Source organism: Apodemus sylvaticus, chromosome 20 (assembly GCF_947179515.1).
Source record: "Apodemus sylvaticus chromosome 20, mApoSyl1.1, whole genome shotgun sequence".
Classification (NCBI taxonomy): domain Eukaryota; kingdom Metazoa; phylum Chordata; class Mammalia; order Rodentia; family Muridae; genus Apodemus; species Apodemus sylvaticus.
Genome location: NC_067491.1, coordinates 52,365,590 through 52,426,537, shown reverse-complemented (window position 1 = coordinate 52,426,537; position 60,948 = coordinate 52,365,590). Strand labels below are relative to the sequence as shown.

Below are 60,948 nucleotides of genomic sequence, written 5' to 3'. Positions count from 1 at the left end.
AGCATGTCCATAATGTTGGAAACTGGGTCATTCATAGTGGGGATATTTACTTCACGTTTCATGACCCATGAATGTCTCTCAATGTCCTCAATGGAGGGCCTCTTCTCTGGGGAACCTGTGAGGATCTGATGAATTATATTTCCAAGTTGCCCAGAGATGTAATTTGGAATGTCAAAGGTCCCCATGGCAATATTTTCTCGATCTCTTTTCACTGTTTACAACAGAAAGTGTTGTAAACAGTAGTGATAATATAGACTATCAAGCCCACTCTCTACATATCTGCCTCCTAGCCAACTATTGGGACATAGAATCTGTAGAGAGCACCTCTGGTAGATAGGCATGGCCCCCAGCTGATGGGTGGGGCCAACCAACCATCTCAAAATTGTTAAGGCAGAAATGTTCCTGTTCAAAGTCAAGACAGGGATAAACAAATGGAACAGAGACTGAAGGATATTCATACACTGCTTACCTAGGGATCACTCCCATCTTCAGACACCAAGCCCCAACACTATTACTGATGGCAAGAATCACTTACTGACAGGAGTCTGGTAGAACTGTTCCCTGAGAGTTTCTAGCCACAGTTGACCAAAACATATGCAAATAATCACACCTTCCATCAACTGAGACCAAGGAGCCCAATGGAATTGCTAGGGGAAGGATTGAAGGAACTGAGTGGGATTGCAATCCCATCGAAAGAAAAATATCAACTAACTGACCACCCACATCTCTCAGTGACTAAACCATCAACCAAGAAGCATACATCAAGGGATCCATGGTTCTAGATACATATGTAGCAGAGAACGACCTTATCTGACATCAAATGGGAGGCAAGGCCATTGGTCTGTGGAGGATTGCTAGTTAGGTGAGGAGGGATTGGGTGAGTGGCTGGAGAAGCACCCTCAGAGAGGCAAATGGGAGGGCAGAGGGGGAATGGGGCCGGAATTTGTGGAAGCATAATCAGGAAGGAGGATATCATTTGAAATGTAAATAAAATTATTAATAAAGAGAAAATACCGTAACATAAAATATAAGGAATTGGTATGCTTGACTGAATAATCCCATATCTATGCACATATTCACAAACAGGCAGTACTACCTGAACATAAAGGGTCTTTATTTTTATCTTGAGGTCGTGAATAGGAAATGTTGGAGGTATACAGGAGGAGCTAGAGGGGGGAAGTCGTGGATAGCTTTATATATTTCTTGGTATACCTGAATACGTTTCTAAGAAGAAAATCTGTTAAAAAATCACACCAATCGCCATTAAGATATTAGTACACTGAATGCAGAGACAAGTGACAATAGCAAAAGAAACTGAGCCAAGTGTGCCCAGAAATAGAGTTCAGAAATTAGTTAAGTAGACTTTGTGTAGAATAATTTAGTTATGGAAATGCAGATATGAAATTAAATTTCCTAAAGATTTTGAGAATGTTACTACTTACTTAATAAATGTGTGAATTGTTGGAATATTAAAAATCTTACCTGCTCAGCTGTTTTGTATGTTTCTCATTTTTCTTCAGTTCTTCCTTCAAGCTATAATTCAAGGATTGATTTAACTCAATATACTTCTTTAATTGTTTCTCATCTTTTTCAGACATTGAAAAAATATTTTCATAAATCTAGGCAAGCTCTTTTCCTTCTCAAACATATTACTTCTAACGAGTTCAAATGGCCTGGTTTAAGCTTCTGGGTAGAGGAATGGAACAGCAATAGGCTGCGGGACAGGGACCAGCTGTGACCAGTGGCTGCCACTGGCCTGCAGTGTGCTCTCGGGAAGGGAGGTCTCCCTTTCTGGGCTTGTTTGTTAAAGTGCATGTGGTTCTGGCAGGTTCTGGCAGGTTCTGGCAGGTTCTGGCAGGTTCTGGCAGGCACTGCAGTCAGGAGGCGCTGGGCTCAGACTTGTCCTTGGTGTAGCTTTCTGTCAAAAGCTCCCTAAAGGTAAAGGCTTTGATTTGGGAATCAAGCCAGCATGGGAGTTGATGTTCAAAGGATCCAGCTTTATAGCTGACCCATCCTTGTACTGTCTGCACTCCCACCTTAGTGTCCCAACCCTTCACACTATGGAGCAAAATTTCTACTGAAATCACTGAATGCACTCTGAGAGTTTATCTTGTTTACCAAGAACCCTCAGGTCAATGACTGAGTCTTGAGCACTCTCTCATACTGGAATGTCAGAGGATAGAAAATGCCTCAATTTCTATAACACTGTAGACAGCACATTTTGGATGGATTTCTTGTCTATGTGTAATGACATACCTTTCCTAAATGGTTTCCAGTGCATGTATGTCTAATTCCCTGGGTAAACTAAAAAGGACAGAGGAAGGCATACATGTGGGGAGCATCTGGGAACTGCTGCTTGCTGAAAACGCTGACCTTCACCACATCAGACCTTCACAACATTCTCATATCTCATACTTGCATCTTATACACACACTATGGCACAATCTCCATGGTACACCCCCATGCTATGCAGAAGTAAAACGCTCAGAAACTCCTCAGAATTACTTCATAAAGAAGAGGGGTTCCAATTTTCTTTAAGGAGAGTGGAGCCTTCAAAGTGTTCTCTCAGTCTCTATTGTAGCCCTTGGTATCTGCCACTCTGACTCTAGACTAGGTTTGGTGATGCAGAATAGGCATATCCTAGAGCTGTCACTAATTTTTCTCTGAGCTTAGTCCTTTTGTTTTCCCGTCATAGAGTTTAAAAGGAGCAGGGGGAATGGAATTTTAGAGCCTTTCTAGCTCCAGGTGCTTGTGCCTGGGAGGGATGACTTCAGAATGAGTGGTTGGATGGATTCAGGGTGATGGGTTTGCAATGTTTAAATGATGGGGCATGCCACCTGTGGAACCTGGGTAACTGAGGGTTCACAGGAGTTAAGCACTGTATTTTTTTGTATATTTCCAGGAATGGGCCAATTATCTCCAGTGCACAGATATGTAAATTCAAGGCTGTCACATGTGGAGTGACTTAACAAAGGTCATCCTTTTACTCAATAAAAAGACTGAAACCTAAATTCATCCAGGGAGACACACTGGGGTGGCAGCAGATGCAGAAGTGATGGTGGGTAGGAGGGCTGGAGATGGCAGCATTATCTGCCTTTGTTTTATTCCTTGATCTTTGTTTTAAATGTCATGCCCCAACTTTGATATAGGTCATCCCAGCCAGATTATTGTGGATTGTCTGTTTTACTACCTGAGATAGCTGGAGATTGGAGTACCCTGAGTCTGAAAGAAAGCTCATATTCTGCAGATCAGGCTGCTGAACTTATAGCTGAGAAAATTCAGTACACAGTAAGTGGATTGTCCTATCCCAGCTAGTTTTTCCATAGATAATAAGAATTGGGGATCATATCTTCCTGTCTTAAGAGCTTTGAGCTCTTATTAGATGTGATTTTTTTCAGGTGAGAAATTTGAGTTGAACTTAATTTCATTTTAATTTATTCTTGCTCCCAGGCCTCCTTGTATGTTGAAGACTCACAAAGTAGACTCACAGAATACATAATATTTTTGTTATACTCTTTATTTACATTTCAAATGATTTCCCCTTTCCTGTATCCCCCTCCCCAAAAGTCCCATAAGCCCTCTTACCTCCCTCTGTTCCCCAATCAAGCCCTTCCTGCTTCCCTGTCCTGGTATTCCCCTACACTGCTGCACTGAGCCTTTCCAGGACCAGTGTCCTTGGTATTATGACAGGAGTCTGAGGTGCAGTGTAGATTGAGCAGCCATAATGTGAGACCAGGTCTTTGTCCTGTAGTAGGCTCAGGACAAAAGCCCTATTTCATGTGGGCTTTCCCTCCCAGGTGAGCAATCTTTCTTCACGGGTGGATTGACACCGATTCCCTGCACATGTGGCTGATACACATTCCATGCAACTGTACAACCTCTGGTCACATATGTTATCTGTTCTTGATCTTTCGAACTAACCAGCTTCTTTCATGAGTGTGGCTACATACAGGGAGGAAGGCAGATGGAGAGAGAGGCTCATTATTCAATAGGAAGGCTGTTGGAGAAAAATCTCTATGTACAGGGAAGATGGCTGTTGATGACAGACTATGGCTAGATTTCAAAAACAACAACAATAACAGAAAACCCACATAGCCATGGGAAGTGAAAAACTCTACTAAATGATAACTTGGTTTGGGAAGGAGGGAAGGAAGGAAGGAGGGAAGGAAGGAAGGAAGGAAGGAAGGAAGGAAGGGAGGGAGGGAGGGAGGGAGGGAGGGAGGGAGGGAGGGAGGGAGAGAGAGAGAGAGAGAGAGAGAGAGAGAGAGAGAGAGAGAGAGAAACAAAAGAGAGAGAGAGAGAGAGAGAGAGAGAGAGAGAGAGAGAGAGAGAGAGAGAGAGAGAAACAAAATAAAGTGTTCTGGCATTCAATGAAAATGAAGCAACAGCATACCCCAAATTGTGGGACTCAATGAAAGCAGTGCTAAGAGGAAAATTCTTAGCACTAAACACCCTGGTAAAGAAGTGGAGTTATCCTACACTAGCAAAATAACAGTACACCCGAGAGCTCTGGAACAAAAAGCTAACACACCCAAGAGGAGGAGATGGCAGGAAATTGTCAAACTCAAGGCTAAAATCAACAAAATAGAAACAAAGAGAAACTAAATAGATACAAAGAGAATGATACAAAGAACCAACAAAACCTGGTTCTTTAAGGAAATCAACAAGATAGATAAATCCCTAACCAAACTAAAGTGCCATATACAATATCCTAAATAACATAATAAGTATGGAAAAGGTAGACATAACAAGGGAAACAGAAAAATCATCAGATTCTACTACAAAAGGCTATGCTCAATAAAAGAGGGAAATCAAGTGGAAATGGATGAATTTCTAGACAGATAAAACATACCAAAGTTAAGAGCAGGTAAACTATTTAAACAGGCCCATGTCCCCTAAGAAAATATAAGAATTCCTTAAAAACCTCCCAACCAAAAACAGGCCAGGGCCAGATGACTTCAGTGCAGAATTCTACCAGACCTTCAAAGAAGAGTTAATACCAAAACTCTACAAACTATTCCATAAAATAGAAATGGAAGGAACACTACCTAATTCATTCTAGGAACCCACAATTACTCTGATACCTAAACCACACAGTAAAGACCCAACAAAGAAAGAGAACTTCATATCAATTTCACTTACATAGATGCATATATACTCAATAAAATTCACACAAACTGAAGTCAACAACATATAGAAACCATCATTCACCATGATAAATTAGACTTCATCCCAGGGATGTTCAATTGTTTCAATATATGAAAATCCATTAATGTAACCCACAAGATAAACAAACTGAAAGAAAAATAACTTGGCATTCTCATTACATGCTGAAAAATCATTTGACAAAACACAATACCCCTTCATGTTAAAAAGTATTGGAGAGACCACTAATTCAATGCCCATACATAAATATAATAAAACTAAAATAGATGGGAAGGGTTGGGTGGGAAAACAGGGGGAGGGAAGGGGGCTGATGGGACTTTCGGGGAGTGGGGGTCTAGAAAAGGGGAAATCATTTTAAATGTAAATAAAAATAAATCAGAAAAATCACAATTAAAAAAAAGAAGTCATGGTGAATTGCCAACAAAATATATCTAATTAAAAGAATTTTAAAAAATTAAAATAAAACTAAAATAGAGCAAACCACAAAAAACTATCAAATTAAAAGAAATACCTGAAGCAATACAACTAAATTCAGGAATAAGACATGAATGTCCACTCTCCCCATAACTATGCAATATAGCCCTGGAAGTTCTAGCTAGTGCAGTAAGACCACATAAGAGATCAAGGCCTTACAACTTTGCAAAGAGGTCAGAGTATCACTATATGCCAGTGATATGGTAGTATACATAAGCAAACAAAAAATTCTACCAGGAAACTTCTACACCTGATAAACAACTTAAGCAAAGCTGCTGGAAATTAAACTCAAATTTATCTGTAGTCTTCCATTATACAATGATAAATGGTCCTGGAAAGAGTCTTAGGGAAATACCACCATTCAATGTAGTCACAAATTATAAAATGTATCAGGGAAACTCTAACCACAAAGTAAAATATCTGTATGACAAGAGTTTCAAGTCTCTCAAGAATAAATTGAATGAGAACTCAGAATATGAAGTGATATCTTACACTCATGGCTTGGTAGAATTAACATCCTGAAAATGGCCATCCTACTAAAAGCAATCTACAGATTCAACACAATCACCATCAAAATTTGAACATAAATATTCAAAAACTGGGAAAGAGTAATTCTGAAAATCAAAACAACAAAAAGCAGAATAGGGAAAAACATTCTTAAAAGAACTTCCGTAGTAATTATCATCCTGACCTCAAGCTATACTAACAACTGCATGGTATTCTTACAAAAACACACAGGTTTATCAATAGAATAGAAATAAATACCAAGCAATAAAACCACACACTTATGGACAATTGATCTTTGACATTGAAACAAAAAATATATATTGGAAAACTAACGCATCTTCAATGAATGGCACTGGTCTAACTGGCAGTCTGTACGTAGAAAAAGGAACATAGATCATGCTCTTCACCTTGCACAAGTCTCATTTCCAAGTGGATCAAAGTCCTCAACATAAAAAACACACTGAATCCAATAGTAGAGAAAGGAGAAAAGTGTCTTGAAGAAATGGAATGGGGTTGGGAGATTTCCTAAAGAGAATTCCAGTGCCTGGGGCTCTAAGATCAAGAATTGATTAATTAGACCTCATAAAACTGGAAAGCCTACATACTGCAACAGATACTACCAATAGGACAAAGCAGCCATCTAAAGATTGGGAAATATATCTTTACTAACGCCACATCCAATAGAGGGCTAATATCCAAAGTGTATAAAGAACTCAAGAAACTAACCACCAAAACCCCAAATAATCCAATATAAAAATGGGGCATACAAGTAAACAGAGAAATCACAACAGAGGAATCTCAAATGGCCTAGGAGTACATAAAGAAATGTGAAAAGTCTGTAGTGATCCCGGAAATGCAAATCAAAACAACCCTGAGATTCCACCTTATACCAATCAGAATGGCTAAGATCAAAAACCGTGCTAATAGCACATGTTGGCATGGACACAGAGGAAAGGGAGCACTCATCCATTGCTCAGGGATTGCAACCTGGTATAATCACTCTGAAAAGCAATCTGGAGGCACTTCAGAAAACTGCAAGTAGAGATACCTGAAGACCCAGCTACATCACTTTTAGGCATATCAACAAAAGATTCTCTACCATGCCACAGGACCACATGTTCCACGATGGTCATAGTGGCCATATGTGTGATAGCCAAAACTAGAAACAAGCAAGATGTCCCACAATGGAGGACTAGATACAGAAAATGTAGTTCATTTACACAATGTCAGCTGTAAACCATGAGGACATCATGAGTTTGGCAGACAAATGGTTAGAACTAGAAAATAACACCATGAGAAATGTGACTGAGACCTAAAATAACATGCATGTTTTGTACTCACTAAGTGAATATTAGCCCCCCAAATTACACAGTACCCAGGATACAATCCTCAGAAATGAACAGTGTTAACAAGCTGAAACCTAATTGAAGACGACTCAATCTAACTTTGTAGGGAGAAGAAAGCAATCATGGAGGGGGTGAGGGAGGGAGGGACCCGAATGGGAGAAAAGTCAGGGAAGGGAATAGTACAACATGATCAGGTATTGGTGGTGAGAGGAAAGAGGACCAGAAGAAAGAATAGAAACAGGCATTTTCAGCAGATGGGAGTTGGAGGGACCCTATAGAAAGTACCAGAGACCTGGGAGGTAAGGGACTCTCAAGATTCAAAAGGAGGGACCTTAGATGAAATGACCAGCAGTGCAGAGAGGAAATTTGTAGAGCCCACCTCCAATAGAAAGACAGGGCATCAAGTGTAGGGATGGGGTTGCCATCCCACAGCCAAAATCTCTAAAAGAACTGCTCTGTGAGAGGCCCAACAAGCAGCTGAAGTAGTCAGATGCAAATGTTTACACCCAAATAATGGACAAAAGCTGGGGAACCCTGTGGTGGATTCTGTAAGAGCTGAAGAATCTAAAGAAGAGGATGAGCCCTTAGGGAGACCAACAGTCACAACTAACCTGGACCCCCAAGATCTCTCAGACAATGAACCACCAACCAGGCAACACACACCAGCTGATATGAGACCCCAACACATATACAGCAGAGGATCCCCTTGTCTGGCCCCTGTGATAGAAATCACAATTAGCCCTCAAGAAACTTGAGGACCCAGGGTATGGAGAGGTCTAGTGATGCTTGGAGACATTGTCTTGGAGATTCAGGGGGAGAAATGGGATGAAGAAGAGTCAGAGTTTAGACCAGAATGGGGGACAACAAATGGACTATAAAAAAAAAGATTAAAGAGTAAAAACAGTAAAAATAAAAACAAAAACAAAAAAGGATACACCCTGTTCTTAAAAGTAGCAGTGACATTCACAAACGAATGTTGAGAAATGAGCAAATTAACTGTATGTAGCACAGAGTAGAGTGACCAAAAAGTGAGAGAAGGTGGGTGGGTAAGGAGGCAGACCTGCCCCAAACAGCAGACCTTGCTGCCTGTGCTGCACATGATAGGGCTTCTCTCAGTCATAAATCTGATCATTCTTCTTCTTCTTGTTGTTGTTGTTGTTTAAAAACAAAAAGAATTTCTACTTTTATTTAGTGAGACAAATGTGAAAAGCACTGTCAAAGGTCCACCTTCCACATGTGCCCAGATGTTGGTCTCTGATCTAGGAGAGGTGATGTGCATCCCTCCATTCCCGGGTTCTGACGATACCTTAGCTCCAGTGCTCTCAGAAGAACAAACCCTCAGTTGGAGAATACAGACACAAGCTGCCTTCCCTTAAGGTCTTACGCCTTTGCTCTTGCTTTCTGTTTGCATTGGAAGCTGACCTTTATAGACTGTGTTTCTTGACCTCCAGCTATGGCACCTAAGGCATCAGCATGTCCTGAGCAATAGCTCCATCCTGGTTGCTCTCCTCCAGTGAGTGCATTTCATGAGCACCAGTTAAGTAGGGAAAACGGCTACTGAGACCCTGCCCAGGATCTGAGGTTGTAGAGAATCAGTCTCTGGTTGTCTTCATTGCAGGAAGTTAGGGGGCTCTGGGATCTTCTTAGACTTCTTGTGCCTCTGCTACATTCACATGAGACAAGATGCCTGGATTCCATGGACTGGTCCCACATAGAAATTACATATACACACATATTCATACATATTTGAATACATATATATGTTTATGTATATACATACATACACACACACACATCTAAACCTGTCACCTTGATTTTCAGTCTTTAAGGCAATTCAACCACTGTCTACTAATTCTTTACCTGACCCTTCTTCCAGACACTTTCAGAGGCCCAGTACCATTACGGACATTGACTCAGCTCGGGCACGGGTTCAGCCTTTCACATCTGCTGAGCTCGGCGTTCTCTCACAGGGCTGTGACTGACAGGGCACACATGAGATTAATAGCAGACTGATGAGCATTTGTGGAGCCCCATGACTGAGGAAGGGTTCACTGCTTCTCAGCACTGCATGCATGGCAGCAATTAAATAGCTTATTGGTCTCAGGTTCATTGTTTTCAGATTTGCTGTCCTCCTAGCATTCTGTCTTTGTCTCTATTATCATCATGGTCCACACTTAATGTCTGACTAGGAGATATTTGTGTGCAGAATGAGGAAGCCACCAACTATCCCTGGGTAATCCTTGTCTCCAGTAGGCCAGTGGTTTTCCATATTTAGGGGTTAGAAACTGTAAGACCCACAAGCACAGGTGCCAAGACCATCACACTCAGCACAGTACCTGGTGGGGTAATTCACTTAGAGAAGTACATTCACAGGTCACCTAACAATGAGTTGACAGAGATGGGGGAAGGGAGAACAGTCAGTGGAAGAGTCTATAGTCTCAAACCCTTGGGTTCTCTGAAAAGTTTGGGAGGAAATGGTAATACTTTTGTGACTTGGCAAAGGAAAGAGACACATGGCTAGTGGAATGAGTCTAGTGTCCATAGGAAATTCTATGACTTACATTTCTCCTTACATTCACTCAGAAGTGATGATGATACAGTACCTCATGATGAAAACAGCAGGGTATTAGGAGAAAGAGCAAGTGATGTCATTGTGTCCGTGGTCAGGAATCCCAGGCAGCTGAAGGTTGATTGTCTAGTTGCTTTCTCAGTTTGATACAGCTGGAAATGCATCCTGAGGAAATGTTCCAGAAACCATCCATGGTGTGTCATACCTACCTTAGAGAAAATCTCTCAAAAACACTCAGACACATTTCCATTTGTTTCCATCATCTGTCACAGTACACAAAGAAGATTAATTTCTGGGAAGCCAAGGTACTCACAGAGAGAAGTTCTTTAAGTTCAGAAAGATTACTTCGGATCAAGACCAATGCTGGCTAAAAAAGGAGATGGGAGGGCACAGAGCCAAGATCTGGGAAACCACATGGAGCTGGCTGAATGTGAGGCTGCCAGACACCAAGGGAGAGGGGGAAGAAGAACAAACACCTGGCCAGCTCCAAAGGGGGAGGGAGGACAGCAGAGACAGCTGTTCCCTGGTGACACAAGCTTTACCCAAGTGAACTGTCATTGTCTCACCTTTGCTGGCCCACAGCTGACACCCCAAGCACAGCCCAGGCACACTACACTTTACCAGGTGGCTGTCTGTGCACAGAACCCTGTGCTGTGGAGGACAGACACTGCCAACAGGTCTGCTCCCCACAGAGCCACTTAAGATGAGCCTCTCATTTGCACACAGTGAGCACAGGAGCTTCCAATTACCTGAATACAGCCATTTCAGGCACTCCATAGTGCTTGCCTCATCTTAGCCTGGCACAGCCTGAGCTGCCTGGGCAGGCTCTCTTGGCACATTCTTGTCCCCTGAGATTGGGAAAGCAGTTAATGGAAGGGTCACCGGGTCAATGGAGTCTGTCTTTGACTGCTTGAACTCTGATCAAGGCAGAGTGTGCAGGGCTGAGATGGGTGCTGAGGACAACCACCACCATTGCAGGTCCCCTTTCATTAAATACAAGACATGCTAGCTAGCCTGGCTCAGTGAGCTAATTAGGGTATTGGGGGGGGGAGCATCCTGCCTGTGCCTTGAAGCCTGTGCACTGCTTTTGTTTGTGATCTTGCAACAAACTCAGAAATGGCTCCTACCCAGCCCCACTAAAAAGCTTGTTTCTGGAGCCTTCTTCAAGGATTCACATGTTACCTTCCTTCTAACCTTCAGGAAGATGTTTGTCTTCCAGCTGCTCAGGGCTCTCAAGCCCAGACCCTGCTTTAGAGTCCTGGAGTGACCACAACCCCTGACCGCTGTCTCAGGGGTACAAGAGCCTGTTTGGACTCAGAAGTAAAAGTAAGGTAATTTTGAAGGAAACAACTCATTTCTAAAGACGACATGGTGACATGCCTTTTCATTTTACATCCTCTGCCTCCTAAGCTAATTTATTCAGCATTAAATAAAACATTTCAAATATACTATATATGGCTCTAGTTGTAAAGTGTATTGTGGACTTGCAGGGGAGTGCCTTGTGTGCCAGGCCCAGATTTCTCTTGACACCAGAAGATGATAAGCAATGGTGTCAACAGACCAGCTCCACACTGCCCCCTGCCAGTGAATACTGGACAGTAGCTACTTGGAACTGCAGTGAGGTGGGTGGTGCTCTGTGCATATGTAGTTAAACCAGTTCTTCTCAAAGTAGAGTTCCCAGGTACTGTAGAAATAATTTTCAACTGAGGAATGTAGGATGGACTAAAAGCACCTAAAGAAATGTTCAACATCCTTAGTCATCAGGGAAATGCAAATCAAAACAACCCTGAGATTCCCCCTCACACCAGTCCAAAGGGCTAAGAACAAAAACTCTGGTGCCAGCAGATGCTGGCCAGGATATGGAGAAAGAGGAACACTCCTCCATTGTTCATAGGATTGCAAGCTGGTACAACCACTTTGGAAATCAGTATGTTGGTCCCTCAGAAAATTCAACATAATATTCCCTGAGGACCCAGCTATACCACTCTTGGACATATACTCAGAAGATGCTCCAATATGTAATAAGGACACATGATCCATTGGTTCATAGCAGACTTATTTATAATAGCCAAAAGCTGGAAAGAACCCAGATGTTCTTCAATAGAGGAATGGATACAGAAATTGTGGTACATTTGCACAATGGAGTACTACTCAGCTATTAAAGCAATGAATTCATGAAATTCTTAAGCAAACTGATGGAACTAGAAAATTATCATTCTGAGTAAGGTAGCACAATCACAAAATAGCACACATGGTATGTGTTCACTAATAAGTGCATATTAACCCAAAAGATCTGAATACTCAACATACAATTCACAGACCACGTGAAGTTCAAGAAAAAGGAAGACCAAAGTGTGTGTGGGGGGGGGGGGGAGAGGGTTCCTTCCTTCTTAGAAAGCGGAACAAAATACTTTCTGGTTCTTTATGATCCCTGTAAATCTCTCCCAGGGAAACAGCTTAATTTTCTTCTTTTCTAGCTCTCTCCATGGCTCTGATTAAGTAGACTCTTTTCCCCCTGTTTTCTCAGGAGAGTGGGCATATCCTCTTCTCTTGAATTTTCCCTGATTCAGATCATTTCTACCACTCAATTAGATATAACATTCAAACATGCTGCTACTTTCTATATTATTAACTTTATCTTCATCATTTGGGATTAAATATGTGCATTAAGGGTGAATCACACCTCTACTAGGAACATGATTTACCAGAAAACATCACAATCACTGGTATCAGAGTGTAATCAAATATCCAGCGAGAATTCATGGATAGTGAGACTAGTATTCAGCAGTTTGGAAGATCAAAGTGTGGGTGCTTCAGTTAATATTAGATGGGAAACAAAATACACACAGGAGCAAACATGGGGATACATTGTAGAGCACAGTCTGAAGAAAAGACCATCCAGAGACTATCCTGCCTATGGATAAATCCTATATACAATCACCAAACCCTGACACTATTATGGATGCCAAGAAATGCTTGCTGAAAGGAGCCTAATATGGCTGTCTCCTAAAAGGACCTGCCAGAGCCTTTCAAATAGAGAGGTGGATGCTTGCAGCCAACCATTGGACTGAGCACAGGTTCCCCAGTGGAGGAGTTTGAAAGAGGCCTGAAGGAGCTGAAGGGGTTTGCAACCCCCTAGGAAGAACAACAATATCAACCAACCAGATCCCCCTGAGCTCCCAGGGACTAAGCCATGAGCTAAAGAGAATACAAGGCTCCAGCTGCATATGTAGCAGAGGATTGCCTTGTCAAACTTCAAAGGGAGGAGAGGTTCTTGGTCCCATGAAGGCTTGATAGATGCCCCAGTGTAGGGGAATCAAGGGCAGGGATGCAAAAGTGGGTGGGTGTGTTAAGGAAAACCCTTATAGAAGCAAGGGAAGGGAGATCTCACCAGACTTAAACATGTTGTCCTGGGTGAATTTGACCAGAAGTTGGATATGAGTTTTGCTGATCAGCTGGAAGAAATTTCACATGTAGCATTCAAGACAGATTCTGAAGTCAACACCCAAACATTGCTTTTCTCTGCAACTAGCTCAAATTGGGTATCTAATGTTGTTAAAAGATACATGAAATCTACATATGAACAGATAGACCTGATTGGTAAAAAAGACTCAGAAAGCAGCTATAGCTGTGGAGCACCTGGAGATTAAGTGTCACTGGACAGAGTGCAGCACTGATTGGTGATGTGATCTGAGAGTACAGTAGTCATCATGGGCACACAATCATCTCTGTGAAACTAAGAAGGATGACCAGGAACTGTTACAAAACACATGCACAAAGCAGGATGCCTAGTCCTTACAAGGCAAAATTCTGCGGAAGCAAGGGAAATTACCCTGAAAGGTTTCCAAAATGGCAATTTTAGAGTTTTGGTGGTTACCAATGTTGTTGCCCATGTGTTAGACATCCTGAGGTTTACTTGATTATTAAGGACTGTCAACCAAAGGATGTGGAGTTTTACAGTCATTATTCGGAGAGAACAGGAAAAGCAGGAAAGTCAGGCGTTTGCATCTGCATTTATCAGCACAAAGAAGAGTACCAGTTAGCTCAAGTGGAGGGGTAATCAGGAATTAAGTTTAAATGAATAGCTGTTCCTTCTGCAACAGAAATAATAAAGGCCTCCAGCAAAGATGCCATCAGTCTTTAGGATTCAGTGCCTCCCACTGCCAATGGCCATATCAAGCAGTCAGCTGAGAAGCTGATTGAGACAAAGGACCTCTAGAAGCCCTGGCAGCTGCTCTGACCTACATCTCAACCAGCACTCTGTGATCAACAAGGAAGCAGACTTTGCAACCAGGATCCTGCGCTATTTTGATGCCCAACATTAGTTGTGCTTGGCAAGAAGATAAGGAGCTGCTAGGTGAGAACATCAAGGCCAAAGTGAAGAAGATGGTCTTCCTCAAAGAAAACTGGGAGATTGTTTTGGTGTCTGCACTGAATGAGTCACAGAAATACAGGAGAATCGGCATGAATCGAGATGCTAGCAGCTCACCTTGGCCACTGAGCAGCCAGAGCAGGATGGACCCCAGATTGATATCGAAGCAGCCAGGGCTACATGGAGAAAACCTCTCTTCAAAATAAGAAAAAGAAAAAGAAACAAACAAAGATAGAAAGAAAAGAAAAGAAAAGAAAAGAAAAGAAAAGAAAAGAAAAGAAAAGAAAAAAAAAACCTGGAGATAAATACAATGATAGATGGCCATTTGACCCCATATAATATTATTTTGGTGTAAGCAATAAATAATTAATATGTTCGGTAATTATTGTAGTTTTATATAACACCTTTAAGTAAGTTCAAAATAAAGCTGATATACATAAGTCAGAAACCGGATACTAGGTTAGAGGCCGGATAACAGAGATGAGAGTATTTTTAAAATCAGAACAGAGTCTTAAAAGAAGCCAATCTGGAACTTAGAATGAGAGAAGAAGAAGAATTTCTAGAGGAGCAAATTGCAGGACGGCTTGAAGCATGACACTGGCAGCTCATAGAGGCTCAACATTCTGTTAAAATTGAGACTCTGATTTGTAATAAAATTAATTAAATTTCCATAGCAATAACACACAAGAGATGTGTTTCAGTAAATGTCATGTGCTTGATTTTGTTGAGTTTGAAATTTTTAAAATGTGCATATGTTAATACATCATGCACTGGATACATATTTAGTCTTCTAAGCAGCTTCAGCTTTGGAAACCTTAGTCTTGACTTCTGAAAGGGATGGTTCTGAAACTGCACATTTATTAGAGATGGTGGCTATCGTGGAAATGTCTTTGCAGATCAGAGCTGATGGTGCTTTAACCTGTGTATCTATCCATTACACACTTTTCCCATTGTGGCATAAAAGTGTTATACATCACCAATGTACAGACCAAGCAATTATGGAGAACTCTCACAGGACTTCAAAGGAAATGCTTCTGGAACAAAAAGGAGATCTGAGATCCTCCAAAGATAGTTTAAATCATGCTTTATTGACTTGAAATTTTAAGATGGCAATGAGACAGTTTATTCAGCTGCACAAGATCTTAGAATGCACTGTTTAGATTTAGATAAGCATAACTATGTGATAACCTCAGAACAGAAGGCAGCAAATATTCTGCATAGGGAAATTGAATGTGATACTTTTTAAACAGGAAAAGGAAAACTGTGGAATCCTTCAAAATTAATAAAACTCAGAGTTGACAGGAAGAGACCTCCTGAAGATCCCTGCTACAGACCAGAAAGAAATCATGAAGATCAACAAAACAGGTTACTTATTTTTCTGATCCCTCTACCTGGGAACTGCACTCAAACTGTCTGAGACATGAAAAAGTCTATAGCTTGGACTTCATCTAAGTATTGCTAATAATCTTGTTGGCTACAGATTCTTCAGGGTGGATTCATGTCATTCTTTGAAATGACGTGGATGAAAATTCATATTAAACTTTGTGTATATAGTCCAAGCTAACTTAGGAAAACAACAACCTACCAGATCAAACAGACATCATCACATCCTCTTCAGCTGATTGAGCACACTTCATATTCCATATATACGTTTATGCAGAAATGTGTATTACCTGTAAAATTTTATATGCTTACAGACACCAATGAAGTAGAAGCCATGACAAGATTCACTCTCAGGGATCCTGGGTAGGGTTTTATGACCCTGAGAAATATTTATTCTAGCATCTTGCTAGGCTCAGTTTCAGACTATGAAAATAGCTTTTTCATCAAAATTCACTTCTAGGAAAGCTTGAAAGCTGCTGATCCCAGTTGGTCTGGACTCTTAGACTTTTCCACGAGGGTCTTGGTTTAATTAAGCCTTATATCTTTTAGTAAACAGAACTTGGACAACTGATAGTACAACCAGCTTTCTTAATACTGGCCAATTCCCCAATTTTTTGGACACACATAAGGAAAAGACACCACCAAACAGTAGGAAGCAATTTCAAGAGAATGACATCCCGTTCACCAAAAGTGGGGTGGATGGTTGTGGTTATAAATCACGTTATTTATATTTGTCCTCCTTTAAGGAGGATTACTTAAAAGTTGTTAATTGGCTTGGTCAGTGTGGAATCACAGTAAGGGAGGTTAGACTCAGGACTTTCTTTTTCTCTTCCCTTCTCTTTCCTTGATCCTTCTCTTGCTCCTCTCTAATGCTCAAGGAGAGTGGAAGAAGGCATTAAAAGAAAAGTGTGATAGGGGAATAATAGCATGTATATGTATAGGTGTATATATGCATATATATTTGTACATATGCATATATGTGTGGATATGTGTGTATGAGTGTGTGAATAAAGCAGTAGATTATGAAAATCAACTTTTAGACCAAAGAACATAACAAGCCAAATATTTTCACATTTGCTTTGTATCTTAATACAGAATAGGATTATATTTGCAAGAATATACTATGTATATATGTTTCAAATCTCATTAAGGTATTATACCTATGTAATGTGGAGTTCTATTCATTGAAGGCTGCTGTTGCAAACTGTCTAGGATAATTAAGAAATGCAAGTTACTGGTTAGTCAAACAAACTTACAGGCTTGTTAGATATGAATATTGTTGATTACAAAAAATGTATAATATGTTAAACATATATTAGCTACGAACAATCAATTCACATATATTATAGTCTTCAAAAACCTCAAACATCTACAGAATATGGCATTTCTAGATGTTTTGTTAATAAAACAGTCTTAAGGTGAGGCATGTCTGTTCCTGGCAACACACGGACATCTTCAAAGTAGATGATGAGTACTGAAGAACCACTATATGGAGTTTGCTTCAAACGTGACAAGCTAGACACTAGGCAAGAAATTGTGCTCGCCTAAACTGCAGACAAATGCTGTCCAAGATGTAGATAAATAAGACACAGGGAAGTCGATGCCCAAGCTTTGCCAGGAGAAGGTAAGGAGTCCTTCACAATTCCTACTTGAAAGTCTGGCATATATTCTGGGCCGGAAGGCAAAAGATAGATACTCCAAAGATTCATAGACTTTTGGGTGTCTGTCTAAGGAAGCAGCTGTCTGTCAGTTGCATAGATGAGGAAGCTGCTTGTGTTGTATGTTCTGGCAATTGAGGGTATTTAATTCCTCAGGTCTCTGAATGGATTGAAGACTAGGTAGTCAGAGTCCCATATTTCAAAGTGGGAAATTGAAATATGGGAAAATTGTTTAGAATTTCAGAAAATGTTATAAGGTCTAGGAGAAACTCTTAGTTGTATGAATGCATAAATTGATAGTAAATGATTTCTGTATACAAATTCAAATTCAATCACCAAGGTAGTTCTGATTGGAGAGCACTTTCCCCTAATGTGTCCAAATACAGATAAAATGGACACTGTGGACCTAAATTCTTATCTGCTGGTTTTCATAGTTGTTCCTCCCTATTAGAGTTTACTAATGTTAGCAATGGACATTTAGTTGGACTATGGAGGGGAATAAATAAAGAGAATCTCTTTAGTACTATGTATAAGCATCACTTGACAATAAAAAGCATAATTGAGGGTCAATTTAGCAAGGCAGGAAATAAAAGGTGGGACATCAGGCAGGGGGAGATAGGACTCTAGGAAACAGTGAAGACCTGCAGATTGGCCTTGAACTCTGAGGAAGACAGAAACATGAATCTCAGGAGAGATAACCATCTATGTGGCAGACACAGACTAGAGTAAATGGGTTATATCACTCACAAGCCAGCTGGGGAACTATCCACAGCTTATAGCCTAGGTAGTTCCTCATATATAATTAAGTCTCAGAGTCCCATTCTGAGAACCAAGAGGCTGGGTAGCAAAGCTCAAGATTACATTTTGTGGAGACTTAGCCCCTCTCTGCAGAACACTTGTCTAAAATGCTTGAAAGTCCAGATGGTTGGTTTGGCCTACTCAGCACCCAGCTACAATGGCTGCTAATGCACTCTGCTGCCTGTGATTGCTAAACGAGTTAAGTTTTGATCTGTCTTCTTGATCTGCTGAAGAAGAAGCTTATAGTCTCATTTTTATGAGAATGGAAAGGTCCCTCTGGCTCAGAGTGAGGATAGCCACTGTGGGTTACAACCTCTGGTAGGTGCATTTTGTGCTCTGACCTCACAAAAATCCTCTGTGATGGAAGAATGCGTGCCCTCTGTATAAGACTGTGGACTGGCCTGTTGGATTTGTCCATACAGAGCAGGGAGCCGATTTGGGTGACCTGTGGGACTCGTTCAGTGCACTCGATATTGTTAGTTGTGGGTTCCTTGAACCTCACAACCGGTGGTAACCAGAGTGCACGGAACACTCAGCCCCATGGCCGACGATGCCAAAAGCAAGAATTTGGCAAGTCAATACAAAGTACTTTTCCATCTCGGTGAGGGTGCCTTTGGTAGTGTCAGATTGGCCTTGCACCTGACAACCAAGGTGATGGTCGCCGTCAAATCGATAGAAATCACCAAGAAGTCCGAGAGAATCATCCTGGCAGAACGCGCAGCGTTGGAGACCTTAAACCATCCGAACATCATCCGCCTCTTCCAGGTCCTGATAACACCAAGCCACGTTAATTTTATACTCGAATACGCTCCGGGAGGGAACTTATCTGATTTAACAGAGGAGAATGGCCCACTGCAGGAGGCAGAGGCCAAGAAAATATTTGGTCAAGTAGTGTCTGCAGTAAAGTATTGCCACAACAATGACTTTATTCACAGAGACATTAAACCACAGAATGTCCTCAGGGACGCGGAGGGTAACGTCAAGTTGACAGACTTTGGGCTGGCCACCAAGATCAGGCCTGGCAGCTTCCTGAAACGGAGGTGTGGGACCAAGGTCTTTTTTGCCCCAGAACTCGTACTAGGGGAGGCTTACGACGGCAGGAAAACCGATGTGTGGAGTTTGGGCGTGCTGCTCTATTTTATAAGCACTTCGTACTACCCCTTTACAGGAAAGACCATGAAGGAGATAGAGGAAAATATCGCCACGGGGACCTATCACATTCCACCTTACTTCTCTGGTCACCTTGAAAATCTAATCCACCAGATCCTTACTGTTGCCCCAGAGATGAGGCCCTCCGTCGAAGATATTGAAGAACATCCCTGGATACTAAAGGCTGAAGTAAACATCCCCACTGACTCCTATCCAGACTGCGACATCGTAGACAGGCTCCGTGGCATGGGGTTTAATGCCAACGAGATTTTGGAGTCGCTGCACAAGAGAAAGTTTGATGAAAAAATGGGGACCTATTTGCTTTTACAAGAACAGGTACGCCTAGGAATCGAGACTATACCTACCGGTTCAGCCAAGCCTGTCAATCCGTGCCCTACACCACCCCCATCGCCAGCACATGCCTCTAGCCCTGGTCTTCCCCTCAAAAGAAGAGCCAGTGAACCCAACTCTGGCCTCCTCCACATAAGGCCCTCAGGACAGCTGCGACCTGATGCCCTGGCACTATCAGGGCACATAGTGGCCAGAAGTGTCTCCTTGCCGCCCATGGCCCTCCATTTTCCAAAAAAGAAGAGCCCTGCTTCTGCCTCTGCCCCTGCCCTCCACTCTGGAGCCGTGGCTGCCGCGTGTCTTTTCGACACCATCACCGCGGAAGACAAAACACACTTGCCCCCTGAGCAAAGCTGGTCTGTGGAACCACTGCCTCCCCCTGTGAAGAGCGGGCGTTTCAAACGCTTTCGAAAAAGAATCAGGGATTGCCTGTGGAGACTTTGTTGCATCCCCCGGGCTCCAAAAACCCAGTGTACATCCTCCTAGAACGTGGCTCCCCTGGAAGAGGTTGGATGATGAACCCAATGAACGGATAGGCAAGTATGGGAGGGTGCATTTCGGCTCTGAAGTTTATTCTCTCTGTATTTATTCGTGTCTTCTCATTGGAAATGAGATGTATATTTCCAGGGTCTCTTGAGATGGTCAGATATATTTCTTTTAATTTTAATTTATTTACATTTCAGGTGTTATCCCCTTACCTGGTTTCCTCCTCTCCTGGAAACCCCCTCTCCTATCTACCCTCCTGCTGCTTCTAGTAAGGTGTTCTTCCACCCATCCACCCACTCCCATCTCCACGTCTTCAATTCCCCTACCCTGGGGCATCTATCAGAGCTTCAGAGGACCAAGGAACTCTCCTCCTATTGATGCCTGACAAGGATGTCATCTGCTATTATGCAGCCACAGGTATCTGCACTCCGTGATTGGTGGCTTGGTCTCTGGAAGCTCTGGGAGGTTTGGTTGGTTTGTCTTGTTGTTCTTCCTATGGGGCTGCAAAACCTTTCCACTCCCTCAGACCCTTCTCTACCTCCTTCATTGGGGACCCCATGCTCAGTGCTATGGTTGGCTGTGAGCATCCGACTGTATTTGTAAGGCTCTGGCAGGACCTGTCAGGAGACAGCTATAACAAAGGCTTTTTCAGCAAGCTTTTCTTAGCATCCACCATAGTATCTGAGTTTTGTGACTGTATATGGGATGGATCTGCTGCTGGGGCAGACTCTGGATGGTCTTTCCTTCAGGTTCAGCTTGACACTTTGTCTCTGAATCTCCTCCCATTGCTATTTTGTTCCCCCTTCTAAGAAAGACCAAAGTATCCACACTTTGTTCTCCCTCCTTCTTGAGCTTTGTTTGCTCTGTGAATTGTGTCTTGGGTGTTCCCAGCTTCTGGACTAATATCCACTTATCAGAATGTGCATTCATGTGTGGTCTTTTGTGATTCGTTTGCCTAACCTAATGTAATATTTCTAGTTCCATCAATTAGGCTAAGAATTTCATGAAGTCACTGTATTTAATAACAGAGTATTCCATTGTGTAAATGTATCACATTTTCTGTATCCATTCTTCTGTTGAGGGACATCTGGGTTCTTTCCAGCTTCTGGCTATTATAAATAAGGCTGCTATTATGTCCTTAGGCTTAAAAAAGCTTTGCAATTCTATGAGGTCCCAATTGTCAATTCTTGATCTTAGATTATAAGCCATTGGTGTTCTGTTCAGGAAATTTTCCGCTGTGCCAATGTATTTGAGACTATTTCCCACTTTTTCTTCTATTAGATTGAGTGTATCAGGTTTTCTGTAGAGGTCCTTGATCCACTTGGATTTGCGCTTTGTACAGGGAAATAAGAATGGATCGATTTAAAAACAATACAAAACAAAAGAATGGATCGGTTTGTATTCTTTTTTATTAGATACATTCTTTATTTACATTTCAAATGATTTCCCCTTTCCTGGTTCCATGCCCCCAAAGTCCCAGAAGCCATCTCCCCTCCCCTGTTCCCCAATCACCCCCTAACGCTTCCCTGTCCTGGTATTCCCCTACACTGCTGCATCAAACCTTTCCAAGACCAGGGTCCTCTTCTCCCTCTGATGCCCAACAAGGCCATCCTTTGCTGCCTGTGTGTAGGGAGCCATGGGTAACACCATGTGAACTCTCTGGTCGATGGTTTTGTGCCTGGGAGCTCTGGGAGTTCTGGGTGGCTCATTTTGTTGTTCTTCCTATGGCACTGCAAACCCCTTCAGCTCCTTGGGTCCTTTCTCTAGCTCCCCCATTAGAGACCCTGTGTTCAGTTCAATGGCTGACTGAGAGTGTCGCCCTCTGTATTTGTCATGCACTAGCAAAGCCTCCCAGGTGACAGCTATATCAGGCTCCAGTCAGCAAGCCCTTGCTGGCATCCTCAATAGTGTCTGGGTTTTGTAACTGTATATGGGATGGCACTTGCTGGCATCCTCAATAGTGTCTGGGTTTTGTAACTGTATATGGGATGGCACTTGTGGGAATCCTCAATAGTGTCTGGGTTTTGTAACTGTATATGGGTTGGATCCCTAGGTGGGGCAGTCTCTGGATGATCTTTCCCTCAGTCTCTGCTCCACCCTTTGTCTCTGTATCTCCTTCTGTGAGTATTTTGTTCCCCCGTCTAAGAAGGACCAGAGTATCCATACTTTGTTCTTCCTTCTTTTTAGGCATCATTTGATATGTGAATTGTGTCTTGGGTATTCCTAACTTCTGGGCTAATATCCACTGATCAATGAGTGCATACCATGTGTGTTCTTTTGTGATTAGGCTGCCTCACACAAGATGATATTTTCCAGTTCCACCCATTTGCCTAAGAATTTGATGAATTCTTTGTTTTTAATAGCTGACTAGTATTCTATTGTGTAAATATATGACATTTTCTGTATCCATTCCTCCGTTGAGGGACATCTGGGTTCTTTCCAGCTTCTGGCTATTATAAATAGGGCTGCTGTGAACATAGTGAAGCATGTGTCCTTATTACATACTGGAGAATCCTCTGGATTATAAGTCCAGGAGTGGTATAACAGGGTTCTCTGGTAGTGAAAAAGTATGCCTACTTTTCTGAGAAACTACCAAACTGATTTCCAGAGTGGTTGTACCAGCTTGTAATACCAGCTTGTACCAATCACAGCTTGTACCAGCAGTGAAGGAGTGTTCTTCCTCCTCCATATCCTCCCCAGAACTTGCTGTCTCCTGAGTTTTTGATCTTAGCCATTCTGACTGGTGTGAGGTGAAATCTCTGGGTTGTTTTGATTTACATTTTCCTGATTACTAAGGATGTTGAACATTTCTTTAGGTGCTTCTCAGCCATTTAATATTACTCAGGTGAAAATTCTTTGTTTAGATCTATGCCCCATTTTTAATAGGGTTTTTTGGCTCTCTGGAATCTAACTTCTTGAGTTCTTTGTATATCTTGGATATTAGCCCTCTGTCGGATGTAGGGTTGGTAAAGATCCTTTCCCAATTTGTTGGTTGCCATTTTGTCTTATTGACTGTGACTTTTGCCTTACAAAAACGTTGTAATAAGTTTCAGTGTGTCTGGATTAAGGTGGGGGTCCTTGATCCACTTGGGCTTGAAATTAATACAAGGAGATAAGAATTGATCGATTTGCATTCTTCTGCATGCTGCCCTCCAGTTGAACCAGCACCTTTTCCCCTTATTACTTTAAATATTCTTTCTGTGTTTTGGGCATTTGGTGTTTTAACTCTAATGTGACAAGAAGAATTTCTTTTCTGGTCCAATCTATTTGGTGCGCGATAGGCTTCTTGTATGTTTATGTGCATCTCTTTCTTTAGGTTAGGGAAGTTTTCTTCTATAATTTTCTGAGGTTTTACATATACTCACAGGCTTGTTGACACTCCTGGAGGATAGCTCTCTCCCTGTGCTATTTGGGTATGGAGCAGTATGGCAGAGGACAGCTCCTGGATCAGACAGAAAACATGATCAAATGTATTTCTACTCCAGCAGGATCAAGCCCTGATCCTTAACTTACCATCTGAGGAAGCAATCTAACTGGAGAATGCCTAGGGGCTATCTGATGAAACTGAACTAGCAATAATCAGCAAGTGCCTGTGGATACAGCCAAGGTGAAAGGGGGAATGTGGAGCTGTCATCCATGCTGGATATATTCAGATAGAGACTCGGATTGTGGACCGAGTGCCTGGCAGAGTAGCCATGGTCAAAATACAAAGGGGCCACCTCTACCTTCCTACAATTCAATTGGACAGGCAGGGTGTGCTGAGACCTGTGAAGTCTGACATTGCTGCTTGGATACCTCCATGGAGAAGCAGACCTGGATACCCAGTTCCTGTGTATCCTGCATGAGTCTTAGAGAGGACATGGTTGTAGTGTCTCTAGAACCTCCACTGTGGCATTCAGAGCCTTGGCATACAGCATCATGCTAGTCTTATGGAAAGGGTCCATAACTTCTCCCATCCCTGCACTTGTTCCAGTGTCCTTGCATTCTGAGCCTCTTGGCTCTTACCATAATTGTGTCATCCTCCAAGGAAGCTCTCATTCAGTAGGACGTCCTCAGAAAGAGGAGCCTGCTGTTGTCTAAGGTGCCCGGGTTTAAGTTACCCTGACATCTAATATCTTTCCCTCCTTCAGCTTCTCCTCTGCAGATGATGGTGCTGTGCTACAGAACCTGCTGCTTGACAGGCAAGGAAGGTCCTGAATTCCTGACTACAATGGCAGTAGTTCATTGTTGCCGAGGATCACCTCTTAAAATAACAACACTGAACTAGAAACACAAAGTAAAATTCTCCTACTTGGGCAAGGTGTGCAGGAAAGATGTGAGGCTGTTGTACACAGGGACAAGTGTCCAGATGGAATCTAATGTGAGGATATAATATCTGGCAGAGGAACAACTGTCAAGCCTCTAATTGGCCACCTCCAAGTCTTCCTGCAGATCAGAAGGACACCCAGGGCCTGAGATCTGTGGGCACTATATCAGTGTGGAGGATCTGCCAATAATGGACTCCAGCATCTGTAGATGAGGGAGAGACTAGATTCCCACACTTTTATGCTACCTGCCCAACTAGGAAAAACAACAGCCAGACCACTAATGAGGTGAACAATGAGCAAAACCACAGAGACTCCATTCACAAGAAGAGGGTCTTTTTCGTAGCTGCCCAAAACATCTGGTAAACAGGCAAGAATATCTGAGCACTTACCTTCAACCCCTGTACCCCAAGAACAATTAACACACATTCTCATGGGACAGATAAGCTGATCCTTGTTTCTCCTTCTTCCCCCATTTGTTCTACCTTCTATCAAGATGAAGACATTTCCTTCCCATGCACAGAAATGAATCTTGTTCAACAATTAAGGGAAGGCAGTGAAAAGAGGATCTGGACCTCTCCGTCCTCACTTCTCTGTAACGACATTCATAATGGACAGTCTGAAAGTTCCTGTACCAGCTTCAGGATGGGCTGAGAGGCTGTGTTGTCCACATCTATTGCAGAAACACTTGAGCCAATAGACTATCCTCTGACAAGGCCCTTGACAATGATGTGATGATTCTTCTGTCTCCATATGAACACATCCAGCCTGCCCCAACACTGTGCTGTTGTCACTACTGGGACATTAAGGACCAGATGACTATGAGAGTAGATGCTGAATACAACAATTAATAATAATTGAGTCACCTTCCAACGCTGACAAAAGAAGCTCATGCCTCAAAGTAGGTGGACATCAAGTGTGAGAGCTGAAGATTATGTCTGGATCTGCGTCAACACCAATACCCAGGAATCCACCAGCTTTGGATAGTGGATGTTTCTGACCAGACATGAAGAGTGGTAAGTGGCCCCTGCTCTCCTATGGCCAGGTCTAGGGGAGGCCAAAGGTAGGTTCACTGGCCCTTCCTTTTAGGGGAAGAACAGAGGTAGTGATATGTGCTGTTGATGAAGGTGGTGTAGGGAATGGATCCTCTGGCTTGGCTGGACTGGTAGATGCATGCTCAATCTCTTTGCATACCTGTTCTTTTAAAAGTAAATAGTTCCCAAATTTTCTTCAAACCTTTTCTTCTGCAGGAATTTCAAGATCTCGTTGGCATTAAACCCCATGTCACAGAGCCTGTCTACGATGTTGCAGTCTGTATAGGTATCTGTCTAGATATCTACTCTACATTTCATGATCCATGGATGTCTCTCAGTGAAAGAGCACTCACTCTGTGTAGGAGTACAGCAAATGAACTAGTCTTGTGTCCCTGGGCATCATGGCCCAAATGAGAAAAATAGCATGCATGGGCTTCTCTATTGGGAAAATAGTCGGGGTCGGCACAGATTCTGCGTATGTCCTCACCTCTTGAAAAGCATGCAGTGTGATGTGAAAGCATGAATCACTGTGAAACATGCTGTCTGGCAGTACCAGCGTCCTTCCTGAGAGGAGAATGTAGAAATGAGAGGGAGGCCCAGGCTTGCATATATACTGACCTCTTAAAGGTCATCCAGTTGGATAGGGAACCTCTAAGACCTGAATCACTTTGAAACCTGTTGTCTTCAAGTACTACAGTCATTCCTGAGAACAGAATATACTCCCAAACCACCATAGGCCAAAAGGAATGTCGAATAAGTTGACACCTGTTCTTGTGACCTGTAACACCATCAGGAGCCCTGAGGCTCACCTCATACTATAAACAAATATAACCTTCAGTGGGGCAGGTCACTCCAGAGCAGCTGTCACTGTTCTAGAATTCCTTCAGAGAGGAAAACTAAGGAGGTCTCCTCCTCCCTGTTGCCTTTGTCTTCTTAGGAAATTTGAGAACTGAAGTACCACCAGATTTCGTCACCTGCCTGAACTCTCAGCTAATGCATTCATCCAGTACTCTCCAACTGTGCAGCAAAAGAAGACCACAGATAATTTGCAACTCTGATCCAATCTAACAGAACTTCTAGTACTCAAACAAAGAGAGTGGTTGGAGATTTGTGAAGCCTCTCCATGATTGCTGTCCAAAATCAAGCTCTGGGGTAGTTCATTGTGGAAGACCTGCAGGACCTTGGATGTAGTCTGGGGTCTAGGGAATGAAATCTGTCTTCATTAGAGCCAGAAGACACATGATGGCCAGAGTAGATACAGAAGACAGAGACAGTGTCATGATGCGGAGCCCAAGGCCAAGGGAGGCTACTGAGAAGTGTCATGCCTGTATAAGTGAAGCTGGAGATGGGGACATGAACCATGGAGATCGACATGGTCCCTTTCGGTTCAAGCTGCAGTGTTGACACCGTCTGCTACAAGAACCCATGTCCCAGTAGACTATCCTCTAACCTGGCTATTCTGCCCTTTATGTCCATGTGACGATATTTCCTGTCAGCCTATAGGAGACCTGGCCTTACAAGGTGCTACTGTCATGAGGAGACAGTAAGAAGAGGAGGAGTGTGACAGTGGGCAGCTGTGTGCAGAAACACTGCGAGGCCCAGTTGTACCTGGAAGCTGTGTGCTGCAACCCCTTATCTCTTCTGAAGACATTTATTCTATGCTGGGGTCTTCCTAGTGACAGCCCTGTCACCAAGTGACAGCAATTTCACCGTGACACTCCCTCATCTTTGCTTCTCAATCTTGAGGATAAAGAGCCTAGAGGAGGGCCTCTACAGATCAGTCAGTGGGTGTGCCCCTGACCACTGCCACAGCTTTTTTTTGGGGGGGGGATTGTGTCCTAAATGTGGGGCGTCTAATAGAGCTGGTCTCCCAGTTCTTGCCATGCAGCCTGTTCCTCACTTCCTGGACTGTGACTGCTCCAGTCCTCCTGAAGCATCATGGAAGACATTCTTCCCTTCACAGGCTTGAATTCACTCTTACCTACAAGGAGGAACAGTGAAGATTGGCTCTGAGATGTAACCCCAGCTTCTAGACTGTCTATGTGAAGTGGTGTGATCTGCCCTTTGTCAGTTGCCACTCGATAGGTATAGTGAAGTGTGAGGCTCTTGCTAGGTGCTAGGTGCCAGGATAATTAGTGTCATGGACAAGCTGTGCTCAAGGAGCTGATGACACTCTGGCAGAGTCAAGGACATTCACGAAGACAAAGGTGGTAAGGTAAGTTTGCATCAAAACAGGTAAAAACAGTAATAAAACTGGGAGTTCCCATCCTAGGACAAGTTGTTGGCAAACACTATCCCTGAACAGACACAGCTCTGCTGGGCTAAACCTGGAGAGAAAGAAGGCCTGACAGAGGGCCCTGAGAGCAGCCATGTGACTGGCAGCCATCATGAATGACTGGACCTGATGAGTGCCTGTGTTTGATTTTTTATGGTTACCCTAAAAGAAAGTTATTTTAATTCATGTCTTGGTGGAATTGTGTTCTCTACTCAGACCACAGGCTCTGGGCATGTTGGGTGTCACAACATGCCAAAGGCCTGAACTGTACAGTCCTCTTGTGTTGGTCATGGGAAAGTCAGATAAGAAGGCCATGGTGATAGCTGGACAATGTAGGAATCCCCAAAACAAGAGGCCATGTTCAGGCATGGCGATCCACCATTCATCACCTATGCATGTGGAATTTCTAAGAAGGTAAGGAGTGGAGATAAAAACTGTCACCAGAAGGAATCCTGGATCTTGGTTGTCCCTCAGAACTTTAGTCTGCTTTCTCTCTCATGAAGACACTCAGTCTTCTTGAGAACACCCTCCTATTTTCTAGGATGTTTCTTAACTATGAAAATAAGACACTGAGTGATACAGGTAGCAGGGGATACCTAAATTCTCTGTGTTCTGACCTTCTGTCACTGTCATGTCTTTAGATGTTTCCAGCTATAATTCTGACCTCCAGAAAAGCACTTGAGGGTCATGAGACTTTCCTGGCAGAAAACAAAACACGAAGGCTGGATCCAAAATCCTGATGCTGTGCACCAAAGGCCTTTCCTCTCCACGGCTGCTGAGGATAATCTGACCTGAAAGTCTCCATGAAGGTACAACCTCTTGAACTTTCTGAGTTTGAAATGTTGTTGTACCTAATTCTGCTGCTGATCCAAAAATCTAATTCAATATCTGAAGATATAATCTTTCTGACATCCTACCTGGAACATTCTGTCTCAGAGAGGACAGTGTTTGTACGTGAAAGGGAAAGACCAGGTGAGGAATATGGAGAGGTCCCATGTGGCTTTCTCACCATGTGCTTCATGTCAACCCACTTCCCAAATTTCCTTCAGTCCCATCACAAAATTATTAGTAGTTCTTGGATGACTTGTTGATAGGTACTGAGGTATCCCTGGGTGGCACATCCCATACATGGACTCTTCAGGATCTTCTGTGAAGGCCTATTTCCCTTCATTCTTTGAACATCCTGTAGTATGGATGATTTCCCTGCACACTCTGATACTTACTCTTCAGTTTGCAGACCTGCTCACCAAGTCAGGAATGTTCTCTCATTCTGATTGACTTCTGAGTTGTAGCTTCTTTTCCATAGAAGGTGTTTGATATAGACAGGAACCTGGCTAACACAGTGCATTGATTGTCTAGACATCTCTAATCCCTAGAGGCAGCAGAAGATGGGACCACTGGATACAGTCAGCTGTTTCTCTCAGCACTCTAAACAATGTAATCAGTCATCAGCTTAGAAAGACACTTTTCTCTGCTTCTATCTTCAGTTTCTAAGTCTTTTCTGATTGTCATTAAACTAGTATTGACCTGCTTGTCTGGCAACATGGGAGTATCCTGTAATATTCTACCATTTGTACACTCTCTGCTGTCCTCTCCTACTGGGCACTTTGCCCCTGTGACTCCCTTTCTGGGCATCTCATCCTCTGGTTGATTCACACATCTTCTATCCAGAGCTCAGTACAGTGTCAGGTTGTCAGGAAGCTATGGGCTTGTTCCTAACCAAGGTCCTGGGGACTCTGTCCTTCTCATTCCATGGTATTTAATCCTCTCCCTTCTTCCTTACAGATGTGCTTTACCATAAGAAGATGCAGAATGTGGCTACCTGGAAAACCAACCAAAAGCTTCTGTATGCCATTCAGGAGGGCACTATCAATAAGACAAGGGACCTCATCTGCATCATCTCAAGCATCTGTAGTATGGAGTTCTGGCACACACGGTGTGAGCCTCTCCCTACCCTGGTTGACATCAAGTGTGATGTAGGTCATTCATTTCAATGCCTAGACCTAGAGTCTCCTGCAGGTTGGGGCTTGGAAAAGGGCCATGTGCAGAGGTGCTGGTGGTTCATGTCACTGGTTATTCCTTAAATATGAGAAATCTGAGTGTCCAGCTGTTACAGAGCTCCTTCCTCCCTTGCTCTTCACCCATGCTTCAGCAAGGATGCTGCTCACGAATCTCTCAGTGGAATGGTGGCACAAGGGATGTAAGGAGAGTATCATAGGCTTGCCACTCAATATGATTGGTAATTGCTGGAAGGTCTTTAGTGGAGGGATGTTCAGGGTCTGTGAAACTCGTCTTACTGTCATCTGACTCATGACATGCAGTGACAAAGGTCCTTCTGACCCTTGACAGAACTCCTGGGAGGCAATTCTTAGATTATGACTTGAGATCAGACATTCAGAGAGAGTTAGACAGAATACCTCAACTAGCATGACTTGGGAGCCACAGTTGATAACTTTGACTGACTAAGGGAACTATCTGGTATCTTCCACTGTTGTTGCTGGGTTGTTTTAGAGTCAGTGTGATTATCTGAAACAAAACCTCAGTTTCATTTCCTCCACACTGACTTGACACTTCCAGGTTTTATTGCATTACCACAGTGAAGCCAAGGCCCATGTGCACATGTGTCATATCCACAGTCAAGTGTGGAGAGAAATAAATCCATGCATGTGAGCTTGCATGTGCTCATCTAAATCTCTCTACTCCTATGGAGTCTGGCAGCCAAGCCTAGGGAATGGCACTGCCCAAATTGTTGTGTCTTCCCATTTCAGTTCAGATGATGAAATCTCTGCTGTTGTCAGACTCTTCACTAGAGGCATCAGCTTCTCATTTTACCTAGGCTCAAAGATGGCATCTCCCTACATCAGACCTGACACTTTTCACTCAGGCATTACCTCATCACTGGGATGTCTAAACTGTGTCCTTGACTAATGCTTTCTAGACATGGATTAAGGTTTCACAACAGAATTCTTCGTCTTCATGTTGATCATTTTTTATGTTTCCTCTTCCAGGTCCTTTTCCATTTTTGGAGCCCCTCCCTCCAAGAAAGGTTAGCAACTGGTCAGACTTACATGTCATTGTTCTTCTGCTTGCCTGTGCTTCTTTGAGTAGGTCAAATTCAGTGCTACTAGGTATGTATGATACTTACAGACCTTACACTAATTTTTACAGATGGAATGGGCACTGAGAGCATGGAACCTTGCAAAGCACTTTAAATTAGTTACATATGTTTTCACATATGACCTATTAGCTGTCTTATCTATCCTCTCTCTCTCTCTCTCTCTCTCTCTCTCTCTCTCTCTCTCTCTCTCTCTCTCTCTCTCTCTCTCTCTCTCTCTCTCTCTCTCCTTCTATATTTCTTTGTTACTCCACCCTTGTCTCTGTCCCAGCATCAGTTTCTGACACTGTACTGTTCTCTTTCTTTCTCTTTCTTTCCTTCCTTCCTTCTTTCTACTTCTCTCTTTCTTTTTCTGTAACACTCTGTCTCTCTATCTCAGACTCTCTTTCTCTTTCTGTCTCTCACTCTTTTTTTTCTAACTCCATATGTATGTTGGAGTGGGGGAGGTAGCATGTCTATTTTCTGGGTTGCCTGTGGATTTCAGAGGAAAGCTCTTGAGGCATTTATCAAACCCTCAAAAGACCTAGGAATTGAACTCTACTGACTATTCTTGGAATAGTTTTATAGGTGAAGAACCTGAAGGATCAGAGGCTGTACCAGTACATGCTGGAGAAGTACCTGACTGGACTAGGGAGTGGGAACCTCGGCCTTGGCCTACACATGTGCTGTTCTCCTTCCTTGGATGACAGTAGGACAATGGGATCTTCTCTGTCCTTCAGAGTTGTCTTGGTTGTTGATTTGGGGATCCTCCATCTCAGCTTAGTTCTGTAATGTCAAATCTTATTGAACATTAGCATCCTACTTTATTTACCCCTGTGCTTTCAACCTACCTTTATTTTGCCAGAATTTTCTATGGTTATGACAGTACATCAGTAACAGTTTAGGACTGGCAAGCTCACAACAGGATACCCAGAGCCCTTCCACAAGATGCTCTGATTTACCTGTGAGAAGTCCAAGGCATTAACCCTAATCTTGATTTGGTGGTAAGAGTGAACTTAAAACTCAGATCATTATCTGCCCCGGTGTTGTTCCTGAGTCTGAGAGCTCCCAGTTCCACTGTCCAACCTCTTGGTTTCTTCAGGACCTTTGCTTCCCGTTCTTGTCAGTATCAGCAACTACTTTTGTAGAAGCCAGGAATCCAGAAAGCAAGGGGTGGGGTTTTCTTACATTATCTTGACACATGTTTGGTCTTCTGTCTTCCATCTCCACTTTCAACATTAATTGTACCCCATCTCTCCAAAGGTGACGCCTGAACTAGTGTGCTGGAACATTGAGGAGGTGGGAACAAGTTTCAAATGAGTGAAGGTCAAGATCTGTCTTTATCACAGACTCTAAGTGAGACCACTGATGCCCTGGGAAACAACTGGCTTCTCAGTGGGATCTTGATCTGCTGTAAATAACCAACAATAAGGAACACTATTCCTCTGCCATGATGAAAACCAGGTAGACAGTGAGTCCACATAAGAAAATGGGTCTGAGGTTTACCACCTTAAAACTTCTAATTCTGTCTTCTAGGGATCACTAACGAATCTGCATAGTGCTCCCTCCCAGAGAGTGATTCAAGGTGTTGCAGTTAGTATGACTGGTGACATGAGGCACTGAGAGGTTCACCACAAATCTGAAAGACAATATTCAGATGGTTTTTGCAGTCTTTCCTTCGTCTCCTCTTAGAGACAGAACTGAAATTCACAATGGACCTCATGTTTGACAAGCAGGTAAGATGATCACCTTAGATCTCCTGGATTTTGATGCTAAGACACTGAGATTCCCAAAAGCTATGAGAGAAGAAGGCACAAAGTACAGCTCAGTTCCCAACTCATAACATGGATAGCTGATGGCCTGGGTTCCTGTTCTCAGGGGGCAGCATGGGGAAATATCTGTTTCCCATAACAGGAAACTCTCCCATGCAGTCTCAGATCTCTGTACCTAGAGCAGAGGCGTTGTTTTGTTTTGTTTTGTTTTGTTTTTGGTTTTTTTTGTTTCCACTTTCGTTTTTTTTATTTTATTTTATTTATTTTTTTAATTCGATATATTTTTATTTACATTTCAAATGATTTCCCCTTTTCTAGCCCCCCACTCCCCGAAAGTCTCATAAGCCCCCTTCTCTCCCCCAGTGCTTCCACCCACCCTTTCCCACTTCCCCGTTCTGGTTGTGCCAAATACTGCTTCACTGAGTCTTTCCAGAGCAAGGGGCTATTCCTCCTTTCTTCTTGTACCTCATTTGATGTGTGGATTATGTTTTGGGTATTCCAGTTTTCTAGGTTAATATCCACTTATTAGTGAGTGCATACCATGATTCACCTTTTGAGTCTGGGTTACCTCACTTAGTATGATGTTCTCTAGCTCCATCCATTTGCCTAAGAATTTCATGAATTCATTGTTTCTAATGGCTGAATAGTACTCCATTGTGTAGATATACCACATTTTTTGCATCCACTCTTCTGTTGAGGGATACCTGGGTTCTTTCCAGCTTCTGGCAATTATAAATAGGGCTGCTGTGAACATAGTAGAGCATGTATCCTTATTACATGGTGGGGAATTCTCTGGGTATATGCCCAGGAGTGGTATAGCAGGATCTTCTGGAAGTGAGGTGCCCAGATTTCGGAGGAACCGCCAGACTGATTTCCAGAGTGGTTGTACCAATTTGCAACCCCTCCAGCAGTGGAGGAGTGTTCCTCTTTCTCCACACCCTCTCCAATACCTGCTGTCTCCTGAGCAGAGGCTTTGAATGCACCACATTCTAAAACAAGTGAGGCTAGAAATATTGTTGCATATGACAAGCACTACTATACTTGCTGCAACTGATGTAAGGGATGATGATCCCCATTCATGTTTATCCAATGCTATTCAAGCATGACTGTGATACTTTTGCTAGAATAACAACTGAGTGTTTCAAGTTTGTTGATATATAGAAGGAAAGGGTATTAATTGTGTTTTGGCAAAACTACCCATGTCTGTCCATGACTGAGATAAATATACACTGTGTCCTTGTGAGAAAGGGGTAAGAAGGCTGAGGAAGGTCTCTCCTGAGGACGACTGTCCTGACAACATGGAAACCCATCAAGGCTCACAGAAAAGGTCCGCATTTGAAGCCCTGCTTGACAGGCCATAGACCCAGAATCTCTCCTTTCTCCTTGCTTTCTTTGTAAAATATTCTCTGCCTCAGACACACACATTTCAGTCATTCTCACAGCTGTCACCTGGTCACATAGTCTGCATGCCATCCACCTCTTGTACCTCTCCCTTTGTGTAACATGGAAAGATGGTGGTCATGTCCAGTGTCCTAAGAGCTCTAGACTCAGCCTGCCTTACTGCACATTTAGACCTACCATAGCAGGCTGTGTTCTTGTGTAACATGGGCATATGTTGGACATGTCCAGTATCCTAACAGCTATAGAATGAGCCCACTTCCTTACACAAGTAGGCAGGTCACAGCAGGCTTTTCTGTGAGCCATTTAGGCATCTTTATCCTTTGTATGCTTTCCTTGTAAAGTAGACCTAGGGGATATCTGAGGACATCCTTCTATCTTGTAAGTCTTCATAGCTCCTCCATCATGCCCTTGGCCTTTTTGGTGAATCAAGGCTCCAATTCCACCCCTTGCCAATGGCAGCCAAACCACGCCCCATTCATTCCTCACCTGGTCCTGATCTCATCTCCAAACTACTCAGAGGACATAATCCAACTGTCAATTCTCTGAGGTCCAGATGATGAGCTGACACTGGGAAGGAAAGCAGAGGTGAAATATGATCTCTGGTATCCTTAGAGAGTTTTAGCACTTCAAAATCACATAAAGGAAGACCATGACTTCATGGCCTTTGTAAACACCATATCGGACATGAAACAATGACATTGTGAGTCCTCTAAAGTGGCAGTAGCCCATAGTCTCAGAGCAGAGTGCTGTGTCTTTTTAAATCATAGGGGAGTGAAAGTCTCCTTCGTCCACAGATATGAGCTGGGTTTAATGCAGTTCATGCTGGGCGATGAGCGTGTTCAATCAGAAGGTAGCATTTTTCTTCTGGCCCAACATGGAGCCATGGATCACCAGACTCTTTTGAGCTGAACATAGGGAGCCACTGGGCTATAGGCCAGTGGGATCTCTGATGCAGAAGTTCCTCCACTTCCTGTACATTCTACCCACATACCAACCATGCTCTCTTCATTCCCAGAATGCTATAGTATCCTTTAAGCCTTCCCAGTCTCTCTAGACTACTCACTCTGGCTAGTTATTAGCACTTCCTATGGAGGATGCCAATGAAAAACCATGTGGATTTTTAAATTGTCATTGCACACTTTTACTGTTCTGTTTGGTATTAAGTGAACATTCTTGAAAATCTACTTAAAACTCCACATACAAGATGTATTCAGGAGCATGTCAGTGCTGCTGCCCCAAGCTGTTATCCCCTCAAGCCCTTGCTCCAACCCGAGAAGTTATTTCATTCCCAAGATTCGCTCAGTCTTTCTAGTATTTGCTCAGTTGCACCAGCCCCATGTTTCCTGGGAATGTTTCCTTCTGGTTTCAAGCATTCTGCTTTTCACTGGCAGACTACCTCATTTTTCTACGGTGTTTGGTGAGTAGACCATCTCCCTTGTCTTATCTCCTGTGAAGTTACAATTATGAAACAGCTTTCAAGACGGAGGTGAAAAGACCATGTGCAATGTTGTATTTATGGGCATATTGTCAAGACATGAGACTGCAGTGGGTCAAGAGAAACATAGTAAGGTGCTAAATCCTGTCAAATTCCCAGTGATATGTTCAAATGTGTGATGCTTAAACTTTGGAGAACTCATTTGATACTTGGGAGCCTAAATAATCCTTTTCAAAGGGCTAGGCTAGGGCCTAGCCATGCAGAATCCAAAGAATTCTACTTCAGGCTTTAGGTTTACCCAGGCCTGAAAGACAAATCTACTAATAGCCTTTGGCATTTCCACAAACATCTAGTAAAGCCAGATGCTACTACTAGATGTCATGAATGAAACTTTTCTTGTAGTTTGCCACCCTTTGGCCTTTTACCTTCCTTTCTTATCATGTGTGCTTGCTGCCTCTTGGATAATACCATGCTCCCTTTTCTGCAGTACCAGCCTTCCCCAACAATCTGGGCGATTATAAAGGCTGGATGATGTTGCAATGAGGGATCTACTGGCATATGCCCTAAATAGAAGCTGAGTGAGTTGTGGGGTTTTCCCAAGTTCAGAGTACTTGTGCAGAGTGAGGAGGACAGGTACCCACTTGAATCAGTGGTCATGCTTTATCCATACAGTGCTCTATCTGGACAACAGCGCAGGATAGGAGCATGACACTTAGTTGGATTGCTCCTCACTACATTCTCGCAGCTTTTCAACTTGGACTAACCTTTGTCTGGTCACAGATGCAGTCTAGTGTGCTTTAAGTTCCAATCTATTGGTTGGTGGATGAGTTAGGATACTCGATGGATACTGTATTTTAGACCATTCTGTGCCTTCCTTGTGATCCTTGCCTTTGATATCACCATGTTATGTGATCCCTCCAGCATTCATCCCAACATTTATCATCATGAGTAAAACTTCTAACAATCTTTGAAAATTCATTTCCCAGAAAATATAATGTCCTCGGCTGGCAATAACATCTCTGTGCTCTGATAAGCCAATCCTGGTGTATGGTGGAGCTCTGTCAATCGTTGGAACAATGAGTTTCAGCTGGTCCCTGATGTACAGATGCCAGGCACCTTTGATTAAAATGGAAGGAGATAATCTCAAACCTTTGATAATTAAGTAAGTATTCAAAATTCTTCATGGACACCCCATTTGTACAAAGGAGGTAAGAAGTCTACTGAAGTCTTTTGGGGCTTTTGGATCCTGCCTGTGTGCTTCCCAAGGTCCTGGTCCGGGAGTACTTCTCTGGACAGTGGCATATCTGCATTGTCTCACCATTTCTCCATGATGCTCCCAAGAGACTGGGAAATGGAGAGGACACAGGCAAAGTAAAATGAAATTTCTGGTATATGAATTTGGGGCTGTGCACAGTACAGAGTGTACTCATTAGAAATAACATTTGGACATTTTTCAGCTATGGAGGAAGAACCATGTGGCCATCACCTTCATACCTGGATGTGTTTATATTTGCATCCTAATCTTTGAGATTTTGAGTCTCCAGGGGAAATCTTCTGCGGGGGTTGCTGCAGGATCTATGTGCAAGTCTCTTTGCTTGCCTTCTATACATGGATAAAACAGGTGATGTTTTATATAATTGGGCATGTGATCCCAGAAAGAGTAGTTGTGTCTTATGCTCCCCTCAGAGTACCCAGGGTCTTTATATTCTCTGTGGGCACTTCCACAATTCTTGAAGGTCTTACACACCTGCTCACCAGTCATGGTCTGACCACAAGTGATTACTTTTGATGTGTCCAGGAGGACATCCCTGACTGCATGTTTCCATTCTTAGCCCCATTGTAGAGAGGAGAACAAAGGCATGAAGATGTCATGCTGTTCACCAGATGAGACAATGCAGAAGAAGGGCAGGTATCCAACACCAGAACTTCTGAGTGCTAGAGCCTATCGCTTTCTAGGATACTTCTGGACAGGCAGTATGGCAGAAGTTAACTCTTTGCAAAAGAGCCTGACAGACATAGTGGAGAGTGATCCCACCAAGCCCCCGCCTCAGTCTCATTCAGCTCTTGCATATCTCCTTGGCTAACACCAGAGAGCTTCTAAATCTCCTGGCAGGAGAACTCAATCAAAAACCTAGACTTTAGGTTAGGAAAACAAGTCTAGCAATGAGGGTTTCATATGCATTGGGGTTGTGCTAGGATATCTGGGATATGCAAAGCCTGGTGGGAAGGAGATGGGAACATATCTTCTGCAAGAAAACCATTCTTCTCTCAACTTACACAAGTTCTTTCATTTTGTTCTCTATATTCAGTCTCTTGATACTGAACAGACTGTTCTAGCTGATAAGCCCCGGCTTAGAAGATACTCTACAGTCAAAAAGCCTGGCCACCATAAGAACAAGTTACATCTTGTGGAAATATTGAAAAGCGCTTATGCACAGGAGAAATGTGAAAGGATTAAAGGCTCATCAGACATTCCAATGTAAGAGAGTCTGACAGATTCAGATCAGAGGTCACCTTTGAAACCTAGATTAGGAAGAAGGCCCCACTTCACAGAAGAAGCCTTTTGCTGATGCTGATGCATCCTGGACTATGATTGTGAAGCTTGTTTCTTTGTGGATACCGGTGCCAGGAATCTTGGGCCCAGGTATCCACAGTCCTCCTTGCATACCTCATTTTGTGGAACTTTGCAAGTCCTGACATCATGATTTTCAAGTGCTGATGGTATCCCATGTGAAACACAGGCTCAAAAAGATTTTTATCCATTTAAAGAGCTGGAAATAGGCTGGACACACTTAATTAAAGATGCATTTCTCTACCCCGTGGCTATTGACCATTTTCAAACTTGTTTGACTGGGAACACGGCTCAGAGCCTGAAATTTTAAGATCCATCACTATGAAATTAAGAATCCCACAACTCAAAAGAGTCTTGTGGAATGAATCCAAAGACAAAGTGTCTGGTATAGGAATTTTATAGATTTATTTTTAGTTCTGGGACTTAGCAACATGAACCCTAGAGAGAATCATTCAGGGATTTCAACTTTAGAAATTGAGAGATACCATAAAAGTAAATTGTCCATGGGAGGCTCACATAGCCACATCCTTGGTTCTGGGACCCATAGTGCTATGATGGCCATGTTTTCTGTCACCCTCAAAATGAGATCACCAGTTACAGAATAATAGTGCAAGGCAGCAGAGCAATGCAGTGTCCCTAGGGTGGTGCAGTGGGTGGATCCAGGAGATACTGCCATCACTCCATCCTCCACAATTAGGATGAAAGCAAGAGTTGAAAATGGGAGGGATGCTGTGAGGCTGAGATTTGTGGCACAAATGCAGCCTAGGTGTCAGCTACCAGGCTGGAAGAGCACAGCTGCCTCTGTATGGAGGATTTAGGTCAAGAATGTCACCAGGAACAGAGGAGTCAATGTTCTCTCTAGGAATGTACTGTACCTAACATCTTTCACCTATGACAAAACAAACACAGGATAGCTTGCCAATACAGGGACTGGCACAGGACTGTCATAGGGGAATTCTCTGGAAGGTACAGTGTTGGTTGAGTATACAGTTGGACTGACAAGCTAGCAGAAGTGTAGGACACACACTGGGGTCCTGTGACAGGTAGCATGAGCTACGTAGCCTCACAGCTGGATAAAAGTGCTTTTTTGTGCTCTGATTGAAGCAGTACCATTGGAGGACCTGCCTAGCCCTCCATCAGTACCTTTGATTCCAGATGCTTCTCTCTCTTAGAAGTCACAAGCAGTTTGAAGCACTACTCTCGGCTGCCAGCATCAAAAGGGCTTTGTTCAGGTTACAGATAGGGCTTACAAGAATCTATTCCCCTCCTACATATGAGCTGGACTAGGGACAGGAGGATGTCAGATCCATAGGCACAATCTTCTGATAATTCCCATAGAGCATCAGGGAAATGTTTTAACCGTGATTTTCCTGCGCTTAGAAGCCAAATTTAACCTGTCAGTCCAGCTGACTTATCAAGGATGATACTCTAAGAGTCAACTAAACCAGGCCTTACTCTCAACCCTCTCTGCTGGCTATTTCCTGGTCACTCACTGCCTATGTGACAGTCGTAATGTCAAGGACCTCAAACTCAACCTAATACTCAATACTTGTGTTCACACAGGTGAGGGGCATTTAAGATTGATCTTTGAGCTACTCAAGAGTACACACTTGGGCCTCACCACAAAGAAAAATAGATCTAAGCTGACCTAGGCTATGGAGTTTGGACTCTGACTCAAAGTGCTTGCCCTGTGAGTATTTAACACACCCATGAATATGGGACCCCCAGGACCAGATTCAGAGCCCATAATTGAGTGGTACTATATGGTGCACAATTAATACGCAAAGGAATCTTTAGTGGCAAGCCAATCAGCTACAGGGAAAACTCTAACACAGCCTGCTGTGTGAGGCCAAGTTCCAGTTAGGAAACCTTCCAAAAGGAAACTGTCCCCAAGAGAATTACAGCTGACTAACATGGATGCTCTCAGATGATTCTTAGTGAAATTACTCATGCATTTTTTCCCTTGTGAACAGGGAACCTATATGAAATATGGGGTGAGGTGGGAACCAGGGAAGGATGCTCCCCGCTCACCCAATCTGAGAAATTACAATGTTTTCTCTGCATGGGTGTGGCCCCCAGGTGTTATCCTTAAGTGATATGATCCTCTTAGTTGAATGTCATGTTCACTTAGCCAGAATTGGAGCTAATGCCTACTGTTCTCCATTCTGAGAATTCGTGAGAATTTTTTTAAACATACTTCAACCTTGCCAGGTCTTCTGTCTGGTGGCAGGCTCCACTGCTCCACATAAAACTGCTCAAAAATCTATGTCATCTAATAAGTACATGGGGTAGAAAAATAAAGAGATGGTCCTCAAATAAGACATGCAAAAGTCTAGAAGCGTTCAGCATACTGATCATGCTGGAAATGGAATTAAAAGTGTTTTAGGTGACCTGTGCCCCCTCCTCCATGACTGGTAACAAGGAAACCAAAGACAACAAATGATGGTCAGGACAGGAAGAATCATGGATACTAACACACTGATAATAGAAAGTGAAAATAGGGCAGCCACCCTGGCTGCAAGCATGAAAGTCCCTCAGAACAAGGAAAATAGTGCTGTCTGATCCACCAATATGATGCAGGGACACTCAGACATCCATGTTCACCTTTGCACTGTTTACTAAAGCTCAGAAAAGGAACCAGTCAGGAGGTATTCCAACACATGATTGGGAATAAGAAATAAGGGACAAGGAACACTGACACACCATTCGTGTTCTGTTTAGAGACTGTGTGTCTGTGTGTGTCCGTGTCCATGTCCATGTGTGTGTGTGTGTGTGTGTGTGTGTGCACGTGCAAGATTGTACAATTGTACATGTGTACTTGTCCTTTAATATATCTTATTTGTATTCTCTTCCCAGGGTGTCTGTTTACTTTCCCAACACTGATTTGTGGATTTCTTTCCACTCTTCACTCATACTATTTACATATTATGCCTCCGTCTCCTTGCCCACAATATCTCTTGTCTTCCCGTCTCAGAACTGATCTACTCTTTTCTTTAGGATGTGTCCCACTGCACTCTGCATATAACAAGTGGTCTGGGCTTTGTTTTAGGACAGTATTTGATTGCTGTTAGTATATGATTACATAGTTTCTGATCCTTTTCTTCACAGATATAGCAAGATTCTTCTGCCAGGAGGAACATACAATTATTAAAATAACAAAAATCGATGTCATTATGACATGGAGTATGAGTATTGAATTCAGATGCTGTTACTTTTGGAAAGCAATAATATCAAAGCAAATGTAGTAAAAACGCTTCCCTTTGCTTTCCAGGGTACTAGTAGTATGACTGTCAGGTGCCTGTAAGGCCTGGGTAAGGTAATGTTACAAAGTCAAGCCCACAAAACTATGCTTACTCCTGAGGCTTCTCTTTTGAAGAGGCTGGCCATGAAGTGTGGTTTAGTACTTTCCTTGGTGTCTGCTGACATATTCAGGGAAAATCCCAACTCATGGATTAGAAACTAAATCAAGATAGGTACATAGGACCCCTTTGGTTGCAAAAAATCAGCCCCCTGGACTATAGGGACAAAACCACAGCCCAGACCACAGACTTACATATCTGGTGCTGCATTTTCACTTACAATTTCCTCACCAATGCTCCATATGAACAAGAAATGACCAGTGCCCCTCTTACCATAGCTCCAAGTGACTGTTTCGACTTTTGCCTTCAGGGCATTTTTCTTCCTTCTAACAATGTCAAGGATCTATTTAGGGGTTTGAATGATTCTGGTTCTCATAGGATCTTGTGCTTTGGTATTTTGTTCTTTGTTGGTACATCTGTCTCATTAGGATAAAGCTATGCTTCCTGGGGGAAGAGATTTATCCCTGGGGTTAGATTTACAGGTTTCAAAATTCCAAGCCACTCTCATTGATTCCCCTTCTACGTCCTAAGTGTAGCCCAAGTGAGCTCTCAGCTGTTTTCTTCACTATGCCTTTGCGCTACCACAGTGAACTCCTATAAACATGAGTTTGAATTATACATAATCTTTTATAAATTTGTTGCCTTGGTCATGGAATCTTATTAACACCAAAGAAAGGACACTAAAGACCTTAGAAGCTCTTTCATTAGTGAATCAAATTGAGCCATGTTTACTCATTCAAAAGTCTAAGCCTGTAGATACTTCAGTGTCCTTTTATGTTGTGTGGATCATGTCATTTGAGACTGCTAAGGCGTAGTTTGTTGAAGAGAGGCAGTCCTCAGTCCTACCCACTTGGGATGCCTATGATCCAAATAAGGACCAGCATGTCCAAATATCCAGTTGCTAGGAGCTCCAGAAATGCAGATTTTCTAAGGAGAAGCCCATCCTGGGTCAGGCATTCAGAAGTCAACAGGCCTTGACTGACCCCTTCCTATAATTGACAACACATGCATACATCAGCAATGAACTCCTGTGAACCCACTGGTTGAATAAGCTGGACCTAGGTAGAATAATTCTGTGGTCTGCTGCTGGGGACAAGCTTCAACATGGGATCATTGCTCTCAACTGGAAGCAGGGATATATTGAAGATATGAAAGGCACAGACAGGCTGTGCTCCACTCTTTGTCCCTGCATTTCTTTAGAGAGGAAAAATTCTGAGTTAATATTTTTGAGATCAGTGGGTGGCCTCATCCCTCATCCAGAGGCCATGTCTAACTTCCTGATATGGTCTCTGCAGGTTCTCTGTCCCTTTGTAGGGTACTTCAGCTAATATCATCCCTATTGGTTCCTGGGAGACTTTTGCTTTCCTCACATCTGGTACTTTTAGTGGCTACCTGAGTTCCGTATCCCCCACTGCTACATACGTCCATTCACATTCCTGATCCTCTGTACTTCTGACCACATTCCAGCCACACCATAACCTGCCCCCTTTTCTCCCTACCCTTCTTCTTCCCTCCCCTTCCAAGTTCCCTCCAGATCTCCCTCTACAATCCATGATTATTTTGTTCCCGCTTCTAAGTAGGACTGAAGTATCCACACTTTGATCTTCCTTCTCCTTAAGCTTCATATGCTCTGTGAGTTGTATTGTGGGCATTCTGAACTTTTTTTCCTAATATCCACTTACCAGTAAATACATACCATGTGTGTTCTTTTGTGACTGAGTTATCTCAATCAGGGTGATGTTTTCTAGTTCCATCCATTTGCCTGTGAATTTCATGAAGTTAATTTTTAATAGCCTGAGTAGTACTACATTGTGCAAATGTACAACATTTTCTGTATCCAATCCTCTGTTGAGGGATATCTGGGTTGTTTCTAAGATTCCCTAGAAAATTTCTGGGCACATTTCTCTTGCTGATTTTAGGGAGATAGCCTTATCTGGCTCTACTTGAAAGTTATCCTTGCCCTCTGGAGGTTGTGACTCAAATAAAGACACCAGATATCTCCTAATGAGTCGTTGGCTCTAGATACTCTTGGAACATCTGCCTTGTACTTACTCAGTTACAAGATAATCATAACAAAGTAAATTGTAAAAAGTAAACAAGATTCAGTAGGCTAAAAATGTTGGCAGCAGTTCAGGTTAAAATCTTCCTATTATACCTGAGGGCAATTATGTGGCATATAAGATTGGGGTCTGCATATACTATGCCTCTCCAAGGAAAGATATAGGGAAAAAGTTATATTGGCTATAGTTCTGTCCAGTTTATACTGATGGAAAAATAATGGCTGGAAGAAATGATAAATGGGAGACGTTTTAGGACCTCCCTTTCTCAGAAATTTATCACATACAAGGCCATTGGAAACCTTATATGTGAAAGAGGAGACTTAATGTCCACTCTTCAAATTAGGACATGAGAAAAGCCACTAAGTGTTGACTCTATTATATAAGCTCAAAAAAAAAGTCACTGTTCTAGGCAAGGAAGCGTTCTGGGGGGACCTAGATCACTTGTTTGTTATACTGTTAAAATGGATATCCACATACAATTTGACAGTTGTAGTATGGACAATTTGAAGTGTATTACTATAACCTGCATGTTTATGATGATCTGCAGAAGAATCGGATTTTAAAAGGGAAAAATTGAGGAAACACTCATATAAACCAAATCCTTTTTGGTTTGATAAGTAGGAAAGGTTTAAGCATCTAGAAATGACATTTTGCCTTTTAGGAAGTGTTAGCCAATGACGGAGCTCAGTGGTGATGCAATGCCTGGGGCCTGCGCTCCATTGGTTAAGTGTACTGATTTTCTAGATTCACTAAGTTGTGGAGTCAGAATGGAAGGATTAATCATTATTCTCTTCTCTCCCTCCCAGCTCTCCTCTCCCCCCATCCCTCATATCCCCCCTCATATCCCTCCTCTCCTGAGTGTGAAGCAATAGCAAAGCTCAGGACACTGTTGGAATTTGTTTTCCAATAAAAGCCATCTTCGCCTCCTGCCTCCATCCCTAGTACAGCACATGTCACAGTAGTACTACAGAGGAGGACCTAGGAGGGGGTTGGGTAGTGCAGGAGAAGAAGGAAGAGGAGGAGTTGTTCTTTACATGAAAGAGACCAACCTTGCAGGGCTGTAGCCTCTCCATGCCATCTGGGATGGGCACAGGTTCACATGACTCCAATGAATTGTTTAACAGCCACCTGCTTCTGACCATTGTTCAACCTGGGCGTTGAGCCCAAGGAGCTGGAAAAGGGAGGGGTCTGGGAACTGAATAGGAACCATCTGGGAACGGGGAAGCAACAGACCTAGGTTGGGTGTCAGGGACCAGCTCTGGCCAGCGACTGCCACTGGCCTGCTGTGTGATCTCAGGAAGGCAGAACTCCCTTTCTGAGTCTGTTTGACACATGGTTCTGGCAGGAGCTCTCAGGCACTGAGCTCAGGAGGAGGTGAGAACAGACTTGTCCTTGGGGTAGCTTTCTGTCAAACATTCCCTAAAGATTAAGGCTTTGCCTTGAAAATCCCTCCAGGATGGGAGAGGCTGTGCCCAGGGTCCACCTATAATGCTGGATCTTCCTTGTGTTGTCTGTGCTCCCTCCTCTGTACTCCACCCACACACTGTGGAGTACAATTTCTCTAGAAAACGCTGGATGCTCTCAGAAAGATTATCTGGTTTTCCATGAACCCTCTGGTCACTGACCACTGAGTTCCTAATGTGAATGAACCAGGAGCGCTCTCTGCCTGTTCAGGCTGGGTTGTCCGAGGATAGAGAATGCCTCAATTCCTATTATACTGTAGATAGCACAGTTTTGATGGTTTTCTTGTCTGTGTCTAATGAGGTATAGGCTGTTTGCTTGTTGCCCAAGGCAGAAACCCCTCCCTAACTGTCTTGAAAGGCTCCCAGTGTATGCATGTCTGCTTCAGGGGGTAAAGTAAGGTGAGCAGTGTTCAAATGTGAACAATATTGGAACTGCTGCTTGCGGAAAACTCTGACTTTCACCTCCTCAGAACTTCAAGACATTCTCATATCTCATACTTGCATCTCATTCACAAGCTTTGGCAGGATCTCCATTTTAAACCCCTCACCCAAAGCAAAAGTAAAAGTTCAGATACTTCTCAGAATTTGGTCACATCAGAGAGGGCTTCCAAATGTCTTTAAGGAGAGTGGAGCCTATGAAGATTCCGCTCAATGTACTGTGTAGCCCATGGTGTCTGACACCCTGCTTGTAGGCCAGGCTTTGTTGATGAAGAACTGGCTTGTCTTTGAGCTGTCACCATTTTTTCTGAGTCTTTCGAGCACTGGCTGCTTGTGGCAAAGAGAAGTGAGCTTCAGAACCAGTGGGTGGGTTGAGGTTGATGGGTACACAATGGTTAAATAAAGGAGCATGCCACCTGTGTTCCCTGGGTGACAGGGACTTCACAGTAGTAAAGCTTTGCGTTTTCTGTGCATTCTCAGGAAAGGGCAGATTAATTGGAGTGCACAGATGTGTAATGTCAAGGTTGTCCCAAGTTGAGTGACTTGCCAAAGTTCATCCATTTTAATAAGACTGATATATAAATACATCCTGGTAGACATACTGGGGTGGCAGCAGTTGCAGGGGTGGGGAACAGGACTGGAGATAGCAGCCTTGTCTGCCTTTGTTACATTCCCATTTCTTTGTCCTAAAACCATGTCCAAACTTTGATATAGGTCAGCCAGCCAGATTACTGTGGGTTGTCTGTTTTACTAACTGAGATAGCCCTAAATCTCAATGAAACCTCATATTCTACAGACCAGACCTCTCAACTTATGGCTGAGAAAATGCAGTACAGACTAATTGGACTCTCCCATGCATGCTAGTTATTCCATAGATGGTAAGAAATGAAGACCATGTCTTCCAGTCTTACGTGTTTCAGACTGTATTGTTATTAGATGAGGTGTTTCTTTAGGTTAAGATGTGTAAAATGAACTTAAATATCATTTCTTCCAGGCCTCTTTGTAGTTTGAAGACAGGAATAGACTCTGTACTTGGCATTGTGACAGGTGTTTGAGGCCTCAGTGTGGCGTGAACAGCCATCATGTGAGGCCAGGTCATTGTCCTATAGAAGGCTCGGGACACAAGCCCTAATCCTTGAGGGCTGTGCCTCCACAGTGAGTAGTTTTCCCATAAGGGTGGATTGAGACCCACCCATTCTCTGCACATGTGGCTGCTGTGTATCCATGCATCTACACCAGCTCCCATCACATAGGCTTTCTGTTCTTGGTCTTTCCAAGTAAGCTGCTTGTTTCCTGAGTGTGGCTTCCAAGATGTTGAACCAAATTAGGTTCTAGTTCTGTAGAATGAGGAGGCAAGTGTCAATACCTTGCACGACACCTAACATTTATAGCCAGATCTAAAACACATGAAGGCCACATTAAAAAGTGCAGACAGCAGATTCTTTGTCCAGTCCAGGTGTTTTTTTGTGAAAGCATTATTCATATATGCACAAGGTTATCACAAGAAATAAACAGTCCTCAGAAAATTGGAAATTGATCTACTTAGACATCCAGGTATACCACTCTTGGGCATATTCCCAAAAATGCCCCAGCATGCCACAGGGGCACATCTTTCACTATATTCATAGTGACCTTGTTTGTGATAGCCAAGAGCTGGAAACAACACAGATATCTTACAACAGCAGAGTGGATACAGAAAATGTGGTTCCTTTACACAGTCAGATACTACTTAGCTATTAAAAATGAGTATATCCTGAATTTTCTAGACAATGGATAGAACTAGAAAATATCATTCTGATTTAGGTTACTAAGACTCAAAAGGACATACATGTTATGAACTCACTAATAAGTGGATATTCGTCAATATATGACAGAATACCCAGGCTACAATCCACAGAACTAAAAATGGTAAACTGAAGGGACCAAAAGAGGATGCCTTGATCCCACCAGGGAGGAGAAGAAAGCAATCAAATGGAAGGGAGGAAGTGACCTGGTTGGGAAAGGGGACAAGGAGGGGAAGAGGGAAACAAGATCAAGTTTCAGGTGTGGAGAACAAGACTGAAGTCCTGTGGAGCAGCAGAAAAAATGGAAACAGGCAACCTTGGGAGGTAGGAAGTGGAGGGACCCTCCAGAATGTACCAGAGACCTGGAAGGTGGGAGACCCTCAGAAGTGAAAGGGAGGACCTTAGAGAAATGCCCTACATTTGGAAGAGGGAAACTGTAGAGCCCAGCTCCTGCAGAAAGACAGGGCATCAAGTAAGGACTGGAGTTACCATCCCACAGTCCTTAATTGTTCATCTCTAAAAAGAACTTCAGGAACAAAAATGGAGAATAGCCTGAGACAAAGGAGGTCCAGGGACAGGCCCACATTGGCACCCAGCTCAGAGGGGAGGCCCCATGGTCTGACACTATTACTGATGCTATGGTGAGGGAATATTTTTACTGCCCTTCAAAAATCCAACAAGCATCTGAAAGAGTCAGATGCAGATTTTTGCACCCAACCAATGGACATAAGCTGCTGAGAGCCCTGTGATTGAATTAGGGAAAAGCTGGAAAAAGCTGAGGAGGAGGATGACCCTGTAGAAGGACTAGTATTCTCATGTAACCTGAACCCCTGAGATATCTCAGGTACTGTGCCACCAACCAGGCAGCATACAACAACTGCTATGAGTCCCCCAACACATGTACAGCAGAGGACTGCCAGGTCTAGACTCAGAGAAGATGCACCTAACCTTCAGGGATTGGAGGACAATGGGTATAGGTAGGTCTGGTGGGGAAGGGGTTGGGGACATCCTTGTGGAACTATGCTGAGGAGGTATGTGATGGAGAACAGTCAGAGGGTAGACCTGGAGGGTGATGCAATCTGGACAGTAAAAAACATTAAATAAAATAAAAAAAATGTTTCTTCAAGAATTAAAAGATTCATTGTTGTGTGGTGTGTATCTCATATGCCAGCATATGGGGAACAGACGCAGAGAAAACTAGAATGGGGTAGCAAAGACAGTGCTCAATTGAAAGAATAGTGTGAGTGTATAAGGTATACCATGAACAAGACATTCTGCTATTATCATCCTATTCCCTATAGACACACATGTACAAAAACATATACACATATCAAAGAATGACAGGCAGGTTCTCAGGAAAGTTGTGTTTTTCAAAGCTTGGTACATCCTGCAGGAAACTTGGTGTTGAATATCTGAACTAAAACAACAGGACAGCCAGGCAGTAGTGGCACATGCCTTTAAGCCCAGCACTTGGGAGGCAGAGGCAGGTAGATTTCTGAGTTTGAGGCCAGTCTGGTCTACAAAGTGAGTTCCAGGTCAGCCAGGGCTATACAGAGAAACCCTGTCTCGAAAAAACCAAAAACCAACCAACCAACCAATCAAACAAACAAACAAACAAACAAACAAACAAACAAAAATAAGACATGATTGAAAATGTAGACTATGGACCATATCCAAGCATCCACTTGTTTCTTGACACAGTCACACATAATTCCAAGTATACTAAGTTGTATCCTGTTTTATGGCTTCTATTCACAAATACTGCTATCTTGGCACATTCTATCTAATTCCTGTCATTCTTTCAATATCTCTCATTTTTTAACCTAATGGAAAGTCTTTATTAGCAGTCCAATGGCTCAACTGTGTTCTAGATCACACTGTAGCACTGAGCATTTCTCAAGTTGAGATTTTAAGCCTGAATACCATGCTCAGGCTTGACATACTTCAGTTAACCAGAACAGTTTTCTAGAAGTAGAGCTACAGAAGCCAAGAAGAATCATTAGCACATTTAGATATTTTTCCAGAACAAGGCACTTTGATGGATTAGATTTCGTTTATAATTAATTATTTTGTTTATTTATATCTTAAATGTTATCCTCCTCCCTGTCCCCCTCATAGAATTTGTCACCCTATGCTTCCTTACTTTAACCTCTGAGAGGTTGTTCCCCCCTGGCATCCCCTTTCCTGGAGCATCAAGTCTATGCAGAATTAGACACATCCTCACCTACTAATGCCAGAAATGACAGTCCTCTACTACATATTAGCCAGGGTCCTCAGACCAGCATACATATGCTCTTTGGTTGGGGGCTCAGTCTCTGGGATCTTCCAGGAGTCTAGGGTAGTTGGCATTGTTATTCCAATAGGGTTACCTATTCCATCAGGTCCTACAACCCTTCTGTAACACTTGCACAGACCAGACGTTGCTGACCTCAGTCCTCTGTGTTTTAAGTATCTGTATATGTCTCAGACAGCTGCTGGTAGAGCCTCTCAGAGGACTTGCATGCTAGGCTCCCATATGCAAGCACACAATAGTGTCAGTAATTGCTTCAGGGTTTACTGCCTGCCCATATGACATATGCCAAGTTGGGCGGATAACTAAATGGTCTTTCCTTCAATCTCTGCTTCATTTTGATTCCTTTCATTTCTTTTAGACAGGACCTTCTTGGTCAAAAATTTTAAACATGTGTTGGTGACCTCCACTGGGGTTCCTGTCTATCTACGGGAGGTGGTCTCTTCAGCTTCTATTTCCTGACTATAGGACATTTGAATACTAATGTCACCCCCATAGATTCATTGGAGCCTCCCACATCCCACCCATCCCCAGCAGCAATGTTTTTCCATTCATTCTATTGGACCTCTGGGCTTCTTTCTTATCTTTCTCCATGCCTGATTCTGCTCCCATTTCTCATATTCTCCCCTCTCCCACTCAGGTCCCTCCCTCCTTCTGCCTCCAGTAATTATTTTGGTCCTTCTAAGTGGGATTGAAGCAACCTCACTTGAGCCTTCCTTCTTGTTATACTTCTTTAACATGGTCTGTGGGTTGTATCATAGGTATTCTGTAAGTTTTGCTGGGATATCTCTATTAAGTACCAATACAACATTATCTGACTCATGTGTCCACAATTATCATTGTTACCTCTGTTCTTCCCTTCAGCTATCTTCCAGTTTGAACCCATAAAGATAGAATCACCTGAGCTCTTGCCTGTCATCGTGGACTTGTAATATCACCAGAAACATTTTTTCCTTCTCACTTTCATTTATGTCTTTCTCCTTCATATTTTTTCCTCTACAATTTGGATCCTTTTTCCCATCTTTACTCAGTTAAGGACAGTATTTTCATTTATATAAATGATATCAAAGGAAACAGTCTTTTGGCATGCACCACAAACTATCAGCTTTCTTAGCAATTCAGATGAACTTCTCCATTGACCTGAGCTTTGGAATAAAAAATATTTTGTCAAAGAGTCATTTTTATCAAACTATGAAAAATTTAAATGTTATTACATGTCCTGAAAATAATAGATATCTGAAATAATACAACAAGATGTGGTTAAGGTTCTAACAAAACTGATCATACGGGTTTTTTACTTGGTTGATTAGAGTTAAACCAAGGTATTGTAGAGTATGTGTGGCCACTGTGAAGAGTGTGCTCCCCTGCTATCTCTTTTCTGTTTCTCTTTTATATAAAGGAGGGCTACTGTTTTGTTGATTTGACATCCATCCCAAATTCTAAAATTGTTTATCAGTTTTAGGAGAACTCTGGTAAAATTATTGGATAACTTTTGTATACAATCATATCATCTGTAAATAGTGTGGCTTTGATTTCTTCCTTTTAAGTTCATATTCCTATGGTCTACTTTTGTTGTCTTATTGCTGTTGCAAGAATTCAAATATTATATTGACGACATACAGAGGGAGGTAACAGTCTTGCTTTGTCTCTGATTTTAGTAGAATTGAATTACATTTATCTTTGTTTAACTCTTTGTTGACTATTGGCTTTCTCTTTGTGATCATTATTGTGTTTAGGTATGTGCACTGTATCCTTGATCTCTCTAAGACATTTGGCATTAATGTGTTTTGCAATTTTCGAAAGGATGTTTCAACATCTAATGAAATGACGGTTTGATTTTTTTTTCTTTTCAGACTGTCATTATTGTGTTTACGAATGCACACTGTATTCTTGATCTCACTAAGACATTTGACATTAATGAGTTTGGGAATTTTCCAAAGGATGTTTCAGCATCTAATAAGATGACAATTTGCTTTTTTTTTTCTTTTCAGATCATCTATTTGGTGGATTACATTGATAGATTTTAGTATGTTGAAACATTCCTCCATTTCTGGGTTGACTCCTTCTGGATCATAGAGGATGATATTTTACATGTGTTCGTGGATTCAGTTTGCAAGCATTTTATTGAGTTTATTTTTATCAATGTCCATAAAGAAAATTGTTCTGAAATTCTCATTCTTTGTTGTGTCTTTGTGAGGTAAAGAATGAATTTCCCAATGCTCCTTTTTTTCTATTTTGTAGGATAGTTTGAAGAGTATAAGGTATAAGAGTACAAGGTAGGAGTGTTCCTCTTTCTCCACATCCTCTCCAACACCTGCTATCTCCGGAATTTTTAATCTTAGCCATTCTGACTGGTGTAAGGTGAAATCTCAGGGTTGTTTTGATTTGCATTTCCCTAATGACCAATGAAGTTGAACATTTTTTAAGATGCTTCTCCGCCCTCCGATGTTCTTCAGGTGAGAATTCTTTGTTTAACTCTGTACCCCATTTTTAATAGGGTTGTTTGGTTTTCTGGAGTCTAACTTCTTGAGTTCTTTATATATATTGGATATTAGCCCTCTATCTGATGTAGGATAGGTGAAGATCTTTTCCCAATTTGTTGGTTGCCGATTTGTCCTCTTGATGGTGTCCTTTGCCTTACAGAAACTTTGTAATTTTATGAGGTCCCATTTGTCAATTCTTGCTCTTAGAGCATATGCTATTGGTGTTCTGTTCAGAAACTTTCTCCCTGTACCGATGTCCTCAAGGGTCTTCCCCAGTTCTTTTCTATTAACTTCAGAGTGTCTGGCTTTATGTGGAGGTCTTTGATCCATTTGGATTTGAGCTTGGTACAAGGAGAAAAGGATGGATCAATTCGCATTCTTCTGCATGCTGACCTCCAGTTGAACCAGCACCATTTGTTGAAAAGGCTATCTTTTTTTTCATGGGATGTTTTCAGCCTCTTTGTCGAGGATCAAGTGGCCATAGGTGTGTGGGTTCATTTCTGGATCTTCAATCCTGTTCCATTGATCCTCCTGCCTGTCACTGTACCAATACCATGCAGTTTTTAACACTATTGCTCTGTAGTATTGCTTGAGGTCAGGGATACTAAGTCCCCCAGAATTTCTTTTGTTGCTGAGAATAGTTTTAGCTATCCTGGGTTTATTGTTATTCCAGATGAATTTGATAATTGCTCTTTCTAACTCTGTGAAGAATTGAGTTGGGATTTTGATGGGTATTGCATTGAATCTGTAGATTGCTTTAGGCAAAATGGCCATTTTAACTATATTGATTCTACCGATCCATGAGCATGGGAGGTTTTCCCATTTTTTTGAGGTCTTCTTCCATTTCCTTCTTCAGAGTCTTGAAGTTCTTGTCATACAGATCTTTCACATGTTTGGTAAGAGTCACCCCAAGATACTTTATACTATTTGTGGCTATTGTGAAAGGGGTCATTTCCCTAATTTCTTTCTCAGCCTGCTTATCCTTTGAGTATAGGAAGGCCACTGATTTGCTTGAGTTGATTTTATAACCTGCCACTTTGCTGAAGTTGTTTATCAGCTGTAGGAGTTCTCTAGTGGAGTTTTTTGGGTCACTTAGGTAGACTATCATGTCATCTGCAAATAATGATTGTTTGACTTCTTCCTTTCCAATTTGTATCCCTTTGTCCTCCTTATGTTGTCGAATTGCCTGAGCTAGTACCTCAAGTACAATATTGAAAAGATAAGGAGAAAGGGGGCAGCCCTGTCTAGTCCCTGATTTTAGTGGGATTGCTTCAAGTTTCTCTCCATTTAGTTTGATGCTGGCTACCGGTTTGCTGTATATTGCTTTTACTATGTTTAGGTATGGGCCTTGAATTCCTGTTCTTTCCAAGACTTTAAGCATGAAAGGATGCTGAATTTTGTCAAATGCTTTTTCAGCATCCAATGAAATGACCATGTGTTTTTTTTGTTTGAGTTTGTTTATGTAGTGGATTGCATTGATGGATTTCCGAATATAGAACCAACCCTGCATTCCCGGGATAAAGCCTGCTTGATCATGGTGGATGATCATTTTGATGTGTTCTTGGGTTCGGTTGGCAAGAATTTTATTGAGTATTTTTGCATCGATGTTCATAAGGGAAATTGGTCTGAAGTTCTCTTTCTTTGTTGGATCTTTGTGTGGTTTTGGTATCAGCGTAATTGTGACTTCCAGAAGATCCTGCTATACCACTCCTGGGCATATACCCAGAGGATTCCCCACCATGTAATAAGGATACATGCTCTACTATGTTCATAGCAGCCCTATTTATAATTGCCAGATGCTGGAAAGAACCCAGGTATCCCTCAACAGAAGAGTGGATGCAAAAAATGTGGAATATCTAGACAATGGAGTACTATTCAGCCATTAGAAACAATGAATTCATGAAATTCTTAGCCAAATGGATGGACCTAGAGAACATCATACTAAGTGAGGTAACCCAGACTCAAAAGATGAATCATGGTATGTACTCACTAATAAGTGGATATTAACCTAGAAACCTGGATTACCCAAAACATAATCCACACATCAAATGAGGTACAAGAAGAAAGGAAGAGTGGCCCCTTGTTCTGGAAAGACTCAATGAAGCAGTATTCAGCAAAACCAGAACAGGGACGTGGGAAGGGGTGGGTGGGAGGACAGGGGGAGAGAAGGGGGGTTACGGGACTTTTTGGGAGTGGGGGGGCTAGAAAAGGGGAAATCATTTAAAATGTAAATAAAAAATATACCGAATAAAAAAATTAAAAAAAAATTAAAAAAAATAAAAAAAATTAAAAAGAAGCACAGATTTGGGGGGAAAAAAGAGTACAAGGTATAAGGTATATAAGAGTATAAGGTCTTCTCAGGAAGTCTGCTTGAATTCATTGGGAGACTTTTAATAACTTCTATTTCCTTAGGGGATTAGGACAACTGATATAGATTCCCTGATCTAGAGTTAGCTTTGGTAAGGGGACAGAGCATCCTCCATTTGTGTACATTCTCTCCATTTTGTGTACTACAGGCTTTTTAGGTGAGATGGATTTGTTTTTAATTTTCTCTGTTTGTATTTATATCTCACTTTTCTTCTGATTTTCCTAGTATTTGTATAGTCTCTTGACTTTTATTTAGTTTGAGTAAGTGTTTGTGTTGTTGGTTTTCTAAACAAACATGTTCCTCTTTTCAGTCATTATTGTTTAATTTGTTTGTAACTGACTTCAAACCTGAGTTTGACTATTTTCTGCTCTTCACTCTTCTTGGGGTTGCTTTGTTTTATATAGAGCTTTCAGGTATACTTGTAAATTGTTAGTATGGGATCTCCACCTTTCTTAATGAAGAAACTAAGTGCTATGAATATTCCTCTTAGCACTGTTTTTACTATGTCCCGAAGTCTGGGTACATTGAGCATTCATTTTCACTGAGTCTGAGAAAGACATTAATTTTTTTCATTATTTCTTCTTCCATCCTGTGGAAACTAAGTCAGTTTGCATGTGTTCATAGGTTTTCTGTTGTTTCAGTTGTGGCTGAAGTTTGGTTGTAATTCATGCTGATCTGCTAAGATGCAAGGGGTTATTTCAAACTTCTTGCATCTGTTGAGCATTGCTTGTGCCCTCATATAGAGCAAATTTTGAAGAAGGATTCTTGTGCTGCTGAAAAAAATACATTATTTTGTATTTCTGTGAAATATCTTAGAAACATCTGGTATGTTAATTTGACTCAAAGTTGGTTACTTGCCTTATTTCTCTGTTTAGTTTGTGTTTGTTCCTTTGACATTAGTCATTAGTCAAATGGGCTATTAATCATCATTAGTCAAATGGAGGATTCATGTGTGAAGATGAGTGATTACAGCTTTAGTAATGTATATTTTACAAATGGCAATGCCTTTGGATTTGGGGCATAAGTGTTCAGAACTGAAGTATCATCTGGGTGAAGTTTTTCATTGAACTTCATTTCATGCTTTGTCCTACTACATTTTTTTATTACTTTTGGTTGAAATTCTACTTTTTTTTTAATGGTAAATAAGAGAACTTTAATACGAACAAACATTGAGTATATTTCATTCAGTTGTTCCATTCTTAAAATTCTCGTCTGTGTGCTTATTTAAAAGCAATGAATCAGAAACATACTACAGGTTTGACAGTGGACTTTTTCAATCAATTGTTGCACCATGCACATTAGCTCCTACAGTTAAATATTCTGCAAAAGAAAAATGATCACTCATTACTACACTATCACTGATGTAAAGAACCTCCACCCAAGGAAAGTAGCTATTACAGCAGTTGGCACATCAACAGCTTTCAGGCAAAATTAGTCCTGATTATTCTCATAGTTACTCTTTGACACTTCGGTTTTGAATCTATGGAAAACTTTATCAGAGTCCTTAAATCTTTTCATGAGTTTCGTTGAGTCATGGTTTCTCAGGCACTAGGAACTGGGAATTTTTTTTAGAAGAGGATGTAGTAATGGCTTTCCCATTTCTACTACCCAATACTTGACAAGAAGCACCTTGGGGAAGAAGGGTACATTTTAGTTGATAGATTCCTGGTGGGGTCAGCATGGTGATTGCAGCTGCAATACAAACTTGACAACACACTTTGTTATGATACTGTGGAACAACAAGCAGACACAGACAGGAAGTGAAGCCACACCAGAAACTTGAGGGCTTATTCCTCAGAGATCCACTTCTGCCAGTTAGATCTCACCTCTTAAGAGTTCCACAATATCACTGGATAGGGCTACTCACTATCCTATTGAAATGCACAGGCTTGTGGAAGGCATTTGATATTAAGACTTAATCTGTTAACTAACCTTTCCACTCTGAGATGCTGATCCTTGTCCTGTGCCTGGCAGATGCCAATAGGAGCCCTGCATATGATGACAGTCAATCATACCCCTTATCATTGCCAACTATGCCTTGTGGGGGCAGAACTACAACCTCTACACCTGGTAAGTCTGTCAAAACCCATAAGAACAATCGTTTCTAAAGACCCTCCACTGTCTAAAACTTCTTTGTAGGGTGAAGTGACATTGTCTCCTAACGTCTCCTAAACTTCACCATGTACTTCTTGAGATCCCCAAAATGGCTAGAATTAGCTGTGTCAGATGTCTAATCCAGGGAATTTCATTAAAAGCCACACACTGGAGTAAGCTATTTGGCTTCTGAAAATTCTATCCATCTGCATCTAGAAACTGGATAAGAGCATGGGACAATGAAATGATTTATGAAGTACAAACTGTCACCTCCAACTCCTTTATCCTGTCCTATATGTGATATAAAGACCATGTGTTACTCTATATAATTATAGTATATAATTATGGTATATAATTAAACAACAAAAAATGTGTTTCAAAAATTAAGTTGCTAAGATAGATACATTGATCAATTGGTGAAATGCTTGTCTAAGCATCATGAAGTCCTGGATATGACCATCAACCTTACATAAAATCCAGAGTGGTACAAGCAGGAGTGTCAGACGTTCACGGTTATCCTTGGAGCCTAGACTGGGATTCATGAGACCTGACACCCTACCTCTCAAGGTCTTTCAAAAAGAAAAGGAAAGAAATGAACAAAGTAAATATAATATAATGAAAGTATTTGAAACACTTCAGGACGATTTGCTTTGAAGAAAACACAGTATAGGATAACTATCATTATGGCCTGCCAAAATTTTGGAGATTATAGTCTTTTGTTTCTTCCTTTCTTTCAATTATGACCTTAAACTCACATTAGAATTTAAAGGTGCATTTAGCAGAATATAAACTCATTATGATTATAATAACCAGAAAATCCATGGTGTCATTTGAATGCTTTCATGAGGGCAATGTTAACTATTGTAACAAGTAAACACTTAAGTTCAATGATTAAACATAGCATAGAGGACAGACATTCAGTGCTTACACAACAACTCAATTGGGATATTTTATAGTCCCTAGGTAAGCAGCTTCCCTCCATAGATATTTGCCAGTCTTACGCTCCTGAGTCTTCTTTTTTTTTTTAATTTTTTTTATTCGATATAATTTATTTACATTTCAAATGATTTCCCCTTTTCTAGCCCCCCACTCCCCGAAAGTCCCGTAAGCCCCCTTCGCTTCCCCTGTCCTCCCATCCACCCCTTCCCACTTCCCCGTTCTGGTTTTGTCGAATACTGCTTCACTGAGTCTTTCCAGAACCAGGGGCCACTCCTCCTTTCTTCTTGTATCTCATTTGATGTGTGGATTATGTTTTGGGTATTCCAGTTTTCTAGGTTAATATCCACTTATTAGTGAGTGCATACCATGATTCATCTTTTGAGTCTGGGTTACCTCACTTAGTATGATGTTCTCTAGGTCCATCCATTTGCTTTGAAAATTTTTTCCAACCTTCACTCTGAGATAGGGTCTATGTTGTTGCTGAGATTTATTTGTTGTATAGAAGAGAATAATGGATTCTATTTGTAAATATACTTTTGTAGCTTGTGCCTTTTCATTGTGCAATTGAATCTAATGACATTGAGAAATAGTAACTTTCAACTATTGTGAACTTCTGTTATTTTAGTGTTGATTTTTTTGTATGTGCAGTAAATTTATCTTTTTGGTTTATTCATATGAAGTTATTCACTTCTTGTGTTTTTGTGGATGTAGAGACCCTCCTTGCATTGGTGTTTTCCTTCTAGTCCTCTTTTAAAGGCTGGATTTGTAGAAATATGTTGTTAAATTTTGTTTTGTCATGGCACATCTTGTTTTACATATCACTGGTGATAAAAAGTTACAATAGTTTGGGCTGTTATCTCTGGTCTCTTCATGTCTGGAAAACATTGATTAAGGCCCTTGAGGCTTTGAAAGTTTCTGTGAGAACTTGGGTATACTTCTCATAGGTTTGGCTGTATATATTACTTGGACGTGTTCATTTGCAGTTTTTAATATCCTTCCTTTGTTCTGCACATTTAGCATTTTGATTAATATGCGGTAGTTTTTCTGGTCCAATATGTTTGGTGTTCTGTAAAGTTTTATGTTTATATGGCCATCTCTTTCTTTAGGTTAGGATATTTCTTCTGTGATTTTGTTGAAGTTATTTCCTGGGCCTTTCAGGTGGGAATTTTCTCCTTCTTCTATTGGAATTATTCTTGGATTTGGACTTTTCTTGGTAGCCCAAAGCCAAAAGAGGTTTTATGAAAGAAATTTTTTTATTTGGCATTTTCCATGAGCAATACAGATTTTTTGTAGCTTGTCTTTTATGCCTGAGGTTCTCTCTTCCATCTCTTGTATTTTGTTTGATACTTTCACCTGTATATTGTTTTCCTTTCTAACTTTTCCATCTCCAGGATGGCCTCTTATTGTATTTTCTTTATGCATTTATTTCCATTTTCAGGTCTTGAATAATTTTATTTCCTTCACCAGTGTGAGTGTATTTTCTTCTATCACGTTATATTTATTCACTTCTTTAATGTATTCTACCTTTTTATTGTATTTTCTGTATTTGTTTAAGGGACTTACTCATTTCAATTTTAATAGGATTAGACTTAAGGTCATTTTCTTGTGGTTTAGGTGTGTTAGTACATTCTGGGATTGCTGTAGTAGGATATCTGGGTTCTGGTGGTATCACATTGCCCTAGCTTTTGTTTATTGTGCTTCTGCTGGCTTTTAGCCATGTGGTTACTCCTGATGTTGGCTGGCATGGTGGTCTCTGAAAGCAACACACTTCTGTGATTGCACATAGAGGTGCTTGTCTTTGCTGGCCCTGGCTTCCAGCGATGCAGGCATAGATGATGGTTACTGATGGCTTCAGGGCTGTCTTTGTCCCAGAAGGCAGCAAGCCTCCAGTGATGAAGTGGAGTGCATAAATGGTATCAGACAATTATGTATGGGCTTCAAGGTAGAGGACAGAAGGGACAGAAATGAACCCTATAGCTTCTAGGCTTGCCAGGTGACTCTCTCAGGCACTATGGTCTGATCTGGGCATCTATGCCTGAGAGGGCCTTCAGGTCCCCACATACCCCATGTCTAAACAGAAAGCTGGTCAGCCACCACCTGAGATCAGCACCTGTGAGGCAAACAAAGCCAGAAGGGCTCAGAAGCCAAGTGACAGTGTACAGAGCCAAACAGCAGGAGGGCGGAGACAGAGGTATAAGAAGTCCAGATCAGGTAAAAACAATATAAACTGACTATATATACATATACATATATATATATATGCACATATATACATATATACATATTATATGTATACATATATACATATGTTTGTGAGAGAGAGATAGAGATTTCAAGATACTGAAATATGAGTAACACAAAAAATATATTTTGTGTTTTATGGCATGATATTTTGAAATGCTTGACAGGGCTGGATTTAAAGGAAATTGACATGTTACCAGTTATCATTATTACAATATTTACTATTTTAGTTCATCATGTCTGCTTAAAATACAGGGCTGTCATCGAAAAATTACGAGCCTGAGAAAAGAAACTAAAAGGAACACTGGAACAAAAGACAAAGAATTTTATAGGTCGAAATGAGTCATAGAGAAGAGCAAATGAAATTTGGATACAGGAGATAGAAAGGATGTAGAACAAAATGCAGAAATTCATAGATGGGACGGAATAGTATAGTGAGAGCAATAAAATTTGAAAGCAGAATGTAGAGGAATATTTACTACAGCTTAGAAAGTCAAAATAAAGTAGATGCTGCAATATCAGAATGACAACATAATGAGAAATTAAAATTATGGAAGCAGGAGAATATATGAAATTATGGAAGAGGAGGAATGATAAATGGAGAAATAGGAAGAGTGGGCACATCCCTCAAGGGAGGAAGTCTAAACATCAATTAGGGAAACTACTCAGGTAGAGACAGAAGATAACATTAGAGAAAGTCAACCAAACCTTGTGTGAAAAACAAACTTCAGCTTATCCGGTATTATATAACAAAGACCACTGGACAATTATTATCCACGGGAGTATAAGGAATGGCAACCCGTGGATGTTGTAGAACTGAGACAATTTAAGGAAAGTTTCACTAATTTTGGAATGGATTCACAGTTTGGAAAACAAATCCTGATGTCTTATTAAAAATAGAATAATCCCCCAGTATTGGAAGGAAATGGCAAAAGCAATATCAGGATCTGTATAACATTGACAATGGTTCTAATGGTGGAGAGAAGAGGAGGAGGAGATAGTATGACAGAATAAGGTCAGAGGTAAAGATATTTCTAAAGATTAGCTGCTTGATGAAGGTCATTTTGCTGAGATAAAGGTGCATTCTCTATATGATGATGAAACCTTGACCTTGGGTTGCCTGGCAGCCTTAACAAGCCTGGAGCAAAGTCACAGATACAGGCCAAGGACTTGAACCAGTTTTTCAAGTCATGCAAGCTCCAAAAAGAAACATTTCCTTACTTCTTGCAAATGTTTAGTGCCAGAAGTAAAATTACATAGAAAACATCATTCAGGAGATACACATG

At 41.9% G+C, this 60,948-nt stretch overlaps 1 protein-coding gene and 1 pseudogene across 1 annotated transcript; both read left to right on the top strand.

Annotated features, from left to right (window-relative positions):
- Positions 1-12,758: 12,758 nt before the first annotated feature.
- Positions 12,759-15,029, top strand: LOC127670545 (nucleolar RNA helicase 2-like; annotated as a pseudogene).
- Positions 15,030-18,813: 3,784 nt separating this feature from the next.
- Positions 18,814-20,256, top strand: LOC127670382 (putative sperm motility kinase W). Its single transcript, XM_052164708.1, has one exon. It carries the CDS (start codon positions 18,814-18,816, stop codon positions 20,254-20,256), a length of 1,443 nt encoding a protein of 480 aa, XP_052020668.1.
- The last annotated feature ends 40,692 nt before the right edge of the window (positions 20,257-60,948 follow it).

Bases quoted from the DNA above. Each gene is read 5' to 3' on its own strand.
- LOC127670382 (XM_052164708.1), top strand. From the start codon at position 18,814: ATGGCCGACGATGCCAAAAGCAAGAATTTGGCAAGTCAATACAAAGTA.